The following is a 72,089-nucleotide window of genomic DNA, read 5'->3' as shown; positions in this document are numbered from 1 at the left end:
GCCGAGAGTATAGACCTGGTCTACCGTTCCACGACCAGGACGAAAACCACACTGTTCGTCCTGGATCCGAGTTTCCTCCTCTCCAGTACACATGAATAGACCTTACCGGGAAGGCTGAGGAGTGTGTTTCACGATAGTTGGAACACACCCTCCGGTTCCCCTTCTTAAAGAGAGGAACCACCACCCCGGTCTGACAATCCAGAGGTACCGCCCCCAATGTTCACGTGATGTTGCAGAGTCTTGTCAACCAAGACAGCCCCACAGTATCCAGAGCCTTAAGGAACTCATCCACCACCGGGGCCTTGCCACAGAGGAGCTTTTTAACTACCTAGGCAACCTAAGCCCCAGAAATAGGAGAGTCCACCACAGATTCCCCAGGCACTGCTTGGCCTGTCGGTATGCCCGCTGCCTCTGGAGTCCCATGAGACAAAAGGACCCGATAGGCTCTTTCTTCAGCTTGACGGCATCCCTCACTGCTGGTGGCCACCAGCGAATTCTAGGATTACCGCCACGACAGGCACCAAACACCTTGCGGCCACAGCTCCAATCAGCAGACTCGACAAGAGAGGCACGGAACATGGTCCACTCAGACTCAATGTCCAGCACCTCCCTCGTGACATGTTCAAAGTTCTTCCTTATTTTGAACATTGTGTTTGTTATGGACAATCCGTGACGAGCACAAAAGTCCAATAACAAAGCACCACTTGGGTTCAGATCCGGGTGGCCATTTTTCCCAATCACAACTCTCCAGGTTTCACTGTCCTTGCCAACATGAGCATTGAAGTCCCCCAACAGAACAAGGGAATCACCCGAGGGAGCACTCTCCAGTACTCCCTCAAGGGAATCCAAAAAGAGTGGGTACTCTGAGCTGCTGTTTGGTGCGTAAACACAAACAACAGTCAGGACCCGTCACCCAACCCGAAGGCGGAGGGAAGCTACCATCTCGTCTACTGGGTTAAAGTCCAACGTGCAGGCTTTGAGCAACAACAATTGCCACCCCAGCCTCTCATTGCTTGCAACGCCAGAGTGGAAGAGAGTCCAGCCCCTCTTGAGAGAACAGGTTCCAGAGCCCTTGCTGTGTGTCGAAGTGAGTCCAACTATATCTAGCCGGAACTTCTTCACCTGGCGCACCAGCTCAGGCTCTTTCCCTCCCAGCGAGGTGACGTTCCACGTCCCAAGAGCGAGCTTATGTAGCCGATAATCGGACCGCCAAGTGCCCTGCCTTCGGCTGCCGCCCAGTTCACACTGCATCCGACCTCTATGACCTCAATGGGCCCATGAGTGGTGAGCCCATTGGAGGGTTGACCCACGTTGCCTCTTCGAGCTGAGCCCGGCAGGGCCCCATGGAGACAGGCCCGGCCACCAGTCGCTCGCCATCGTGCCCCACCTCTGCGCCTGGCTCCACAGGGGAGCCACGGTGACCTGCGCCTGGGCGAGAAAAAATCTAGGTCCTCGATTTGTACTTTTCATAAAGGTCTTTGAGCTGCTCTTTGTCTGATCCCTCACCTAGGACCTTTTCTCAGGGGATCCCGAGGCGTTCCCAGGCCAGCCGGGAGACATAGTGTTCCCAATGTGTCCTGGGTCTTCCCCGTGGCCTCCAGGATGACAGAGCTTCACCTTCACCAGGGGTGTCAAACTCAAATACAGAGTGGGCCAAAGTTTAAAACTGAACAAAGGCCAAGGTTGAACAAATTAACCTTTTAATAGGGACCCAAACAAGTTTTGCATTGAATATTGAACAAGCAAGGCTTATATAACTTTATAGTGACATGCAAAATGGAGTTTCAAATAATAATAATAATAATTAAAAAATATCAATTGCATATCAAATACAATTTAAATAAAAATTGAATGCCTCTTTTCTATTTGCAGCCTTCTGAGGTAAATATCAACATTAACTTTTTCCACAGGCTAATAAATTTGAAAATAAAATAACAATGAATAAAACAACCATTCAGGACTTTAAACTGCTCAGTTTGCAACACACTGATCTAATTTGATGTGCCCAAGCCAGATACCTGGCATCTTTTTTTAGATGCTAGTTCTTTAACGTCGGGGCTCAGGCTTTGAGCTGAGGCAACTTTCATTATCGAACGAAGGTGTTCAACAGTCATATCTCGTACACCCAATTCTAACATAATTCACACCCAGTCACAAGAAATGTGCAGCTTCAGCACGCATACACAAATGAATGCAACGCATACTTCATCAACAGCGATACAGGTTACACTGAGAGTGCCAGTATAAAAAACTTTAACACTGTTAGAAATATACGCCACACTGTCAACCCACACCAAACAAAAATAAAAAACACTTTTCAGGAGAACATCCGCACCGTAACATAACATAAACACAAAACAACAAATACCCAGAATCTTTTGCAGCACTAACTCTTTCGGGACGCTACAAAATACACCCCCGCTACCACCAAACCCCCCCCACACACACACACACCTTGTAGCGTCCCGGAAGATTTAGTGCTACAAAGGGTTCCGGGTATTTGTTCTGTTGTGTTTATGTTGTGTTACGGTGCGGATGTTCTCCCGAAATGTGTTTGTCATTCTTGTTTGGTGTGGATTCACAGTGTGGCGTATATTTCTAAAAGTGTTAAAGTTTTTTATTTGGCTACCGTCAGTGTAACCTGTATCGCTGTTGATGAAGTATGCGTTGCATTCAATTGTGTGTGGGTGCAGAAGCTGCACTGGCATGAAACTGGACCGGCACTCGTTTGACTAGCTGAAAAAAAGAAAAAAAAATTCGGGAGTGCTGGATTCACTCCTGGGAGGGTAGGCAAGTATTAGAAGTTGCGGTGAATGCAGTGTTACAGCGGCACTGCCGCAATGTATAATCGGCGGTCCAGCTTTAGTGTTAATTTGATATTGCCTCAAGGGCCAAGTCAAATTACACGTTGGGCCAAATTTGACACCCATGACCTTCACTGTAAAAAATTACTGTAAAAATAAAAAATAAAATTACAGTTATATACTCCATCCATCCATCCATTTTCTACCGCTTATTCCCTTCGGGGTTGCGGGGGGCGCTGGAGCCTATCTCAGCTACAATCAGGCGGAAGGCGGGGTACACCCTGGACAAGTCGCCACCTCATCGCAGGGCCAACACAGATAGACAGACAACATTCACACTAACATTCACACACTAGGGCCAATTTAGTGTTGCCAATCAACCTATCATGTTCTTCTTAAATGCAGTTAAGTACTGTAAATTTTGTTGCATTTTTCAAAAAATATCGACCAGCAGTAGTTACTGTAAAACCTACAGTGTAATTCAGTATTTTTCAGACTGGTTTCTTGGGTCCGCCCACAATTCGTCCAACCGAGCTTCATTTCACCTGGCCGACCCTGCTAAATCCATCCTACTGCATCGTGTGTTTTTGATAACAAGGTAAGAGTCACTTGTACCTTGATGTGTCATTTTCTGTTTGAATTACTTTATATATATATTTATAAAGTCCGAAATGACATAGCGTCACAGTCAGCATCACAGACACTATCGTTGACCACGCGCATGTACCGCCGCATGCTAGCTAGCTAAGTTTTCTTCTTTTTTGTCATAGTCATCATAAAAGATGATAACTTGCAACATATGTGCTACGACTTGCAGCAATGTATTTGCGTATGTTAGACACATGCGAAGTCATAGTTGTATGCCTAATGCATCGTTTAAGTGTGCTTTCCCTAAATGCACAAGAGTTTTTTCCAACTTCTCAGCCTTCAAAACTCACAGCCGTCGTCATAAATATGGCAAGAGTAGGACTGATATGTATAGCGCAGAAGGTTTACCTTGTAATATTGTCTCATGTAGCGCGAAGTGCGATGATATACGGGCCTTTCTCCTGCATTTGAAAAGTCATATTACCGAAGGTAGGACAGTTACGTGCCCCTTCAGTCAATGTGAAAAAAGATTTACAGTTAAGTCTACTTTCACATCGCACGTGTCAAGGAAGCACTACGGCTACACTGAACGAAGTTTGACTTGATCAACAGCAAATCCAAGCAGCTCTTGTGTTATTAACACTGATGATGACTATTGTGATATGCAACTTGAGAATTCAGGATATTCCTGTTATGAAGACATGGAGGTCTACTTGCATTAAAAAAATGTTCATAGCACTGAAAAAAGGTTGAGAACCACTGCCTTAGGACAGTGGTTCTCAACCTTTTTTCAGTGATGTACCCCTGTGAACATTTTTAACTTCAAGTACCCCCTAATCAGAGCAAAGCATTTTTGGTTGAAAAAAAGAGATAAAGAAGTAAAATACAGCACTATGTCATCAGTTTCTGATTTATTAAATTGTATAACAGTGCAAAATATTGCTCATTTGTTGTGGTCTTTCTTGAACTATTTGGAAAAAAAGATATAAAAATAACTAAAAACTTGTTGAAAAATAACCAAGTGATTCAATTATAAATAAAGATTTTTACACATAGAAGTAATCAACTTAAAGTGCCCTCTTTGGGGATTGTAATAGAGATCCATCTGGATTCATGAACTTCATTCTCAACATTTCTTCACAAAAAAAGAAATCTTTAACATCAATATTTATGGAACATGTCCACTACGCTTTAACCAAGCCTCCATTGTTTTCTACATGGATAGTTGATTGACAGTTGGTGCCGTGTGGCACCGCCAGGTAGGGTCAAACCATCATGGCATGGGGGAAACTCTGGCTTTATGGTAATGAATGGAATAGCCTACTTGATTAGTTGTTCAGTTTATGAACTTACATTCATATTTTGTCGAAGTATTATTCAATAAATATATTTATAAAGGATTTTTGAATTGTTGCTATTTTTAGAATATTAAAAAAAAATCTCACATACCCCTTGGCATATCTTCAAGTACCCCCAGGAGTACGCGTACCCCCATTTGAGAACCACTGCCTTAGGAGACTAGATGTAAACAGAGGAAAGAAAGAGCGAGTGAGGTGGCCAGTCCAAATACTTTTAAAATGCTACCCATATTGGATACTGTTTAGGAACATAAACTGCATTTCTTGACTGTACCAGTTGCTGGTGACAAAGTCACAATAAAACGTTGGATGATCAGCATGGAAGGTGATGTCATCTGCAAAGGCGTCCAACCTAGCTTATCTCAGGGCTTGCTGCCCTTCTTGCCACCTACTATGTGTTCAACTTGGAATACCAAGAGGAAGGTCCTCGGACATTGGAATTTGTTCAAAGGTAAATCCTCTTGATACTGTTAAAATACTGTTAGGATATTTTATTTTATATTTCTCACCTCTGTTCAGGAATTTGACTTGTCATTTCCCCAATTTGGTGCCTTAAATCAATGACTCTTCTGTTCCTTTGTGGAACTTCTTATTAGGGACCGACGGACCAGTTTGACTCTAGGATACAGAGAAGGTAGGTAATGTGCAGGTAAAGATATGTTGACTGGGTCAAAGAAGGAAGCACCTGTTTGACCCCAAGATGCAGAAAAAGTAGGTAATTTGCAGGTAAATATATGTTGACTGGATGATGGCAGGAAGCACCAGCTTGACCCGAGAATGCAGAGCAAGTAGGTAATGTGCGGGTGAAGATATGTTGAATGGGTAAAGGCAGGAAGCACCAGTGTGACCCCACTATGCAGGGAAGGTAGGTAATGTGCTGGTGAAGGTATGTTGAATGGGTGAAAGAAGGAAGCGCAGGTGTGGTCGAGGCCATGCAGACAAGGTAGGTATGTGCAGGTGAAGATATGTTGTATGGTGAAAGAAAGAAGCACCAGTGTGACCCAAGGATGCAGGGAAGGTAGGTAATGTGCAGGTAAAGATATGTTGAATGGGTGAAGGCAGGAAACACCAGCTAGACGCCAGGATACAGAGAAGGTAGGTAATGTGCAGGTAAAGATATGTTGAATGAGTAAAGGCAGGAAACACCAGCTTGACTCCAGGATACAGAGAAGGTAGGTAATGTGCAGGTAAAGATATGTTGAATGGGTAAAGGTAGAAAGCACCAGCGTGACCACACTATGCAGAGAAGGTAGGTAATGTGCAGGTAAAGATATGTTGAATGGGTAAAGGCAAGAAGCACCAGTGTGACCCCAGGATGCAGAGAAGATAGGTAATGAGCAGGTAACGATATGTTAAATGGGTGAAAGCAGGAAACATCAGCGTAAATACACGGTCCCGTAGATGGAGAGAAAACATAAATAGAGAGAGGGATTGGGGAGGCTTTAGCATTGTCTTCCTCTCTGAATTTGTCTTAATGGGTTTTAGAGCATTCACTCATCTACAGCTGTGGTTATGGTATAGGCTCACATATATCCTAAAATTGATATTAATATTTGTGCAGTGCATATTCCTAAATAACAATGTGAGGGGGGTTCTGTATCGACTGCAAGTAATCTTCACTCACAACAGAATATCTAATATGCTTTCTCTCTTTTTTAGGCGATTCATTGGCGTTAACCCTGAGAGGGGAACAAAGGCTAGCCAGGGAAAGGTGGTGTCCAAGAAGACCGGGAAGCTGGTCCAGAAAAAGGCAGCAACTGTAAATCCTCACGTAGCCACCCTTATAAAACATCTCACAGACTTTGAGTGGGGCTTTATGTAGCCGACAACTAAACACTGGACTCGTGTTCAGTGTTTTGTCTCCAGTTAGAAATTAAGTGGACATGTTATAAATGTTAAAATGCTTTACTGAAAATAAGAAGAATGCACTAAATGTACATTGAATGTATTTGATGCACTTTAAAATAATTGGTTAATAAAAACATAATCTTGCAAGGCCATTTCTCCAGTCATTTTTATGCCAGCAAATTGCAGGGGTTTTGATTTTGAAAAATTAAAAGTTCAACTCATTAACTTCTAGTGGCATTATACTGTAAAGCTCAGTCTATAGTGCTTACAATTATTTTACTGTAATTAACTGTTAATGGATATTACAGTAGATACACTAAAATAACAGTGTAATGCCGCTAAACAGATGACAGTATTATGCTGTGAAGCGTATATTTGATACAGCACAGTACTGTGATACTTTTTAAAGTAATAAACTGTAGTGATAAATCACAGTATGTGTGCTGTAGAAAAACAGTTTTATACTGGAACCATTAGCTGCCAGTAGGTTACTGTAATTAAACGGTGAAAATTCTTACAGTAAGGGAAAGACCCGCCACCCAGCGGAGAAAACTCATTTCGGCCACTTGTACCCGTGATCTTGTCCTTTCGGTCATAACCCAAAGCTCATGACCATAGGTGAGGATGGGAACGTAGATTGACCGGTAAATTGAGAGCTTTTCCTTCTGGCGCAGCTCCTTCTTACCACAACGAATCGATATAGCGTCCTCATTACTGAAGACGCCGCACCGATCAGCCTGTGCATCTCACGATCCACTCTTCCCTCACTCATGAACAAGACTCCAGGTACTTGAACTCATCCACTTGGGGCAAGATCTCCTGCCCAACCTCGAGATGCCACTCCACCCTTTCCCGGGCGAGAACCTTGGACTTGGAGGTGCTGATTCTCATCCCAGTCGCTTCACACTCGGCTGCGAACCAATCCAATGAGAGCTGAAGATCCTGGCCAGTTAAAGCCATAAGGACCACATCATCTGCAAAAAGGAGAGACCTAATCCTGCAGCCACCAAACCGGATCCCCTCAACGCCATGACTGCGCCTACAAATTCTGTCCATAAAATGTATGAACACATTTGGTGACAAAGGGCAGCCAACACGAGGGTTGGACTCCGGTCCAACCCTCACTGGAAAGGGGTCCGACTTACTGCTGGCAATGCGGACCAAGCTCTGACACTGATCATACAGGGAGCGACCCGCCACAATCAGACATGCCGATACCCCATACTCTCTGAGCACTCCCCACAGGACTTCCCGGGGTGGCCACGGTCGAATGTCTTCTCCAAGTCCACAACGCACATGTAGACTGGTTGGACAAACTCCCATGCACACTCAAGGACCCTGCCGAGAGTATAGATCTGGTCTACCGTTCCACGACCAGGACGAAAACCACACTGTTTGTCCTGGATCCGAGGTTCCTCCTCTCCAGTACACATGAATAGACCTTACCGGGAAGGCTGAGGAGTGTGATCTACGATAGTTGGAACACACCCTCCGGTTCCCCTTCTTAAAGAGAGGAACCACCACCCTGGTCTGCCAATCCAGAGGTACCGCCCCTGATGTCCACGCGATGTTGCAGAGTCTTGTCAACTAAAACAGCCCCACAGCATCCAGAGCCTTAAGGAACTCCGGACGGAGCTCATCCACCCCCGGGGCCTTGCCACCGAGGAGCTTTTTAACTACCTTGGCAACCTCAGCCCCAGAAATAGGAGAGCCCACCACAGATTCCCCAGGCACTGCTTGGCCTGTCGGTATGCCCGCTGCCTCTGGAGTCCCATGAGCCAAAAGGACCAGATAAGCTCTTTCTTCAGCTTGACGGCATCCCGCACTGCTGGTGGCCACCAGCGGGTTCTAGGATTACCGCCACGACAGGCACCAAACACCTTGCGGCCACAGCTCCAATCAGCTGGCTTGACAAGAGAGGCACGGAACATGATCCATTCAGACTCAATGTCCAGCACCTCCTTTGTGACATGTTCAAAGTTCCTCCGGAGGTGGAAAAAGAAACTCTCTCTGACAGGAGACTCTGCTAGGCATTCCCAAAAGACTCTCACAATGCTTTTGGGCCTGCCAGGTCTGTCCGGGATCCTACCCCACCATCGGAGCCAGCTCACCAGGTGGTGATCGGTAGAAAGCTCGCCCCTCTCTTCACCCGAGTGTCCAATACATGAGGCCGCAAATCCCATGACACAACTACAAAGTCAATAATGGAACTGCGGCCGAGGGTGTCCTGGTGCCAAGTGCACATATGGACACCCTTATGTTTGAACATTGTGTTTGTTATGGACGAGCACAAAAGTCCAATAACAAAGCACCACTTGGGTTCAGATCCGGGTGGCCATTTTTCCCAATCACGACTCTCCAGGTTTCAAAGTCGTTGCCAACATGAGCGTTGAAGACCCCCAGCAGAACAAGGGAATCACCCGAGGGAGCACTCTCAAGGGAATCCAAAAAGAGTGGGTACTCTGAGCTGCTGTTTGGTGCGTAAACACCAACAACAGTCAGGACCCGTCACCCAACCCGAAAGCGGAGGGAAGCTACCATCTCGTCTTCTGGGTTAAGTCCAACGTGCAGGCTTTGAGCCGGGGGGCAACAAGAATTGCCAACCCAGCCTCTCATTACTTGCAACGCCAGAGTGGAAGAGAGTCCAACCCCTCTTGAGAGAACAGGTTCCAGAGCCCTTGCTGTGCGTCGAAGTGAGTCCAGCTTTATCTAGCCGGGAACTTCTCCACCTCGCGAGGTGACGTTCCACGTCCCAAGAGCGAGCTTATGTAGCCGATAATCGGACCGCCAAGTGCCCTGCCTTCGGCTTCCGCCCAGCTAACACTGCACCCGACCTCTATGACCCAGCCCATGAGTGGTGAGCCTATTGCAGGGGGGACCCACGTTGCCTCTTCGAGCTGGGCCCCATGGGCACCAGTCGCTCGCCATCGTGCCCCACCTCTGGGCCTGGCTCCACAGGGGAGCCACGGTGACCCGCGTCCGGGCGAGAAAATATCTAGGTCCTCGATTTGTACTTTTCATAAAGGTCTTTGAGCTGCTCTTTGTCTGATTCCTCACCTAGGACCTGTTTGTCTTGGGGGACCCTACCAGGGGGCATAGAAGCCCCCGGACAACATAGCTCCTAGGATCAGTGGGACACGCAAACCACAAAGGTGGCGGCTCAGAAAGCAGGTTATATAAACATAACTCCAAATAATATGTAATAAATAAATGCAATATTGTATCAATGTGAGTTTTACTAGAATCGGTTGTTTTTTTAAGGCTTGCAAACACAAAAAGTTTTTTCTACTCAATATGACAGTAAGTTCTTAAAATGCTGAGATAATGTGAAAAAAGTAATACAAATGTATTCCAACATGATTCCTAAACCAAACATGCAAAATGTCTAAAAATGCCTGTAATATTGAATCCATGTGAGTTTTACTAGAATCATTTGTTTTTGTAAGGTTTGCAAATACAAAAATTGAGTTTTATGACAGACACAAGTTAGTTTTTTTACTCATTATAACAGTATAGATGTCATACTATATATTAAAGTTATATGAACATAACTCCAAAACCAAACGTGCATTATGTCCAAAATTGCCTGTAATATTGTATAGATGTGAGTTTTACTAGAATCAGGTTTGCAAATACAAAAATTGGGTTTTAAGACAGTATACTGTCACACTCAATATGACAGTATAACTGTCATACTAAATCCATCCATTTTCTTCCGCTTATCCGAGGTCGGGTTGCGGGGGCAGCAGCCTAAGCAGAGAGCCCAGTCTTCCCTCTCCCCAGCCACTTCGTCCAGCTCTTCTCGGGGGATCCCGAGGCGTTCCCAGGCCATAGTCTTTCCAATGTATCCTAGGTCTTCCCCATGGCCTCCTGCCGTTCGGACCTAGGGAGGCGTTCGGGAGGCATCCTGAGCAGATGCCCGAACCACCTCATCTGGCTCCTCTCAATGTGGAGGAGCAGCGGCTTTACACTGAGTTCCTCCCAGATGACAGAGCTTCTCACCCTATCTCTAAGGGAGAGACCCACCACCCGGCGGAGGAAACTCATTTCGGCCGCTTGTACCCGTGACCTTGTCCTTTCGGTCATAACCCAAAGCTCATGACCATAGGTGAGGATGGGAACGTTGATCGACCGGTAAATTGAAAGCTTTTCCTTCTGGCTCAGCTCCTTCTTCACCACAACGGATCGATATAGCGTCCTCATTACTGAAGACGCCGCACCGATCCGCCTGTAGATCTCACAATCCACTCTATCCTCACTCGTGAACAAGACTCCTAGGTACTTGAACGCCTTCACTTGGGGCAAGATCTCTTTCCCAACCTCGAGATGCCACTCCACCCTTTCCCGGGCGAGAACCTTGGACTTGGAGGTGCTGATTCTCATCCCAGTCGCTTCACACTCGGCTGCGAACCAATCCAATGAGAGCTGAAGATCCTGGCCAGTTAAAGCCATAAGGACCACATCATCTGCAAAAAGGAGAGACCTAATCCTGCAGCCACCAAACCGGATCCCCTCAACGCCATGACTGCGCCTACAAATTCTGTCCATAAAATGTATGAACACATTTGGTGACAAAGGGCAGCCAACACGAGGGTTGGACTCCGGTCCAACCCTCACTGGAAAGGGGTCCGACTTACTGCTGGCAATGCGGACCAAGCTCTGACACTGATCATACAGGGAGCGACCCGCCACAATCAGACATGCCGATACCCCATACTCTCTGAGCACTCCCCACAGGACTTCCCGGGGTGGCCACGGTCGAATGTCTTCTCCAAGTCCACAACGCACATGTAGACTGGTTGGACAAACTCCCATGCACACTCAAGGACCCTGCCGAGAGTATAGATCTGGTCTACCGTTCCACGACCAGGACGAAAACCACACTGTTTGTCCTGGATCCGAGGTTCCTCCTCTCCAGTACACATGAATAGACCTTACCGGGAAGGCTGAGGAGTGTGATCTACGATAGTTGGAACACACCCTCCGGTTCCCCTTCTTAAAGAGAGGAACCACCACCCTGGTCTGCCAATCCAGAGGTACCGCCCCTGATGTCCACGCGATGTTGCAGAGTCTTGTCAACTAAAACAGCCCCACAGCATCCAGAGCCTTAAGGAACTCCGGACGGAGCTCATCCACCCCCGGGGCCTTGCCACCGAGAAGCTTTTTAACTACCTTGGCAACCTCAGCCCCAGAAATAGGAGAGCCCACCACAGATTCCCCAGGCACTGCTTGGCCTGTCGGTATGCCCGCTGCCTCTGGAGTCCCATGAGCCAAAAGGACCAGATAAGCTCTTTCTTCAGCTTGACGGCATCCCGCACTGCTGGTGGCCACCAGCGGGTTCTAGGATTACCGCCACGACAGGCACCAAACACCTTGCGGCCACAGCTCCAATCAGCTGGCTTGACAAGAGAGGCACGGAACATGATCCATTCAGACTCAATGTCCAGCACCTCCTTTGTGACATGTTCAAAGTTCCTCCGGAGGTGGAAAAAGAAACTCTCTCTGACAGGAGACTCTGCTAGGCATTCCCAAAAGACTCTCACAATGCTTTTGGGCCTGCCAGGTCTGTCCGGGATCCTACCCCACCATCGGAGCCAGCTCACCAGGTGGTGATCGGTAGAAAGCTCGCCCCTCTCTTCACCCGAGTGTCCAATACATGAGGCCGCAAATCCCATGACACAACTACAAAGTCAATAATGGAACTGCGGCCGAGGGTGTCCTGGTGCCAAGTGCACATATGGACACCCTTATGTTTGAACATTGTGTTTGTTATGGACGAGCACAAAAGTCCAATAACAAAGCACCACTTGGGTTCAGATCCGGGTGGCCATTTTTCCCAATCACGACTCTCCAGGTTTCAAAGTCGTTGCCAACATGAGCGTTGAAGACCCCCAGCAGAACAAGGGAATCACCCGAGGGAGCACTCTCAAGGGAATCCAAAAAGAGTGGGTACTCTGAGCTGCTGTTTGGTGCGTAAACACCAACAACAGTCAGGACCCGTCACCCAACCCGAAAGCGGAGGGAAGCTACCATCTCGTCTTCTGGGTTAAGTCCAACGTGCAGGCTTTGAGCCGGGGGGCAACAAGAATTGCCAACCCAGCCTCTCATTACTTGCAACGCCAGAGTGGAAGAGAGTCCAACCCCTCTTGAGAGAACAGGTTCCAGAGCCCTTGCTGTGCGTCGAAGTGAGTCCAGCTTTATCTAGCCGGGAACTTCTCCACCTCGCGAGGTGACGTTCCACGTCCCAAGAGCGAGCTTATGTAGCCGATAATCGGACCGCCAAGTGCCCTGCCTTCGGCTTCTGCCCAGCTAACACTGCACCCGACCTCTATGACCCAGCCCATGAGTGGTGAGCCTATTGCAGGGGGGACCCACGTTGCCTCTTCGAGCTGGGCCCCATGGGCACCAGTCGCTCGCCATCGTGCCCCACCTCTGGGCCTGGCTCCACAGGGGAGCCACGGTGACCCGCGTCCGGGCGAGAAAATATCTAGGTCCTTGATTTGTACTTTTCATAAAGGTCTTTGAGCTGCTCTTTGTCTGATTCCTCACCTAGGACCTGTTTGTCTTGGGGGACCCTACCAGGGGGCATAGAAGCCCCCGGACAACATAGCTCCTAGGATCAGTGGGACACGCAAACCACAAAGGTGGCGGCTCAGAAAGCAGGTTATATAAACATAACTCCAAATAATATGTAATAAATAAATGTAATATTGTATCAATGTGAGTTTTACTAGAATCGGTTGTTTTTTTAAGGCTTGCAAACACAAAAAGTTTTTTCTACTCAATATGACAGTAAGTTCTTAAAATGCTGAGATAATGTGAAAAAAGTAATACAAATGTATTCCAACATGATTCCTAAACCAAACATGCAAAATGTCTAAAAATGCCTGTAATATTGAATCCATGTGAGTTTTACTAGAATCATTTGTTTTTGTAAGGTTTGCAAATACAAAAATTGAGTTTTATGACAGACACAAGTTAGTTTTTTTACTCATTATAACAGTATAGATGTCATACTATATATTAAAGTTATATGAACATAACTCCAAAACCAAACGTGCATTATGTCCAAAATTGCCTGTAATATTGTATAGATGTGAGTTTTACTAGAATCAGGTTTGCAAATACAAAAATTGGGTTTTAAGACAGTATACTGTCACACTCAATATGACAGTATAACTGTCATACTAAATCCATCCATTTTCTTCCGCTTATCCGAGGTCGGGTTGCGGGGGCAGCAGCCTAAGCAGAGAGCCCAGACTTCCCTCTCCCCAGCCACTTCGTCCAGCTCTTCTCGGGGGATCCCGAGGCGTTCCCAGGCCATAGTCTTTCCAATGTATCCTAGGTCTTCCCCATGGCCTCCTGCCGTTCGGACCTAGGGAGGCGTTCGGGAGGCATCCTGAGCAGATGCCCGAACCACCTCATCTGGCTCCTCTCAATGTGGAGGAGCAGCGGCTTTACACTGAGTTCCTCCCAGATGACAGAGCTTCTCACCCTATCTCTAAGGGAGAGACCCACCACCCGGCGGAGGAAACTCATTTCGGCCGCTTGTACCCGTGACCTTGTCCTTTCGGTCATAACCCAAAGCTCATGACCATAGGTGAGGATGGGAACGTTGATCGACCGGTAAATTGAAAGCTTTTCCTTCTGGCTCAGCTCCTTCTTCACCACAACGGATCGATATAGCGTCCTCATTACTGAAGACGCCGCACCGATCCGCCTGTAGATCTCACAATCCACTCTATCCTCACTCGTGAACAAGACTCCTAGGTACTTGAACGCCTTCACTTGGGGCAAGATCTCTTTCCCAACCTCGAGATGGCACTCCACCCTTTCCCGGGCGAGAACCATGGACTCGGACTTGGAGGTGCTGATTCTCATCCCAGTCGCTTCACTGCGAACCGATCCAATGAAAGCTGAAGATCTTGGCCAGTTGAAGCCATCAGGACCACATCATTTGCAAAAAGCAGGGACCTAATCCTGCAGCCACCAAACCAGGCGCAGTCATGGCGTTTAGGGGATCCTCAAAGCCATGACTGCGCCTAGATATTCTGTCCATTAAAGTTATGAACAGAATCGGTGACAAAGGGCAGCCTTGGCGGAGTCCAACCCTCACTGGAAAGGGGTCCGACATACTGCCGGCAATGCGGACCAAGCTCTGACACTGATCATACAGGGAGACACCCGCCACAATCAGACATGCCGATACTCCATACTCTCTGAGCACTCCCCACAGGATTTACCGGGGGCCAAGGTCGAATGTCTTCTCCAAGTCCACAAAACTTATGTAGACTGGTTGGGCAAACTCCCATGCACACTGAAGGACCCTGCCGAGAGTATAGAGCTGGTCTACCGTTCCACGACAAGATGGAAACCACACTGTTCGTCCTGGATCCGAGGTTCCTCCTCTCCATTACACATGAATAGACCTTACCGGGAAGGCTGAGGAGTGTGATCTACGATAGTTGGAACACACCCTCCGGTTCCCCTTCTTAAAGAGAGGAACCACCACCCCGGTCTGCCAATCCAGAGGTACCGCCCCCGATGTAGACGCAATGTTGCAGAGTCTTGTCAACCAAGACTGCCCCACAGCATCCAGAGCCTTAAGGAACTCCAGATGGAGCTCATACCCCCGGGGCCTTGCCACCGAGGAGCTTTTTAACTACCTTGGCTACCTCAGCCCCAGAAATAGGAGAGCCCACCACAGACTTCCCAGGCACTGTTTCCTCATAGGAAGACGTGTTGGTGGGACTGAGGAGGTCTCGCTTGGCCTGTCGGTATGCCCACTGCCTCTGGAGTCCCATGAGCCAAAAGGACCCGGTGGCTCTTTCTTCAGCTTGACAGCATCCCTCACTGCTGGTGGATTACCGCCACGACAGGCACCAAACACCTTGCGGCCACAGCTTCAATCAGCTGGCTCAACAAGAGAGGAACGGAACATGGTCCACTCAGACTCAATGTCCAGCACCTCCCTCGTGACATGTTCAAAGTTCTTCCGGACATGTTCAAAGTTCTTCAGGAGACTCTGCTAGGTGTTCCCAGCAGACCTTTACAATGCGTTTGGGCCTGCCAGGTCTGACCGGCATCCTCCCCTACCATCGGAGCCAGCTCACCACCAGGTGGTGGTTGGTAGAAAGCTCTGCCCCTCTCTTCACCGAGTGTCCAAAACATGAGGCCGCAAATCCCATGACACAACTACAAAGTCAATCATGCGGCCGAGGGTGTCCTTGTGCCAAGTGCACATATGGACACCCTTATGTTTGAACATTGTGTTTGTTATGGACAATCCGTGACAAGCACAAAAGTCCAATAACAAAGCACCACTTGGGTTCGGATCCGGGTGGCCATTTTTCCCAATCACGACTCTCCAGGTTTCACTGTCGTTGCCAACATAGCGTTGAAGTCCACCAGCAGAACAAGGGAATCACCCGAGGGAGCACTCTCCAGTACTCCCTCAAGGTAATCCAAAAAGAGTTGGTACTCTGAGCTGCTGTTTGGTGTGTAAACACAAACAACAGTCAGGACTCGTCACCCAACCCGAAGGCTGAAGGAAGCTACCATCTCGTCTATTGGGTTTAAAGTCCAACGTGCAGGCTTTGAGCCGGGGGGCAACAAGAATTGCCACCCCAGCCTCTCATTAGTTGCAACGCCAGTGTGGAATCTCTTCCACTCCGGCGTTGCAAGTAATGAAAGTTCAGCTCAGTCCAGTCCCTCTGAGAGAACAGGTTCCAGAGCCCTTGCTGTGAGTCCAACTATATCTAGCCGGGAACGTCTCCACCTCAAGCACCAGCTCAGGCTCCTTCCCTCCCAGCGAGGTGACGTTCCATGTCCCAAGAGCGAGCTTATGTAGCCGATAATCGGACCACCAAGTGCCCTGCCGTCGGCTGCCGCCCAGCTCACACTGCACCCTCTATGACCCAGCCCATGAGTGGTGAGCCCTGGAGGGGGGATCCACGTTGCCTCTTCGAGCTGAGCACGGCTGGGCCCCATGGGGACAGGCCCGTCAATCGCCATCGTGCCACACCTCTGGGCCTGGCTCCACAGGGGAGCCACGGTGACCTGCGTCCGGGCGAGAAAAAATCTAGGTCCTCAATTGTACTTTTAATAAAGGTCTTTGAGCTGCTCTTTGTCTGATCCCTCACCTAGGACCTGTTTGTCTTGGGAGACCATAGAAGCCCCCGGACAACATAGTTCCTGGATCAGTGGGACACGCAAACCACAAAGGTGGCGGCTCAGAAAGCAGGTTATATAAATATAACTCCAAAACCAAACATGCAATATGTCTAAACATGCCTGTAATATTGTATCAATGTGAGTTTTCCTAGAATCGGTTGTTTTTGTAAGGTTTGCAAATACAAAAATTAAGTTTTACTCACAATGACAAAATCACACTCAATATGACAGTTATTTAAACATAACTCATAAACCACACAAAAAAATGGCTAATAATGCCTGAAATAATGAATCATTGGGAGTTTTACTGAGTTTTACATTTTGCAAACACAAAAAGTAGTTTTTTACTTGACTGTAATGTTCTTAGAACCCTGAGATAATGGGAAAAAAGCAATAAAAATGTATTTAAACCTAACTCCTAAACAACACATGCAAAATGGCTAATAATGCCTAGGGAGACATGTAACGTTGTTAGTTTTAAAAAATGATCTTTTGTAAAGATATCAAAGACAAAAGCTAGTTTGTTTTATTCAATATGACAGTATAACAGTCATACTATCAGTAACAAAATCGGCCTACTATCACCTCAAAAATGTAAAAAGACTTAGAGGGCTCATGTCAGCTCAAGACTTAGAAAAACTTGTACATGCCTTTATTACCAGTAGGCTAGACTATTGTAATGGTCTCCTTGCAGGTCTTCCCAAAAAAACTGTCAGGCAGCTACAGCTTGTTCAGAACGCTGCTGCTAGAGTTCTAACAAAGACCAAAAAATGTGAGCACATTACACCAATTCTTAAATCCTTACATTGGCTCCCTGTACATCAGAGAATAGATTTCAAAATCCTCCTGCTCACATATAAATCACTACATGGTCTAGGGCCCAAGTATATCACTGATATGCTCCCACTATATACGCCCTCTAGATCACTAAGATCTTCTGAGACCAATCTGTTAGCGGTTCCAAGAGTAAACTCAAATCAAGGGAGATCATCATTCAGTCACTATGCAACAAATAGCTGGAATAAACTTCCTGAAGATGTCAGACTCTCCCCAACTCTCACTACTTTTAAAACTAGACTGAAGACTTTTATGTTCACCTTAGCTTTCAGCTAAATCTTTTAATCTTTTAACTTTTAACGTCTGCACTGTTCTTATTTTTATTGTCTGCATTTTAATTTTGCTTTTATTTTCTTTCATTTCACTTTGTTGTCTGTGAAGCACTTTGAGTCTGCTTTGTGTATGAAAAGCGCTATACAAATAAAGTTGCCTTGCCTTGCCTTGCCTAAATATGAAAGTTATATAAACATAACTCCAAAACCAAACATGTGTCATGTCTAAAAATGCCTGTAATAATGTATTAATGTGAGTTTGTAAGGTTTGCAAAAAAAAAAAGTAGTTTTTTACTCAATATGAGAGTAAAGATCTTAAAATCCTGAGATAATGCGAAAAAAGCAATAAAAATGTATTTAAACATAATTCCTAAACAACCCATGCAAAATGGGTAATAATGCCTGGAGACATGTATCTTTGTTAGTTTTACTAGAAAAATTATATTTTGTAAAGTTTGCAAAGACACAAGCTAGTTTTTTTTATTCAATATGACAGTATAACAGTCATACTAAATATAAAAGTTTATAAACATAACTCCAAAACCAAACATGTGTCGTGTCTAAAAATGTCTGTAATAATGTATTTATGTGAGTTTGTAAGGTTTGCAAAAACAAAAAGTAGTTTTTTCCTCAATATGAAAGTAATGATCTTAGAATCCTGAGATAATGCGAAAAAAGCAATAAAAATGTATTTAAACATATTTCCTAAACACCCCATGCAAAATGGATAATAATGCCTGGAGACATGTATCTTTGTTAGTTTTACTAGAAAAATGATCTTTTGTAAAGTTTGCAAAGACACAAGCTAGTTTTTTTTATTCAATATGACAGTATAACAGTCATACTAAATATAAAAGTTATATAAACATAACTCCAAAACCAAACATGTATCATGTCTAAAAATGTCTGTAATAATGTATTTATGTGAGTTTGTAAGGTTTGCAAAAACAAAAAGTAGTTTTTTTTCCTCAATATGAAAGTAATGATCTTAGAATACTGAGATAATGCGAAAAAAGCAATAAAAATGTATTTAAACATATTTCCTAAACACCCCATGCAAAATGGGTAATAATGCCTGGAGACATGTATCTTTGTTAGTTTTAATAGAAAAATGATCTTTTGTAAAGTTTGCAAAGAGACAAGCTAGTTTTTTTTATTCAATATGACAGTATAACAGTCATACTAAATATGAAAGTTATATAAACATAACTCCAAAACCAAACATGTGTCATGTCTAAAAATGTCTGTAATAATGTATTTATGTGAGTTTGTAAGGTTTGCAAAAATAAAAAGTAGTTTTTTCCTCAATATGAAAGTAATGATCTTAGAATCCTGAGATAATGCGAAAAAAGCAATAACAATGTACTTAAACATAATTCCTAAACAACCCATGCAAAATGGGTAATAATTCCTGGAGACATGTATCTTTGTTAGTTTTACTAGAAAAATTATCTTTTGTAAAGTTTGCAAAGACACAAGCTAGTTTTTTTTAATTCAATATGACAGTATAACAGTCATACTAAATATAAAAGTTATATAAACATAACTCCAAAACCAAAAATGTGTCATGTCTAAAAATGTCTGTAATAATGTATTTAGGTGAGTTTGTAAGGTTTGCAAAAACAAAAAGTAGTTTTTTACTCAATATGAAAGTAATGACTTAGAATCCTGAGATAATGCGAAAAAAGCAATAAAAATGTATTTAAACATAACTCCTAAACAACCCAGGCAAAATGGGTAATAATGCCTGGAGACATGTATCTTTGTTAGTTTTACTAGGAAATGTATATTTTGTAAAGTTTGCAAAGACACAAGCTAGTTGTTTTTAGTCAATAAGACAGTATAACAGTCATACTAAATATGAAAGTTATATAAACATAACTCCAGAACCAAACGTGTGTCATGTCTAAAATTGCCTATAATAATGTATTTATGTGAGTTTGTAAGGTTTGCAAAAACAAAAAGTAGTTTTTTCCTCAATATGAAAGTAAGGATTTTAGAATCCTGAGATAATGCGAAAAAAGCAATAAAAATGTATTTAAACATAACTCCTAAACAACCCATGCAAAATGGGTAATAATGCCTGGAGACATGTATCTTTGTTAGTTTTACTAGAAACATGATCTTTTGTAAAGTTTGCAAAGACACAAGCTAGTTTTTTTTATTCAATAAGACAGTATAACAGTCATACTAAATATGAAAGTTATATAAACATAACACCAGAACCAAACGTGTGTCATGTCTAAAATTGCCTATAATAATGTATTTATGTGAGTTTGTAAGGTTTGCAAAAACAAAAAGTAGTTTTTTACTTAATATGAAAGTATTGATCTAAGAATCCTGAGATAATGCGAAAAAAGCAATAAAAATGTCTTCAAACATAATTCCTAAACACCCATGAAAAATGGGTAATAATGCCTGGAGACATGTATCTTTGTTAGTTTTAATAGAAAAATGATATTTTGTCAAGTTTGCAAAGACACAAGCTAGTTTTTTTTATTCAATATGACAGTATAACAGTCATACTAAATATGCAAGTTATATAAACATAACTCCAAAACCAAACATGTGTCATGTCTAAAAATGCCTGATAATAATGTATTAATGTGAGTTTGTAAGGTTTGCAAAAACAAAAAGTAGTTTTTTACTCAATATGAAAGTAATGATCTAAGAATCCTGAGATAATGCGAAAAAAGCAATAAAAATGTCTTTAAACATAATTCCTAAACAACCCATGCAAAATGGGTAATAATGCCTGGAGACATGTATCTTTGTTAGTTTTAATAGAAAAATGATCTTTTGTAAAGTTTGCAAAGAAACAAGCTAGTTTTTTTAAATTAAATATGACAGTATAACAGACATATTAAATATAAAATTTATGTAAACATAACTCCAAAACCAAACATGTGTTATGTCTAAAAATGCCTGTAATAATGTATTTATGTGAGTTTGTAAGGTTTGCTAAAACAAAAAGTAGTTTTTTACTCAATACGAAAGTAATGATCTAAGAATCCTGAGATAATGCGAAAAAAGCAATAAAAATGTATTTAAACATATTTCCTAAACAACCCATGCAAAACGGGTAATAATGCCTGGAGACATGTATCTTTGTTAATTTTACTAGAACAATTATATTTTGTAAAGTTTGCAAAGACACAAGTTAGTTTTTTTTTTATTCAATATGACAGTATAACAGTCATACTAAATATAAAAGTTATATAAACATAATTCCAAAACCAAACATGTGTCATGTCTAAAATTGCTTATAATAATGTATTCATGTGAGTTTGTAAGGTTTGCAAAAACAAAAAGTAGTGTTTTACTCAATATGAAAGTAATGATCTTAGAATCCTGAGATAATGCGAAAAAAGCAATACAAATGTATTCAAACACAACTTTTAAACCAAACATGTAAATTGTCTAAAAATGCCTGTAATATTGAATATATGTAAGTTTTACTAGAATCAATTGTTTTTGTAAGGTTTGCAAATACAAAAATTAGGTTTTACACATAATGACATTATAACTTTAACACTCAATATGAAAGTTATTTAATTATAACTCCTAAATACACATGAAACATGTCTAATAGCGTGAAAAAAATTATCTTTGTGAGTGTTGCTAGAAACATTTTCTTTTGTAAGGTTTGCAAAGACACAAGTTAGTTTTTTTTTAACTCACTATGACAGTATAACGCCACACTCAATATGACAGTTATTTAAACATAACTCCTAAACTACACCTGAAAAATGGCTAAAAATGCCTGAAATAATGCATCTTTGGGAGTTTTACAGGAAACATATGCTTTTTTTAAGGCTTGCAAACACAAAAATTATTTTTTTACTCAATACGACAGTAATGTTCTAAAAATCCTGAGATAATGTGAAAAAAGCAATACAAATGTATTACAACATAATTCCTAAACCAAACATGCAAAATGTCTGAAAATGCCTGTAATATTGAATCCATGTGAGTTTTATTTGAATCAGTTGCATGGTTTGCTAATACAAAAATTGGGTTTTATGACAAACACAAGTTAGTTATTTTACTCAATATAACAGTTTAGCTGTCATACTATATATGAAAGTTATAATAACATAACTCCAAAACCAAACATGCATTATGTCCAAAACTGCCTGTAATATTGTATATATGTGAGTTTTACTAGAATCAGGGTTGCAAATACAAAAATTGGGTTTTATGACAGTATACTGTCACACTCAATATGACAGTTATTTAAACATAACTCAAACCACACATGCAAAATGGCTAATAATGCCTGGAGATATGTATCTTTGTGAGTTTTACTAGAAACATTATATTGTGTAAGGTTTAGTTAGTTTTTGTACTCAATCTGACAGTATAACTGTCATTCTAAATCCATCCATTTTCTTCCACTTATCCGAGGTCGGGTTGCGGGGGCAGCAGCCTGAGCAGAAAATCCCAGACTTCCCTCTCCCCAGCCTCTTCGTCCAGCTCTTCTCGGGGTATTCCGAGGCGTTCCCAGGCCAGCCGGGGACATAGTCTTTCCAATGTGTCCTAGGTCTTCCACGTGGCCTCCTGCCACACCTCCCTAGAGGCGTTCGGGTGGCATCCTGAGCAGATGCCCGAACCACCTCATGGCTCCTCTCAATGTGGAGGAGCAGCGGCTTTACTTTGAGTTCCTCCCGGATGAGAGAGCTTCTCACTCTGTCTCTAAGGGAGAGACCCACCACCCGGCAGAGGAAACACATTTCGGCCGCTTGTCCTTTCGGTCATAACCCAAAGCTGGGAACGTAGATGGACTGTAAATTGAGAGCTTTTCCTTCTGGCTCAGCTCCTTCTTCACCACAACGGATCGATATAGCGTCCTCAATACTGAAGACGCCGCACCAATCCGCCTGTGGATCTCTCGATCCACTCTATCCTCACTCGTGAACAAGACTCCTAGGTACTTGAACTCCTCCACTTGGGGCAAGATCTCCTCCCCAACCTGGAGATGGCACTCGACCCTTTCCTGCGCGAGAACCATGGACTTGGACTTGGAGGTGCTGATTCTCATCCCAGTCGCTTCACACTCAAGGACCCTGCCGAGAGTATAGACCTGGTCTACCGTTCCACGACCAGGACGAAAACCACACTGTTCGTCCTGGATCCGAGTTTCCTCCTCTCCAGTACACATGAATAGACCTTACCGGGAAGGCTGAGGAGTGTGTTTCACGATAGTTGGAACACACCCTCCGGTTCCCCTTCTTAAAGAGAGGAACCACCACCCCGGTCTGCCAATCCAGAGGTACCGCCCCTAATGTTCACGCGATGTTGCAGAGTCTTGTCAACCAAGACAGCCCCACAGTATCCAGAGCCTTAAGGAACTCATCCACCACCGGGGCCTTGCCACAGAGGAGCTTTTTAACTACCTAGGCAACCTAAGCCCCAGAAATAGGAGAGTCCACCACAGACTCCCCAGGCACTGCTTGGCCTGTCGGTATGCCCGCTGCCTCTGGAGTCCCATGAGCCAAAAGGACCCGATAGGCTCTTTCTTCAGCTTGACGGCATCCCTCACTGCTGGTGGCCACCAGCGAGTTCTAGGATTACCGCCACGACAGGCACCAAACACCTTGCGGCCACTGCTCCAATCAGCAGGCTCGACAAGAGAGGCACAGAACATGGTCCACTCAGACTCAATGTCCAGCACCTCCCTCGTGACATGTTCAAAGTTCTTCCTTATGTTTGAACATTGTGTTTGTTATGGACAATCCGTGACGAGCACAAAAGTCCAATAACAAAGCACCACTTGGGTTCAGATCCGGGTGGCCATTTTTCCCAATCACGACTCTCCAGGTTTCACTGTCCTTGCCAACATGAGCATTGAAGTCCCCCAACAGAACAAGGGAATCACCCGAGGGAGCACTCTGCAGTACTCCCTCAAGGAAATCCAAAAAGAGTGGGTACTCTGAGCTGCTGTTTGGTGCGTAAACACAAACAACAGTTAGGACCCGTCACCCAACCCGAAGGCGGAGGGAAGCTACCATCTCGTCTACTGGGTTAAAGTCCAACGTGCAGGCTTTGAGCAACAACAATTGCCACCCCAGCCTCTCATTGCTTGCAACGCCAGAGTGGAAGAGAGTCCAGCCCCTCTTGAGAGAACAGATTCCAGAGCCCTTGCTGTGCGTCGAAGTGAGTCCAACTATATCTAGCCGGAACTTCTTCACCTGGCGCACCAGCTCAGGCTCTTTCCCTCCCAGCGAGGTGACGTTCCACGTCCCAAGAGCAAGCTTATGTAGCCGATAATCGGACCGCCAAGTGCCCTGCCTTCGGCTTCCGCCCAGTTCACACTGCATCCGACCTCTATGACCTCAATGGGCCCATGAGTGGTGAGCCCATTGGAGGGTTGACCCACGTTGCCTCTTCGAGCTGAGCCCGGCAGGGCCCCATGGAGACAGGCCCGGCCACCAGTCGCTCGCCATCGTGCCCCACCTCTGCGCCTGGCTCCACAGGGGAGCCACGGTGACCTGCGCCTGGGCGAGAAAAAATCTAGGTCCTCGATTTGTACTTTTCATAAAGGTCTTTGAGCTGCTCTTTGTCTGATCCCTCACCTAGGACCTTTTCTCAGGGGATCCCGAGGCGTTCCCAGGCCAGAGACATAGTGTTCCCAATGTGTCCTGGGTCTTCCCCGTGGCCTCCAGGATGACAGAGCTTCACCTTCACCAGGGGTGTCAAACTCAAATACAGAGTGGGCCAAAGTTTAAAACTGAACAAAGCCGCGGGCCAAGGTTGAACAAATTAAACTTTTAATAGGGACCCAAACAAGTTTTGCATTGAATATTGAACAAGCAAGGCTTATATAACTTTATAGTGACATGCAAAATGGAGTTTCAAATAATAATAATAATTATTAAAAAATATCAATTGCATATCAAATATAATTTAAATAAAAATTGAATGTCTCTTTTCTATTTGCAGCCTTCTGAGGTAAATATCAACATTAACTTTTTCCACAGGCTAATAAATTTGAAAATAAAATAACAATGAATAAAACAACCATTCAGGACTTTAAACTGCTCAGTTTGCAACACACTGATCTAATTTGATGTGCCCAAGCCAGATACGTGGCATCTTTTTTTAGATGCTAGTTATTTAATGTCGGGGCTCAGGCTTTGAGCTGAGGCAACTTTCATTATCGGACAAGGTGTTCAACAGTCATATCTCGTACACCCGATTCTAACATCATTCAGACCCAGTCACAAGATATGTGCAGCTTCAGCACGCATACACAAATGAATGCAACGCATACTTCATCAACAGCGATACAGGTTACACTTAGGGTGCCAGTATAAAAACTTTAACACTGTTAGAAATATACGCCACACTGTGAACCCACACCAAACAAAAATAAAAAACACTTTTCGGGAGAACATCCGCACCGTAACACAACATAAACACAAAAGAACAAATACCCAGAATCTTTTGCAGCACTAACTCTTTCGGGACGCTACAAAATACACCCCCGCTACCACACACACACACACCTTGTAGCGTCTCGGAAGATTTAGTGCAACAAAGGGTTCTGGGTATTTGTTGTGTTGTGTTTATGTTGTGTTACGGTGCGGATGTTCTCCCGAAATGTGTTTGTCATTCTTGTTTGGTGTGGATTCACAGTGTGGCGTATATTTCTAAAAGTGTTAAAGTTTTTTATTTGGCTACCGTCAGTGTAACCTGTATCGCTGTTGATGAAGTATGCGTTGCATTCAATTGTGTGGGTGGGTGCAGAAGCTGCACTGACATGAAACTGGGCTGGCACTCGTTTGACTAGCTGGAAAAAAAAAAAAAAATTCGGGAGGAGTGCTGGAGTAACTCCCGGGAGGGTTGGAAAGTATTAAAAGTAGCGGTGAATGTGGTGTTACCGCGGCACTGCCGCAATGTATAATCGACGGTCCAGCTTTAGTGTTAATTTGATATTGCCTCAAGGGCTAAGTCAAATTACACGTTGGGCCAAATTTGGCCCACGGGCCAGAGTTTGACACCCATGACTTTCACTGTAAAAAATTACTGTAAAAATAAAAAATTAAATTACAGTTATATACTCCATCCATCCATCCACTTTCTACCGCTTATTCCCTTCGGGGTCGCTGGAGCCTATCTCAGCTACAATCGGGCGGAAGGCGGGGTACACCCTGGACAAGTCGCCACCTCATCGCAGGGCCAACACAGATAGACAGACAACATTCACACTCACATTCACACACTAGGGCCAATTTAGTGTTGCCAATCAACCTATCATGTTCTTCTTAAATGCAGTTAAGTACTGTAAATTTTTTTGCATTTTTCAAAAAATATCGACCAGCAGTAAGTTACTGTAAAACCTACAGTGTAATTCAGCATTTTTCAGACTTGTTTCTTGGGTCCGCCCACAATTCGTCCAACCGAGCTTCATTTCACCTGGCCGACCCTGCTAAATCCATCCTACTGCATCGTGTGTTTTTGATAACAAGGTAAGAGTCACTTGTACCTTGATGTGTCATTTTCTGTTTGAATTACTTTATATATATATTTATAAAGTCCGAAATGACATAGCGTCACAGTCAGCATCACAAACACTATCGTTGACCACGCGCATGTACCGCCGCATGCTAGCTAGCTAAGTTTTCTTCTTTTTTGTCATAGTCATCATAAAAGATGATAACTTGCAACATATGTGCTACGACTTGCAGCAATGTATTTGCATATGTTAGACACATGCGAAGTCATAGTTGTATGCCTAATGCATCGTTTAAGTGTGCTTTCCCTAAATGCACAAGAGTTTTTTCCAACTTCTCAGCCTTCAAAACTCACAGCCGTCGTCATAAATATGGCAAGAGTAGGACTGATATGTATAGCGCAGAAGGTTTACCTTGTAATATTGTCTCATGTAGCGCGAAGTGCGATGATATACGGGCCTTTCTCCTGCATTTGAAAAGTCATATTACCGAAGGTAGGACAGTTACGTGCCCCTTCAGTCAATGTGAAAAAAGATTTACAGTTAAGTCTACTTTCACATCGCACGTGTCAAGGAAGCACTACGGCTACACTGAACGAAGTTTGACTTGATCAACAGCAAATCCAAGCAGCTCTTGTGTTATTAACACTGATGATGACTATTGTGATATGCAACTTGAGAATTCAGGATATTCCTGTTATGAAGACATGGAGGTCTACTTGCATTAAAAAAATGTTCGTAGCACTGAAAAAAGGTTGAGAACCACTGCCTTAGGACAGTGGTTCTCAACCTTTTTTCAGTGATGTACCCCTGTGAACATTTTTTAAATTCAAGTACCCCCTAATCAGAGCAAAGCATTTTTGGTTGAAAAAAAGAGATAAAGAAGTAAAATACAGCACTATGTCATCAGTTTCTGATTTATTAAATTGTATAACAGTGCAAAATATTGCTCATTTGTTGTGGTCTTTCTTGAACTATTTGGAAAAAAAGATATAAAAATAACTAAAAACTTGTTGAAAAATAACCAAGTGATTCAATTATAAATAAAGATTTTTACACATAGAAGTAATCAACTTAAAGTGCCCTCTTTGGGGATTGCAATAGAGATCCATCTGGATTCATGAACTTCATTCTCAAGATTTCTTCACAAAAAAAGAAATCTTTAACATCAATATTTATGGAACATGTCCACTACGCTTTAACCAAGCCTCCATTGTTTTCTACATGGATAGTTGATTGACAGTTGGTGCCGTGTGGCACCGCCAGGTAGGGTCAAACCATCATGGCATGGGGGAAACTCTGGCTTTATGGTAATGAATGGAATAGCCTACTTGATTAGTTGTTCAGTTTATGAACTTACATTCATATTTTGTCGAAGTATTATTCAATAAATATATTTATGAAGGATTTTTGAATTGTTGCTATTTTTAGAATATTTTTAAAAAATCTCACGTACCCCTTGGCATACCTTCAAGTACCCCCAGGAGTACGCGTACCCCCATTTGAGAACCACTGCCTTAGGAGACTAGATGTAAACAGAGTAAAGAGAGATCAAGTGAGGTGGCCATTCCAAATACGTTTAAAATGCTACCCATATTGGATACTGTTTAGGAACATAAACTGCATTTCTTGACTGTACCAGTTGCTGGTGACAAAGTCACAATAAAACGTTGGATGATCAGCATGGAAGGTGATGTCATCTGCAAAGGCGTCCAACCTAGCTTAATCTCAGGGCTTGCTGCCCTTCTTGCCACCTACTATGTGTTCAACTTGGAATACCAAGAGGAAGGTCCTCGGACATTGGAATTTGTTCAAAGGTAAATCCTCTTGATACTGTTAAAATACTGTTAGGATATTTTATTTTATATTTCTCACCTCTGTTCAGGAATTTGACTTGTCATTTCCCCAATTTGGTGCCTTAAATCAATGACTCTTCTGTTCCTTTGTGGACCTTCTTATTAGGGACTGAAACACCAGTTTGACTCTAGGATACAGAGAAGGTAGGTAATGTGCAGGTAAAGATATGTTGACTGGGTCAAAGAAGGAAGCACCTGTTTGACCCCAGGATGCAGAAAAAGTAGGTAATTTGCAGGTAAAGATATGTTGACTGGATGATGGCAGGAAGCACCAGCTTGACCGGGGAATGCAGAGCAAGTAGGTAATGTGCGGGTGAAGATATGTTGAATGGGTAAAGGCAGGAAGCACCAATGTGACCCCACTATGCAGGGAAGGTAGGTAATGTGCGGGTGAAGGTATGTTGAATGGGTGAAAGAAGGAAGCGCAGGTGTGGTCGAGGCCATGCAGACAAGGTAGGTACGTGCAGGTGAAGATATGTTGTATGGTGAAAGAAAGAAGCACCAGTGTGACCCAAGGATGCAGGGAAGGTAGGTAATGTGCAGGTAAAGATATGTTGAATGGGTAAAGGCAAGAAGCACCAGTGTGACCCCAGGATGCAGAGAAGATAGCTAATGAGCAGGTAACGATATGTTAAATGGGTGAAAGCAGGAAACATCAGCGTAAATACACGGTCCCGTAGATGGAGAGAAAACATAAATAGAGAGAGGGATTGGGGAGGCTTTAGCATTGTCTTCCTCTCTGAATTTGTCTTAATGGGTTTTAGAGCATTCACTCATCTACAGCTGTGGTTATGGTATAGGCTCACATATATCCTAAAATTGATATTAATATTTGTGCAGTGCATATTCCTAAATAACAATGTGAGGGGGGTTCTGTATCGACTGCAAGTAATCTTCAATCACAACAGAATATCTATTATGCTTTCTCTCTTTTTTAGGCGATTCATTGGCGTTCACCCTGAGAGGGGAACAAAGGCTAGCCAGGGAAAGGTGGTGTCCAAGAAGACCGGGAAGCTGGTCCAGAAAAAGGCAGCAACTGTAAATCCTCACGTAGCCACCCTTATAAAACATCTCACAGACTTTGAGTGGGGCTTTATGTAGCCGACAACTAAACACTGGACTCGTGTTCAGTGTTTTGTCTCCAGTTAGAAATTAAGTGGACATGTTATAAATGTTAAAATGATTTACTGAAAATAAGAAGAATGCACTAAATGTACATTGAATGTATTTGATGCACTTTAAAATAATTGGTTAATAAAAACATAATCTTGCAAGGCCATTTCTCCAGTCATTTTTATGCCAGCAGATTGCAGGGGTTTTGATTTTGAAAAATTAAAAGTTCAACTCATTAACTTCTAGTGGCATTATACTGTAAAGCTCAGTCTATAGTGCTTACAATTATTTTACTGTAATTAACTGTTAATGGATATTACAGTAGATACACTAAAATAACAGTGTAATGCCGCTAAACAGATGACAGTATTATGCTGTGAAGCGTATATTTGATACAGCACAGTACTGTGATACTTTTTAGAGTAATAAACTGTAGTGATAAATCACAGTATGTGTGCTGTAGAAAAACAGTTTTATACTGGAACCATTAGCTGCCAGTAGGTTACTGTAATTAAACGGTGAAAATTCTTACAGTAAGGGAGAGACCCGCCACCCAGCGGAGAAAACTCATTTCCGCCGCCAGCCTGTGCATCTCACGATCCACTCTTCCCTCACTCATGAACAAGACTCCAGGTACTTGAACTCATCCACTTGGGGCAAGATCTCCTGCCCAACCTCGAAATGGCACTCCACCCTTTCCCGGGCGAGAACCTCGGACTTGGAGGTGCTGATTCTCATCCCAGTCGCTTCACACTCGGCTGCGAACCAATCCAATGAGAGCTGAAGATCCTGGCCAGTTAAAGCCATAAGGACCACATCATCTGCAAAAAGGAGAGACCTAATCCTGCAGCCACCAAACCGGATCCCCTCAACGCCATGACTGCGCCTAGAAATTCTGTCCATAAAATTTATGAACACATTTGGTGACAAAGGGCAGCCAACACGAGGGGAAAGGGAAAGGGGTCCGACTTACTGCTGGCAATGCGGACCAAGCTCTGACACTGATCATACAGGGAGCGACCCGCCACAATCAGACATGCCGATACCCCATACTCTCTGAGCACTCCCCACAGGACTTCCCGGGGTGGCCACGGTCGAATGTCTTCTCCAAGTCCACAAAGCACATGTAGACTGGTTGGACTCCCATGCACACTCAAGGACCCTGCCGAGAGTATAGAGCTGGTCTACCGTTCCACGACCAGGACGAAAACCACACTGTTCGTCCTGGATCCGAGGTTCCTCCTCTCCAGTACACATGAATAGACCTTACCGGGAAGGTTGAGGAGTGTGATCTACGATAGTTGGAACACACCCTCCGGTTCCCCTTCTTAAAGAGAGGAACCACCACCCCGTTCTGCCAATCCAGAGGTACCGCCCCTGATGTCCATGCGATGTTGCAGAGTCTTGTCAACTAAAACAGCCCAACAGCATCCAGAGCCTTAAGGAACTCCGGACGGACCTCATCCACCCCCGGGGCCTTGCCACCGAGGAGCTTTTTTTAACTACCTTGGCAACCTCAGCCCCAGAAATAGGAGAGCCCACCACAGATTCCCCAGGCACTGCTTGGCCTGTCGGTATGCCCGCTGCCTCTGGAGTCCCATGAGCCAAAAGGACCAGATAAGCTCTTTCTTCAGCTTGACGGCATCCCGCACTGCTGGTGGCCACCAGCGGGTTCTAGGATTACCGCCACGACAGGCACCAAACACCTTGTGGCCACAGCTCCAATCAGCTGGCTTGACAAGAGAGGCACGGAACATGATCCATTCAGACTCAATGTCCAGCACCTCCTTTGTGACATGTTCAAAGTTCCTCCGGAGGTAGAAAAAGAAACTCTCTCTGACAGGAGACTCTGCTAGGCATTCCCAAAAGATTCTCACAATGCGTTTGGGCCTGCCAGGTCTGTCCGGGATCCTACCCCACCATCGGAGCCAGCTCACCAGGTGGTGATCGGTAGAAAGCTCGCCCCTCTCTTCACCCGAGTGTCCAAAACATGAGGCCGCAAATCCCATGACACAACTACAAAGTCAATAATGGAACTGCGGCCGAGGGTGTCCTGGTGTCAAGTGCACATATGGACACCCTTATGTTTGAACATTGTGTTTGTTATGGACAATCCGTGACGAGCACAAAAGTCCAATAACAAAGCACCACTTGGGTTCAGATCCGGGTGGCCATTTTTCCCAATCACGACTCTCCAGGTTTCAAAGTCGTTGCCAACATGAGCGTTGAAGACCCCCAGCAGAACAAAGGAATCACCCGAGGGAGCACTCTCAAGGGAATCCAAAAAGAGTGGGTACTCTGAGCTGCTGTTTGGTGCGTAAACACCAACAACAGTCAGGACCCGTCACCCAACCCGAAAGCGGAGGGAAGCTACCATCTCGTCTTCTGGGTTAAGTCCAACGTGCAGGCTTTGAGCCGGGGGGCAACAAGAATTGCCAACCCAGCCTCTCATTACTTGCAACGCCAGAGTGGAAGAGAGTCCAACCCCTCTTGAGAGAACAGGTTCCAGAGCCCTTGCTGTGCGTCGAAGTGAGTCCAGCTTTATCTAGCCGGGAACTTCTCCACCTCGCGAGGTGACGTTCCACGTCCCAAGAGCGAGCTTATGTAGCCGATAATCGGACCGCCAAGTGCCCTGCCTTCGGCTTCCGCCCAGCTAACACTGCACCCGACCTCTATGACCCAGCCCATGAGTGGTGAGCCTATTGCAGGGGGGACCCACGTTGCCTCTTCGAGCTGGGCCCCATGGGCACCAGTCGCTCGCCATCGTGCCCCACCTCTGGGCCTGGCTCCACAGGGGAGCCACGGTGACCCGCGTCCGGGCGAGAAAATATCTAGGTCCTCGATGTGTACTTTTCATAAAGGTCTTTGAGCTGCTCTTTGTCTGATTCCTCACCTAGGACCTGTTTGTCTTGGGGGACCCTACCAGGGGGCATAGAAGCACCCGGACAACATAGCTCCTAGGATCAGTGGGACACGCGAACCACAAAGGTGGCGGCTCAGAAAGCAGGTTATATAAACATAACTCCAAAACCAAACATGCAAGATGTCTAAACATGCCTGTAATATTGTATCAATGTGAGTTTTACTAGAATCGGTTGTTTTTTTAAGGCTTGCAACACAAAAAGTTTTTTTTTACTCAATATGACAGTAAGTTCTTAAAATGCTGAGATAATGTGAAAAAAGCAATACAAATGTATTCCAACATGATTCCTAAACCAAACATGCAAAATGTCTAAAAATGCCTGTAATATTGAATCCATGTGAGTTTTACTAGAATCATTTGTTTTTGTAAGGTTTGCAAATACAAAAATTGAGTTTTATGACAGACACAAGTTAGTTTTTTTACTCATTATAACAGTATAGATGTCATACTATATATTAAAGTTATATAAACATAACTCCAAAACCAAACGTGCATTATGTCCAAAATTGCCTGTAATATTGTATAGATGTGAGTTTTACTAGAATCAGGTTTGCAAATACAAAAATCGGGTTTTATGACAGTATACTGTCACACTCAATATGACAGTATAACTGTCATACTAAATCCATCCATTTTCTTCCGCTTATCCGAGGTCGGGTTGCGGTGGCAGCAGCCTAAGCAGAGAGCCCAGACTTCCCTCTCCCCAGCCACTTCGTCCAGCTCTTCTCGGGGGATCCCGAGGCGTTCCCAGGCCATAGTCTTTCCAATGTATCCTAGGTCTTCCCCATGGCCTCCTGCCGTTCGGACCTAGGGAGGCGTTCGGGTGGCATCCTGAGCAGATGCCCGAACCACCTCATCTGGCTCCTCTCAATGTGGAGGAGCAGCGGCTTTACACTGAGTTCCTCCCAGATGACAGAGCTTCTCACCCTATCTCTAAGGGAGGGACCCACCACCCGGCGGAGGAAACTCATTTCGGCCGCTTGTACCCGTGACCTTGTCCTTTCGGTCATAACCCAAAGCTCATGACCATAGGTGAGGATGGGAACGTTGATCGATCGGTAAATTGAAAGCTTTTCCTTCTGGCTCAGCTCCTTCTTCACCACAACGGATCGATATAGAGTCCTCATTACTGAAGACGCCGCACCGATCCGCCTGTAGATCTCACAATCCACTCTATCCTCACTCGTGAACAAGACTCCTAGGTACTTGAACTCCTTCACTTGGGGCAAGATCTCTTTCCCAACCTCGAGATGGCACTCCACCCTTTCCCGGGCGAGAACCATGGACTCGGACTTGGAGGTGCTGATTCTCATCCCAGTCGCTTCACTGCGAACCGATCCAATGAAAGCTGAAGATCTTGGCCAGTTGAAGCCATCAGGACTACATCATCTGCAAAAAGCAGAGACCTAATCCTGCAGCCATCAAACCAGGCGCAGTCATGGCGTTGAGGGGATCCTCAAAGCCATGACTGCGCCTAGATATTCTGTCCATTAAAGTTATGAACAGAATCGGTGACAAAGGGCAGCCTTGGCGGAGTCCAACCCTCACTGGAAAGGGGTCCGACATACTGCCGGCAATGCGGACCAAGCTCTGACACTGATCATATAGGGAGACACCCGCCACAATCAGACATGCTCCATACTCTCTGAGCACTCCCCACAGGATTTACCGGGGGCAAAGGTCGAATGTCTTCTCCAAGTCCACAAAACTTATGTACACTGGTTGGGCAAACTCCCATGCACACTGAAGGACCCTGCCGAGAGTATAGAGCTGGTCTACCGTTCCATGACCAGGACGAAAACCACACTGTTCGTCCTGGATCCGAGGTTCCTCCTCTCCATTACACATGAATAGACCTTACCGGGAAGGCTGAGGAGTGTGATCTACGATAGTTGGAACACACCCTCCGGTTCCCCTTCTTAAAGAGAGGAACCACCACCCCGGTCTGCCAATCCAGAGGTACCGCCCCCGATGTGGACGCAATGTTGCAGAGTCTTGTCAACCAAGACTGCCCCACAGCATCCAGAGCCTTAAGGAACTCCGGACGGAGCTTTTTAACTACCTTGGCAACCTCAGCCCCAGAAATAGGAGAGCCCACCACAGACTTCCCAGGCACTGTTTCCTCATAGGAAGACGTGTTGGTGGGACTGAGGAGGTCTCGCTTGGCCTGTCGGTATGCCCACTGCCTCTGGAGTCCCATGAGCCAAAAGGACCCGGTGGCTCTTTCTTTAGCTTGACAGCATCCCTCACTGCCGGTGGATTACCGCCACGACAGGCACCAAACACCTTGCGGCCACAGCTTCAATCAGCTGGCTCAACAAGAGAGGAACGGAACATGGTCCACTCAGACTCAATGTCCAGCACCTCCCTCGTGACATGTTCAAAGTTCTTCCGGACATGTTCAAAGTTCTTCAGGAGACTCTGCTAGGTGTTCCCAGCAGACCTTTACAATGCGTTTGGGCCTGCCAGGTCTGACCGGCATCCTCCCCTACCATCGGAGTCAGCTCACCACCAGGTGGTGGTTGGTAGAAAGCTCTGCCCCTCTCTTCACCGAGTGTCCAAAACATGAGGCCGCAAATCCCATGACACAACTACAAAGTCAATCATGCGGCCGAGGGTGTCCTTGTGCCAAGTGCACATATGGACACCCTTATGTTTGAACATTGTGTTTGTTATGGACAATCCGTGACAAGCACAAAAGTCCAATAACAAAGCACCACTTGGGTTCAGATCCGGGTGGCCATTTTTCCCAATCACGACTCTCCAGGTTTCACTGTCGTTGCCAACATAGCGTTGAAGTCCACCAGCAGAACAAGGGAATCACCCGAGGGAGCACTCTCCAGTACTCCCTCAAGGGAATCCAAAAAGAGTTGGTACTCTGAGCTGCTGTTTGGTGTGTAAACACAAACAACAGTCAGGACCCGTCACCCAACCCGAAGGCTGAAGGAAGCTACCATCTCGTCTATTGGGTTTAAAGTCCAACGTGCAGGCTTTGAGCCGGGGGGCAACAAGAATTGCCACCCCAGCCTCTCATTAGTTGCAACGCCAGTGTGGAATCTCTTCCACTCTGGCGTTGCAAGTAATGAAAGTTCAGCTCAGTCCAGCCCCTCTAGAGAACAGGTTCCAGAGCCCTTGCTGTGAGTCCAACTATATCTAGCCGGGAACGTCTCCACCTCAAGCACCAGCTCAGGCTCCTTCCCTCCCAGCGAGGTGACGTTCCATGTCCCAAGAGCGAGCTTATGTAGCCGATAATCGGACCACCAAGTGCCCTGCCTTCGGCTGCCGCCCAGCTCACACTGCACCCTCTATGACCCAGCCCGTGAGTGGTGAGCCCTGGAGGGGGGATCCACGTTGCCTCTTCGAGCTGAGCACGGCTGGGCCCCATGGGGACAGGCCCGTCAATCGCCATCGTGCCACACCTCTGGGCCTGGCTCCACAGGGGAGCCACGGTGACCTGCGTCCGGGCGAGAAAAAATCTAGGTCCTCAATTGTACTTTTAATAAAGGTCTTTGAGCTGCTCTTTGTCTGATCCCTCACCTAGGACCTGTTTGTCTTGGGAGACCATAGAAGACCCCGGACAACATAGTTCCTGGATCAGTGGGACACGCAAACCACAAAGGTGGCGGCTCAGAAAGCAGGTTATATAAATATAACTCCAAAACCAAACATGCAATATGTCTAAACATGCCTGTAATATTGTATCAATGTGAGTTTTCCTAGAATCGGTTGTTTTTGTAAGGTTTGCAAATACAAAAATTAGGTTTACTCACAATGACAAAATCACACTCAATATGACAGTTATTTAAACATAACTCATAAACCACACAAAAAAATGGCTAATAATGCCTGAAATAATGAATCATTGGGAGTTTTACTGAGTTTTACATTTTGCAAACACAAAAAGTAGTTTTTTACTTGACAGTAATGTTCTTAGAACCCTGAGATAATGGGAAAAAAGCAATAAAAATGTATTTAAACCTAACTCCTAAACAACACATGCAAAATGGCTAATAATGCCTAAGGAGACATGTAACGTTGTTAGTTTAAAAAAATGATCTTTTGTAAAGATATCAAAGACACAAGTTAGTTTTTTTTTATTCAATAAGACAGTATAACAGTCATACTAAATATGAAAGTTGTATAAACATAACTCCAGAACCAAACGTGTGTCATGTCTAAAATTGCCTATAATAATGTATTTATGTGAGTCTGTAAGGTTTGCAAAAACAAAAAGTAGTTTTTTCCTCAATATGAAAGTAATGATCTTAGAATCCTGAGATAATGCGAAAAAAGCAATAAAAATGTATTTAAACATAATTCCTAAACAACCCATGCAAAATGGGTAATAACGCCTGGAGACATGTATCTTTGTTAGTTTTAATAGAAAAATGATCTTTTGTAAAGTTTGCAAAGACACAAGCTAGTTTTTTTTATTCAATATGACAGTATAACAGTGATACTAAATATAAAAGTTATATAAACATAACTCCAAAACCAAACATGTGTCATGTCTAAAAATGTCTGTAATAATGTATTTATGTGAGTTTGTAAGGTTTGCAAAAACAAAAAGTAGTTTTTTCCTCAATATGAAAGTAATGATCTTAGAATCCTGAGATAATGCGAAAAAAGCAATAAAAATGTATTTAAACATATTTTCTAAACACCCCATGCAAAATGGGTAATAATGCCTGGAGACATGTATCTTTGTTAGTTTTACTAGAAAAATGATCTTTTGTAAAGTTTGCAAAGACACAAGCTAGTTTTTTTTAATTCAATATGACAGTACAACAGTCATACTAAATATGAAAGTTATATAAACATAACTCCAGAACCAAACGTGTGTCATGTCTAAAATTGCCTATAATAATGTATTTATGTGAGTTTGTAAGGTTTGCAAAAACAAAAAGTAGTTTTTTCCTCAATATGAAAGTAATGATCTAAGAATCCTAAGATAATGCGAAAAAAGCAATAAAAATTTATTTAAACATAATTCCTAAACAACCCATGCAAAATGGCTAATAATGCCTGGAGACATGTATCTTTGTTAGTTTTACTAGAAAAATGATCTTTTGTAAAGTTTGCCAAGACACAAGCTAGTTTTTTTTTAATTCAATATGACAGTATAACAGTGATACTAAATATAAAAGTTATATAAACATAACTCCAAAACCAAACATGTGTCATGTCTAAAAATGTTTGTAATAATGTATTTATGTGAGTTTGTAAGGTTTGCAAAAACAAAAAGTAGTTTTTTCCTCAATATGAAAGTAATGATTTTAGAATCCTGAGATAATGCAAAAAAAGCAATAAAAATGTATTTAAACATAATTCCTAAACACCCCATGCAAAATGGGTAATAATGCCTGGAGACATGTATCTTTGTTAGTTTTACTAGAAAAATGATCTTTTGTAAAGTTTGCAAAGACACAAGCTAGTTTTTTTTTATTCAATATGACAGTATAACAGTCATACTAAATATAAAAGTTATATAAACATAACTCCAAAACCAAACATGTGTCATGTCTAAAAATGTCTGTAATAATGTATTTAGGTGAGTTTGTAAGGTTTGCAAAAACAAAAAGTAGTTTTTTACTCCATATGAAAGTAATGATCTTAGAATCCTGAGATAATGCGAAAAAAGCAATAAAAATGTATTTAAACATAACTCCTAAACAACCCAGGCAAAATGGGTAACAATGCCTGGAGACATGTATCTTTGTTAGTTTTACTAGGAAATGTATATTTTGTAAAGTTTGCAAAGACACAAGCTAGTTGTTTTTATTCAATAAGACAGTATAACAGTCATACTAAATATGAAAGTTATATAAACATAACTCCAGAACCAAACGTGCGTCATGTCTAAAATTGCCTATAATAATGTATTTATGTGAGTTTGTAAGGTTTGCAAAAACAAAAAATAGTTTTTTCCTCAATATGAAAGTAAGGATTTTAGAATCCTGAGATAATGCGAAAAAAGCAATAAAAATGTATTTAAACATAATTCCTAAACAACCCATGCAAAATGGGTAATAACGCCTGGAGACATGTATCTTTGTTAGTTTTAATAGAAAAATGATCTTTTGTAAAGTTTGCAAAGACACAAGCTAGTTTTTTGTATTCAATATGACAGTATAACAGTCATACTAAATATAAAAGTTATATAAACATAACTCCAAAACCAAACATGTGTCATGTCTAAAAATGTCGGTAATAATGTATTTATGTGAGTTTGTAAGGTTTGCAAAAACAAAAAGTAGTTTTTTCCTCAATATGAAAGTAATGATCTTAGAATCCTGAGATAATGCGAAAAAAGCAATAAAAATGTATTTAAACATATTTCCTAAACACCCCATGCAAAATGGGTAATAATGCCTGGAGATATGTATCTTTGTTGGTTTTACTAGAAATATGATCTTTTGTAAAGTTTGCCAAGACACAAGCTAGTTTTTTTTTTATTCAATATGACAGTATAACAGTGATACTAAATATAAAACTTATATAAACATAACTCCAAAACCAAACATGTGTCATGTCTAAAAATGTTTGTAATAATGTATTTATGTGAGTTTGTAAGGTTTGCAAAAACAAAAAGTAGTTTTTTCCTCAATATGAAAGTAATGATCTTAGAATCCTGAGATAAGGCTAAAAAAGCAATAAAAATGTATTTAAACATATTTCCTAAACACCCCATGCAAAATGGGTAATAATGCCTGGAGACATGTATCTTTGTTAGTTTTACTAGAAAAATGATCTTTTGTAAAGTTTGCAAAGACACAAGCTAGTTTTTTTTTATTCAATATGACAGTATAACAGTCATACTAAATATAAAAGTTATATAAACATAACTCCAAAACCAAACATGTGTCATGTCTAAAAATGTCGGTAATAATGTATTTATGTGAGTTTGTAAGGTTTGCAAAAACAAAAAGTAGTTTTTTCCTCAATATGAAAGTAATGATCTTAGAATCCTGAGATAATGCGAAAAAAGCAATAAAAATGTATTTAAACATAACTCCTAAACAACCCAGGCAAAATGGGTAATAATGCCTGGAGACATGTATCTTTGTTAGTTTTACTAGGAAATGTATATTTTGTAAAGTTTGCAAAGACACAAGCTAGTTGTTTTTATTCAATAAGACAGTATAACAGTCATACTAAATATGAAAGTTATATAAACATAACTCCAGAACCAAACGTGCGTCATGTCTAAAATTGCCTATAATAATGTATTTATGTGAGTTTGTAAGGTTTGCAAAAAAAAAAATAGTTTTTTCCTCAATATGAAAGTAAGGATTTTAGAATCCTGAGATAATTCGAAAAAAGCAATAAAAATGTATTTAAACATAATTCCTAAACAACCCATGCAAAATGGGTAATAACGCCTGGAGACATGTATCTTTGTTAGTTTTAATAGAAAAATGATCTTTTGTAAAGTTTGCAAAGACACAAGCTAGTTTTTTTTATTCAATATGACAGTATAACAGTCATACTAAATATAAAAGTTATATAAACATAACTCCAAAACCAAACATGTGTCATGTCTAAAAATGTCGGTAATAATGTATTTATGTGAGTTTGTAAGGTTTGCAAAAACAAAAAGTAGTTTTTTCCTCAATATGAAAGTAATGATCTTAGAATCCTGAGATAATGCGAAAAAAGCAATAAAAATGTATTTAAACATATTTCCTAAACACCCCATGCAAAATGGGTAATAATGCCTGGAGACATGTATCTTTGTTAGTTTTACTAGAAATATGATCTTTTGTAAAGTTTGCAAAGACACAAGCTAGTTTTTTTTTATTCAATATGACAGTATAACAGTCATACTAAATATAAAAGTTATATAAACATAACTCCAAAACCAAACATGTGTCATGTCTAAAAATGTCTGTAATAATGTATTTAGGTGAGTTTGTAAGGTTTGCAAAAACAAAAAGTAGTTTTTTACTCCATATGAAAGTAATGATCTTAGAATCCTGAGATAATGCGAAAAAAGCAATAAAAATGTATTTAAACATAACTCCTAAACAACCCAGGAAAAATGGGTAATAATGCCTGGAGACATGTATCTTTGTTAGTTTTACTAGGAAATGTATATTTTGTAAAGTTTGCAAAGACACAAGCTAGTTGTTTTTATTCAATAAGACAGTATAACAGTCATACTAAATATGAAAGTTATATAAACATAACTCCAGAACCAAACGTGCGTCATGTCTAAAATTGCCTATAATAATGTATTTATGTGAGTTTGTAAGGTTTGCAAAAACAAAAAGTAGTTTTTTCCTCAATATGAAAGTAAGGATTTTAGAATCCTGAGATAATGCGAAAAAAGCAATAAAAATGTATTTAAACATAATTCCTAAACAACCCATGCAAAATGGGTAATAACGCCTGGAGACATGTATCTTTGTTAGTTTTAATAGAAAAATGATCTTTTGTAAAGTTTGCAAAGACACAAGCTAGTTTTTTTTTATTCAATATGACAGTATAACAGTCATACTAAATATGAAAGTTATATAAACATAACTCCAGAACCAAACGTGTGTCATGTCTAAAATTGCCTATAATAATGTATTTATGTGAGTTTGTAAGGTTTGCAAAAACAAAAAGTAGTTTTTTCCTCAATATGAAAGTAATGATCTAAGAATCCTAAGATAATGCGAAAAAAGCAATAAAAATGTATTTAACATAATTCCTAAACAACCCATGCAAAATGGCTAATAATGCCTGGAGACATGTATCTTTGTTAGTTTTACTAGAAAAATGATCTTTTGTAAAGTTTGCAAAGACACAAGCTAGTTTTTTTTTTATTCAATATGACAGTATAACAGTCATACTAAATATAAAAGTTATATAAACATAACTCCAAAACCAAACATGTGGCATGTCTAAAATTGCTTATAATAATGTATTCATGTGAGTTTGTAAGGTTTGCAAAAACAAAAAGTAGTGTTTTACTCAATATGAAAGTAATGATCTTAGAATCCTGAGATAATGCGAAAAAAGCAATACAAATGTATTCAAACACAACTTTTAAACCAAAAATGCCTGTAATAATGAATCTATGTAAGTTTTACTAGAATCAATTGTTTTTGTAAGGTTTGCAAATACAAAAATTAAGTTTTACACATAATGACATTATAACTTTAACACTCAATATGAAAGTTATTTAATTATAACTCCTAAATACACATGAAACATGTCTAATAGCGTGAAAAAAATTATCTTTGTGAGTGTTGCTAGAAACATTTTCTTTTGTAAGGTTTGCAAAGACACAAGTTAGTTTTTTTTTAACTCAATATGACAGTATAACGCCACACTCAATATGACAGTTATTTAAACATAACTCCTAAACCACACCTGAACAATGGCTAATAATGCCTGAAATAATGCATCTTTGGGAGTTTTACTGGAAACATATGCTTTTTTTAAGGCTTGCAAACACAAAAATTATTTTTTTACTCAATATGACAGTAATGTTCTAAAAATCCTGAGATAATGTGAAAAAAGCAATACAAATGTATTACAACATAATTCCTAAACCAAACATGCATCATGTCTGAAAATGCCTGTAATATTGAATCCATGTGAGTTTTATTTGAATCAGTTGTATGGTTTGCTAATACAAAAATTGGGTTTTATGACAAACACAAGTTAGTTATTTTACTCAGTTTAGCTGTCATACTATATATGAAAGTTATATAAACATAACTCCAAAACCAAACATGCATTATGTCCAAAACTGCCTGTAATATTGTATATATGTGAGTTTTACTAGAATCAGGGTTGCAAATACAAAAATTGGGTTTTATGACAGTATACTGTCACACTCAATATGACAGTTATTTAAACATAACTCAAACAACACATGCAAAATGGCTAATAATGCCTGGAGCATGTATCTTAGTTAGTTTTACTAGAAAAATGGTATTTTGTAAGGTTTGCAAAGACACAAGTTAGTTTTTTTTTTATTCAATATGACAGTATAACTGTCATACTAAATATGAAAGTTATATAAACATTACTCTAAAACCAAACATGCATTATGTCTAAAAATGTCTGTAATATTGTATCTGTGTGAGTTTAACTAGATTTAGTTGTTTTTGTAAGGTTTGCAAATACAAAATAAGGGTTTTACTCACTATGACAGTTTACTGTCACACTCAATCTGACAGTTATTTATTTAAACATAACTCCTAAACCACACATTCAAAATGGCTAATAATGCCTGGAGATATGTATCTTTGTGAGTTTTACTAGAAACATTATATTGTGTAAGGTTTAGTTAGTTTTTGTACTCAATCTGACAGTATAACTGTCATTCTAAATCCATCCATTGTCTTCCGCTTATCCGAGGTCGGGTTGCGGGGGCAGCAGCCTGAGCAGAAAATCCCAGACTTCCCTCTCCCCAGCCACTTCGTCCAGCTCTTCTCGGGGTATTCCGAGGCGTTCCCAGGCCAGCCGGGGACATAGTCTTTCCAATGTGTCCTAGGTCTTCCCCGTGGCCTCCTGCCACACCTCCCTAGAGGCGTTCAGGTGGCATCCTGAGCAGATGCCCGAACCACCTCATGGCTCCTCTCAATGTGGAGGAGCAGCGGCTTTACTTTGAGTTCCTCCCGGATGACAGAGCTTCTCACTCTGTCTCTAAGGGAGAGACCCACCACCCGGCAGAGGAAACACATTTCGGCCGCTTGTCCTTTCGGTCATAACCCAAAGCTGGGAACGTAGATCGACGGTAAATTGAGAGCTTTTCCTTCTGGCTCAGCTCCTTCTTCACCACAACGGATCGATAAAGCGTCCTCAATACTGAAGACGCCGCACCAATCCGCCTGTGGATCTCTCGATCCACTCTATCCTCACTCGTGAACAAGACTCCTAGGTACTTGAACTCCTCCACTTGGGGCAAGATCTCCTCCCCAACCTGGAGATGGCACTCGACCCTTTCTGCGCGAGAACCATGGACTTGGACTTGGAGGTGCTGATTCTCATCCCAGTCGCTTCACACTCAAGGACCCTGCCGAGAGTATAGACCTGGTCTACCGTTCCACGACCAGGACGAAAACCACACTGTTCGTCCTGGATCCGAGTTTCCTCCTCTCCAGTACACATGAATAGACCTCACCGGGAAGGCTGAGGAGTGTGTTTCACGATAGTTGGAACACACCCTCCGGTTCCCCTTCTTAAAGAGAGGAACCACCACCCCGGTCTGCCAATCCAGAGGTACCGCCCCCAATGTTCACGCGATGTTGCAGAGTCTTGTCAACCAAGACAGCCCCACAGTATCCAGAGCCTTAAGGAACTCATCCACCACCGGGGCCTTGCCACAGAGGAGCTTTTTAACTACCTAGGCAACCTAAGCCCCAGAAATAGGAGAGTCCACCACAGATTCCCCAGGCACTGCTTGGCCTGTCGGTATGCCCGCTGCCTCTGGAGTCCCATGAGACAAAAGGACCCGATAGGCTCTTTCTTCAGCTTGACGGCATCCCTCACTGCTGGTGGCCACCAGCGAATTCTAGGATTACCGCCACGACAGGCACCAAACACCTTGCGGCCACAGCTCCAATCAGCAGACTCGACAAGAGAGGCACGGAACATGGTCCACTCAGACTCAATGTCCAGCACCTCCCTCGTGACATGTTCAAAGTTCTTCCTTATGTTTGAACATTGTGTTTGTTATGGACAATCCGTGACGAGCACAAAAGTCCAATAACAAAGCACCACTTGGGTTCAGATCCGGGTGGCCATTTTTCCCAATCACAACTCTCCAGGTTTCACTGTCCTTGCGAACATGAGCATTGAAGTCCCCCAACAGAACAAGGGAATCACCCGAGGGAGCACTCTCCAGTACTCCCTCAAGGGAATCCAAAAAGAGTGGGTACTCTGAGCTGCTGTTTGGTGCGTAAACACAAACAACAGTCAGGACCCGTCACCCAACCCGAAGGCGGAGGGAAGCTACCATCTCGTCTACTGGGTTAAAGTCCAACGTGCAGGCTTTGAGCAACAACAATTGCCACCCCAGCCTCTCATTGCTTGCAACGCCAGAGTGGAAGAGAGTCCAGCCCCTCTTGAGAGAACAGGTTCCAGAGCCCTTGCTGTGCGTCGAAGTGAGTCCAACTATATCTAGCCGGAACTTCTTTACCTGGCGCACCAGCTCAGGCTCTTTCCCTCCCAGCGAGGTGACGTTCCACGTCCCAAGAGCGAGCTTATGTAGCCGATAATCGGACCGCCAAGTGCCCTACCTTCGGCTGCCGCCCAGTTCACACTGCATCCGACCTCTATGACATCAATGGGCCCATGAGTGGTGAGCCCATTGGAGGGTTGACCCACGTTGCCTCTTCGAGCTGAGCCCGGCAGGGCCTCATGGAGACAGGCCCGGCCACCAGTCGCTCGCCATCGAGCCCCACCTCTGCGCCTGGCTCCACAGGGGAGCCACGGTGACCTGCGCCTGGGCGAGAAAAAATCTAGGTCCTCGATTTGTACTTTTCATGAAGGTCTTTGAGCTGCTCTTTGTCTGATCCCTCACCTAGGACCTTTTCTCAGGGGATCCCGAGGCGTTCCCAGGCCAGCCGGGAGACATAGTGTTCCCAATGTGTCCTGGGTCTTCCCCGTGGCCTCCAGGATGACAGAGCTTCACCTTCACCAGGGGTGTCAAACTCAAATACAGAGTGGGCCAAAGTTTAAAACTGAACAAAGCCGCGGGCCAAGGTTGAACAAATTAACCTTTTAATAGGGACCCAAACAAGTTTTGCATTGAATATTGAACAAGCAAGGCTTATATAACTTTATAGTGTCATGCAAAATGGAGTTTCAAATAATAATAATAATAATTAAAAAATATCAATTGCATATCAAATATAATTTAAATAAAAATTGAATGCCTCTTTTCTATTTGCAGCCTTCTGAGGTAAATATCAACATTAGCTTTTTCCACAGGCTAATAAATTTGAAAATAAAATAACAATGAATAAAACAACCATTCAGGACTTTAAACTGCTCAGTTTGCAACACACTGATCTAATTTGATGTGCCCAAGCCAGATACCTGGCATCTTTTTTTAGATGCTAGTTATTTAATGTCGGGGCTCAGGCTTTGAGCTGAGGCAACTTTCCTTATCGGACAAGGTGTTCAACAGTCATATCTCGTACACCCGATTCTAACATCATTCAGACCCAGTCACAAGATATGTGCAGCTTCAGCACGCATACACAAATGAATGCAACGCATACTTCATCAACAGCGATACAGGTTACACTGAGGGTGCCAGTATAAAAAACTTTAACACTGTTAGAAATATACGCCACACTGTGAACCCACACCAAACAAAAATAAAAAACACTTTTCGGGAGAACATCCGCACCGTAACACAACATAAACACAAAAGAACAAATACCCAGAATCTTTTGCAGCACTAACTCTTTCGGGACGCTACAAAATACACCCCCGCTACCACACACACACACACCTTGTAGCGTCTCGGAAGATTTAGTTCTACAAAGGATTCTGGGTATTTGTTGTGTTGTGTTTATGTTGTGTTACGGTGCGGATGTTCTCCCGAAATGTGTTTGTCATTCTTGTTTGGTGTGGATTCACAGTGTGGCGTATATTTCTAAAAGTGTTAAAGTTTTTTATTTGGCTACCGTCAGTGTAACCTGTATCGCTGTTGATGAAGTATGCGTTGCATTCAATTGTGTGTGTGGGTGCAGAAGCTGCACTGACATGAAACTGGGCCGGCACTCGTTTGACTAGCTGAAAAAAAAAAAAAAAATTCGGGAGGAGTGGCAAGTATTAAAAGTAGCGGTGAATGTGGTGTTACCGCGGCACTGCCGCAATGTATAATCGGCGGTCCAGCTTTAGTGTTAATTTGATATTGCCTCAAGGGCCAAGTCAAATTACACGTTGGGCCAAATTTGGCCCACGGGCCAGAGTTTGACACCCATGACCTTCACTGTAAAAAATTACTGTAAAAATAAAAAATTAAATTACAGTTATATACTCCATCCATCCATCCACTTTCTACCGCTTATTCCCTTCGGGGTCGCTGGAGCCTATCTCAGCTACAATCGGGCGGAAGGCGGGGTACACCCTGGACAAGTCGCCACCTCATCGCAGGGCCAACACAGATAGACAGACAACATTCACACTCACATTCACACACTAGGGCCAATTTAGTGTTGCCAATCAACCTATCATGTTCTTCTTAAATGCAGTTAAGTACTGTAAATTTTTTTGCATTTTTCAAAAAATATCGACCAGCAGTAAGTTACTGTAAAACCTACAGTGTAATTCAGTATTTTTCAGACTTGTTTCTTGGGTCCGCCCACAATTCGTCCAACCGAGCTTCATTTCACCTGGCCGACCCTGCTAAATCCATCCTACTGCATCGTGTGTTTTTGATAACAAGGTAAGAGTCACTTGTACCTTGATGTGTCATTTTCTGTTTGAATTACTTTATATATATATTTATAAAGTCCGAAATGACATAGCGTCACAGTCAGCATCACAGACACTATCGTTGACCACGCGCATGTACCGCCGCATGCTAGCTAGCTAAGTTTTCTTCTTTTTTGTCATAGTCATCATAAAAGATGATAACTTGCAACATATGTGCTACGACTTGCAGCAATGTATTTGCGTATGTTAGACACATGCGAAGTCATAGTTGTATGCCTAATGCATCGTTTAAGTGTGCTTTCCCTAAATGCACAAGAGTTTTTTCCAACTTCTCAGCCTTCAAAACTCACAGCCGTCGTCATAAATATGGCAAGAGTAGGACTGATATGTATAGCGCAGAAGGTTTACCTTGTAATATTGTCTCATGTAGCGCGAAGTGCGATGATATACGGGCCTTTCTCCTGCATTTGAAAAGTCATATTACCAAAGGTAGGACAGTTACGTGCCCCTTCAGTCAATGTGAAAAAAGATTTACAGTTAAGTCTACTTTCACATCGCACGTGTCAAGGAAGCACTACGGCTACACTGAACGAAGTTTGACTTGATCAACAGCAAATCCAAGCAGCTCTTGTGTTATTAACACTGATGATGACTATTGTGATATGCAACTTGAGAATTCAGGATATTCCTGTTATGAAGACATGGAGGTCTACTTGCATTAAAAAAATGTTCATAGCACTGAAAAAAGGTTGAGAACCACTGCCTTAGGACAGTGGTTCTCAACCTTTTTTCAGTGATGTACCCCTGTGAACATTTTTTAAATTCAAGTACCCCCTAATCAGAGCAAAGCATTTTTGGTTGAAAAAAAGAGATAAAGAAGTAAAATACAGCACTATGTCATCAGTTTCTGATTTATTAAATTGTATAACAGTGCAAAATATTGCTCATTTGTTGTGGTCTTTCTTGAACTATTTGGAAAAAAAGATATAAAAATAACTAAAAACTTGTTGAAAAATAACCAAGTGATTCAATTATAAATAAAGATTTTTACACATAGAAGTAATCAACTTAAAGTGCCCTCTTTGGGGATTGCAATAGAGATCCATCTGGATTCATGAACTTCATTCTCAACATTTCTTCACAAAAAAAGAAATCTTTAACATCAATATTTACGGAACATGTCCATTGTTTTCTACATGGATAGTTGATTGACAGTTGGTGCCGTGTGGCACCGCCAGGTAGGGTCAAACCATCATGGCATGGGGGAAACTCTGGCTTTATGGTAATGAATGGAATAGCCTACTTGATTAGTTGTTCAGTTTATGAACTTACATTCATATTTTGTCGAAGTATTATTCAATAAATATATTTATAAAGGATTTTTGAATGGTTGCTATTTCTAGAATATTTAAAAAAAATCTCACGTACCCCTTGGCATACCTTCAAGTACCCCCAGGAGTACGCGTACCCCCATTTGAGAACCACTGCCTTAGGAGACTAGATGTAAACAGAGTAAAGAGAGAGCGAGTGAGGTGGCCATTCCAAATACTTTTAAAATGCTACCCATATTGGATACTGTTTAGGAACATAAACTGCATTTCTTGACTGTACCAGTTGCTGGTGACAAAGTCACAATAAAACGTTGGATGATCAGCATGGAAGGTGATGTCATCTGCAAAGGCGTCCAACCTAGCTTAATCTCAGGGCTTGCTGCCCTTCTTGCCACCTACTATGTGTTTAACTTGGAATACCAAGAGGAAGGTCCTCGGACATTGGAATTTGTTCAAAGGTAAATCCTCTTTATACTGTTAAAATACTGTTAGGATATTTTATTTTATATTTCTCACCTCTGTTCAGGAATTTGACTTGTCATTTCCCCAATTTGGTGCCTTAAATCAATGACTCTTCTGTTCCTTTGTGGACCTTCTTATTAGGGACCGAAGCACCAGTTTGACTCTAGGATACAGAGAAGGTAGGTAATGTGCAGGTAAAGATATGTTGACTGGGTCAAAGAAGGAAGCACCTGTTTGACCCCAGGATGCAGAAAAAGTAGGTAATTTGCAGGTAAAGATATGTTGACTGGATGATGGCAGGAAGCACCAGCTTGACCCGAGAATGCAGAGCAAGTAGGTAATGTGCGGGTGAAGATATGTTGAATGGGTAAAATGGGTGAAAGAAGGAAGCACAGGTGTGGTCGAGGCCATGCAGACAAGGTAGGTATGTGCAGGTGAAGATATGTTGTATGGTGAAAGAAAGAAGCACCAGTGTGACCCAAGGATGCAGGGAAGGTAGGTAATGTGCAGGTAAAGATATGTTGAATGGGTGAAGGCAGGAAACACCAGCTAGACGCCAGGATACAGAGAAGGTAGGTAATGTGCAGGTAAAGATATGTTGAATGAGTAAAGGCAGGAAACACCAGCTTAACTCCAGGATACAGAGAAGGTAGGTAATGTGCAGGTAAAGATATGTTGAATGGGTAAAGGTAGAAAGCACCAGCGTGACCACACTATGCAGAGAAGGTAGGTAATGTGCAGGTAAAGATATGTTGAATGGGTAAAGGCAAGAAGCACCAGTGTGACCCCAGGATGCAGAGAAGATAGGTAATGAGCAGGTAACGATATGTTAAATGGGTGAAAGCAGGAAACAGCAGCGTAAATACACGGTCCCGTAGATGGAGAGAAAACATAAATAGAGAGAGGGATTGGGGAGGCTTTAGCATTATCTTCCTCTCTGAATTTGTCTTAATGGGTTTTAGAGCATTCACTCATCTACAGCTGTGGTTATGGTATAGGCTCACATATATCCTAAAATTGATATTAATATTTGTGCAGTGCATATTCCTAAATAACAATGTGAGGGGGGTTCTGTATCGACTGCAAGTAATCTTCAATCACAAGAGAATATCTAATATGCTTTCTCTCTTTTTTAGGCGATTCATTGGCGTTAACCCTGAGAGGGGAACAAAGGCTAGCCAGGGAAAGGTGGTGTCCAAGAAGACCGGGAAGCTGGTCCAGAAAAAGGCAGCAACTGTAAATCCTCACGTAGCCACCCTTATAAAACATCTCACAGACTTTGAGTGGGGCGTTATGTAGCCGACAACTAAACACTGGACTCGTGTTCAGTGTTTTGTCTCCAGTTAGAAATTAAGTGGACATGTTATAAATGTTAAAATGCTTTACTGAAAATAAGAAGAATGCACTAAATGTACATTGAATGTATTTGATGCACTTTAAAATAATTGGTTAATAAAAACATAATCTTGCAAGGCCATTTCTCCAGTCATTTTTATGCCAGCAGATTGCAGGGGTTTTGATTTTGAAAAATTAAAAGTTCAACTCATTAACTTCTAGTGGCATTATACTGTAAAGCTCAGTCTATAGTGCTTACAATTATTTTACTGTAATTAACTGTTAATGGATATTACAGTAGATACACTAAAATAACAGTGTAATGCCGCTAAACAGATGACAGTATTATGCTGTGAAGCGTATATTTGATACAGCACAGTACTGTGATACTTTTTAAAGTAATAAACTGTAGTGATAAATCACAGTATGTGTGCTGTAGAAAAACAGTTTTATACTGGAACCATTAGCTGCCAGTAGGTTACTGTAATTAAACGGTGAAAATTCTTACAGTAAGGGAGAGACCCGCCACCCAGCGGAGAAAACTCATTTCGGCCGCTTGTACCCGTGATCTTGTCCTTCCGGTCATAACCCAAAGCTCATGACCATAGGTGAGGATGGGAACGTAGATTGACCGGTAAATTGAGAGCTTTTCCTTCTGGCGCAGCTCCTTCTTACCACAACGAATCGATATAGCGTCCTCATTACTGAAGACGCCGCACCAATCAGCCTGTGCATCTCACGATCCACTCTTCCCTCACTCATGAACAAGACTCCAGGTACTTGAACTCATCCACTTGGGGAAAGATCTCCTGCCCAACCTCGAGATGGCACTCCACCCTTTCCCGGGCGAGAACCTTGGACTTGGAGGTGCTGATTCTCATCCCACTCGCTTCACACTCGGCTGCGAACCAATCCAATGAGAGCTGAAGATCCTGGCCAGTTAAAGCCATAAGAACCACATCATCTGCAAAAAGGAGAGACCTAATCCTGCAGCCACCAAACCGGATCCCCTCAACGCCATGACTGCGCCTAGAAATTCTGTCCATAAAATGTATGAACACATTTGGTGACAAAGGGCAGCCAACACGAGGGTTGGACTCCGGTCCAACCCTCACTGGAAAGGGGTCCGACTTACTGCTGGCAATGCGGACCAAGCTCTGACACTGATCATACAGGGAGCGACCCGCCACAATCAGACATGCCGATACCCCATACTCTCTGAGCACTCCCCACAGGACTTCCCGGGGTGGCCACGGTCAAATGTCTTCTCCAAGTCCACAAAGCACATGTAGACTGGTTGGACAAACTCCCATGCACACTGAAGGACCCTGCTGAGAGTATAGAGCTGGCCTACCGTTCCACGACCAGGACGAAAACCACACTGTTCGTCCTGGATCCGAGGTTCCTCCTCTCCAGTACACATGAATAGACCTTACCGGGAAGGCTGAGGAGTGTGATCTACGATAGTTGGAACACACCCTCCGGTTCCCCTTCTTAAAGAGAGGAACCACCACCCCGGTCTGCCAATCCAGAGGTACCGCCCCTGATGTCCACGCGATGTTGCAGAGTCTTGTCAACTAAAACAGCCCCACAGCATCCAGAGCCTTGCCACCGAGGAGCTTTTTAACTACCTTGGCAACCTCAGCCCCAGAAATAGGAGAGCCCACCACAGATTCCCCAAGCACTGCTTGGCCTGTCGGTATGCCCGCTGCCTCTGGAGTCCCATGAGCCAAAAGGACCAGATAAGGTCTTTCTTCAGCTAGACGGCATCCCGCACTGCTGGTGGCCACCAGCGGGTTCTAGGATTACCGCCACGACAGGCACCAAACACCTTGCGGCCACAGCTCCAATCAGCTGGCTTGACAAGAGAGGCACGGAACATGATCCATTCAGACTCAATGTCCAGCACCTCCTTTGTGACATGTTCAAAGTTCCTCCGGAGGTGGAAAAAGAAACTCTCTTTGACAGGAGACTCTGCTAGGCATTCCCAAAAGACTCTCCCACCATCGGAGCCAGCTCACCAGGTGGTGATCGGTAGAAAGCTCGCCCCTCTCTTCACCCGAGTGTCCAAAACATGAGGCCGCAAATCCCATGACACAACTACAAAGTCAATAATGGAACTGCGGCCGAGGGTGTCTTGGTGCCAAGAGCACATATGGACACCCTTATGTTTGAACATTGTGTTTGTTATGGACAATCCGTGACGAGCACAAAAGTCCAATAACAAAGCACCGCTTGGGTTCAGATCCGGGTGGCCATTTTTCCCAATCACGACTCTCCAGGTTTCAAAGTCGTTGCCAACATGAGCGTTGAAGACCCCCAGCAGAACAAGGGAATCACCCGAGGGAGCACTCTCAAGGGAATCCAAAAAGAGTGGGTACTCTGAGCTGCTGTTTGGTGCGTAAACACCAACAACAGTCAGGACCCGTTACCCAACCCGAAAGCGGAGGGAAGCTACCATCTCGTCTTCTGGGTTAAGTCCAACGTGCAGGCTTTGAGTCGGGGGGCAACAAGAATTGCCAACCCAGCCTCTCATTACTTGCAACGCCAGAGTGGAAGAGAGTCCAACCCCTCTTGAGAGAACAGGTTCCAGAGCCCTTGCTGTGCGTCGAAGTGAGTCCAGCTTTATCTAGCCGGGAACTTCTCCACCTCGCGAGGTGACGTTCCACGTCCCAAGAGCGAGCTTATGTAGCCGATAATCGGACCGCCAAGTGCCCTGCCTTCGGCTTCCGCCCAGCTAACACTGCACCCGACCTCTATGACCCAGCCCATGAGTGGTGAGCCTATTGCAGGGGGGACCCACGTTGCCTCTTCGAGCTGGGCCCCATGGGCACCAGTCGCTCGCCATCGTGCCCCACCTCTGGGCCTGGCTCCACAGGGGAGCCACGGTGACCCGCGTCCGGGCGAGAAAATATCTAGGTCCTCGATTTGTACTTTTCATAAAGGTCTATGAGCTGCTCTTTGTCTGATTCCTCACCTAGGACCTGTTTGTCTTGGGGGACCCTACCAGGGGGCATAGAAGCCCACGGACAACATAGCTCCTAGGATCAGTGGGACACGCAAACCACAAAGGTGGCGGCTCAGAAAGCAGGTTATATAAACATAACTCCAAAACCAAACATGCAAGATGTCTAAACATGCCTGTAATATTGTATCAATGTGAGTTTTACTAGAATCGGTTGTTTTTTTAAGGCTTGCAAACACAAAAAGTTTTTTCTACTCAATATGACAGTAAGTTCTTAAAATGCTGAGATAATGTGAAAAAAACAATACAAATGTATTCCAACATGATTCCTAAACCAAACATGCAAAATGTCTAAAAATGCCTGTAATATTGAATCCATGTGAGTTTTACTAGAATCATTTGTTTTTGTAAGGTTTGCAAATACAAAAATTGAGTTTTATGACAGACACAAGTTAGTTTTTTTACTCATTATAACAGTATAGATGTCATACTATATATTAAAGTTATATGAACATAACTCCAAAACCAAACGTGAATTATGTCCAAAATTGCCTGTAATATTGTATAGATGTGAGTTTTACTAGAATCAGGTTTGCAAATACAAAAATTGGGTTTTATGACAGTATACTGTCACACTCAATATGACAGTATAACTGTCATACTAAATCCATCCATTTTCTTCCGCTTATCCGAGGTCGGGTTGCGGGGGCAGCAGCCTAAACAGAGAGCCCAGACTTCCCTCTCCCCAGCCACTTCGTCCAGCTCTTCTCGGGGGATCCCGAGGCGTTCCCAGGCCATAGTCTTTCCAATGTATCCTAGGTCTTCCCCATGGCCTCCTGCCGTTCGGACCTAGGGAGGCGTTCGGGTGGCATCCTGAGCAGATGCCCGAACCACCTCATCTGGCTCCTCTCAATGTGGAGGAGCAGCGGCTTTACACTGAGTTCCTCCCAGATGACAGAGCTTCTCACCCTATCTCTAAGGGAGAGACCCACCACCCGGCGGAGGAAACTCATTTCGGCCGCTTGTACCCGTGACCTTGTCCTTTCGGTCATAACCCAAAGCTCATGACCATAGGTGAGGATGGGAACGTTGATCGACCGGTAAATTGAAAGCTTTTCCTTCTGGCTCAGCTCCTTCTTCACCACAACGGATCGATTATAGCGTCCTCATTACTGAAGACGCCGCACCGATCCGCCTGTAGATCTCACAATCCACTCTATCCTCACTCGTGAACAAGACTCCTAGGTACTTGAACTCCTTCACTTGGGGCAAGATCTCTTTCCCAACCTCGAGATGGCACTCCACCCTTTCCCGTGCGAGAACCATGGACTCGGACTTGGAGGTGCTGATTCTCATCCCAGTCGCTTCACTGCGAACCGATCCAATGAAAGCTGAAGATCTTGGCCAGTTGAAGCCATCAGGACCACATCATCTGCAAAAAGCAGAGACCTAATCCTGCAGCCACCAAACCAGGCGCAGTCATGGCGTTGAGGGGATCCTCAAAGCCATGACTGCGCCTAGATATTCTGTCCATTAAAGTTATGAACAGAATCGGTGACAAAGGGCAGCCTTGGCGGAGTCCAACCCTCACTGGAAAGGGGTCCGACTTACTGCCGGCAATGCGGACCAAGCTCTGACACTGATCATACAGGGAGACACCCGCCACAATCAGACATGCCGATACTGCATACTCTCTGAGCACTCCCCACAGGATTTACCGGGGGCCAAGGTCGAATGTCTTCTCCAAGTCCACAAAACTTATGTAGACTGGTTGGGCAAACTCCCATGCACACTCAAGGACCCTGCCGAGAGTATAGAGCTGGTCTACCGTTCCACGACCAGGACGAAAACCACACTGTTCGTCCTGGATCCGAGGTTCCTCCTCTCCATTACACATGAATAGACCTTACCGGGAAGGCTGAGGAGTGTGATCTACGATAGTTGGAACACACCCTCCGGTTCCCCTTCTTAAAGAGAGGAACCACCACCCCGGTCTGCCAATCCAGAGGTACCGCCCCCGATGTAGACGCAATGTTGCAGAGTCTTGTCAACCAAGACTGCCCCACAGCATCCAGAGCCTTAAGGAACTCCGGACGGAGCTCATACCCCCGGGGCCTTGCCACCGAGGAGCTTTTTAACTACCTTGGCAACCTCAGCCCCAGAAATAGGAGAGCCCACCACAGACTTCCCAGGCACTGTTTCCTCATAGGAAGACGTGTTGGTGGGACTGAGGAGGTCTCGCTTGGCCTGTCGGTATGCCCACTGCCTCTGGAGTCCCATGAGCCAAAAGGGCTCTTTCTTCAGCTTGACAGCATCCCTCACTGCTGGTGGATTACCGCCACGACAGGCACCAAACACCTTGCGGCCACAGCTTCAATCAGCTGGCTCAACAAGAGAGGAACGGAACATGGTCCACTCAGACTCAATGTCCAGCACCTCCCTCGTGACATGTTCAAAGTTCTTCCGGACATGTTCAAAGTTCTTCAGGAGACTCTGCTAGGTGTTCCCAGGAGACCTTTACAATGCGTTTGGGCCTGCCAGGTCTGACCGGCATCCTCCCCTACCATCGGAGCCAGCTCACCACCAGGTGGTGGTTGGTAGAAAGCTCTGCCCCTCTCTTCACCGAGTGTCCAAAACATGAGGCCGCAAATCCCATGACACAACTACAAAGTCAATCATGCGGCCGAGGGTGTCATTGTGCCAAGTGCACATATGGACACCCTTATGTTTGAACATTGTGTTTGTTATGGACAATCCGTGACAAGCACAAAAGTCCAATAACAAAGCACCACTTGGGTTCAGATCCGGGTGGCCATTTTTCCCAATCACGACTCTCCAGGTTTCACTGTCGTTGCCAACATAGCGTTGAAGTCCACCAGCAGAACAAGGGAATCACCCAAGGGAGCACTCTCCAGTACTCCCTCAAGGTAATCCAAAAAGAGTTGGTACTCTGAGCTGCTGTTTGGTGTGTAAACACAAACAACAGTCAGGACCCGTCACCCAACCCGAAGGCTGAAGGAAGCTACCATCTCGTCTATTGGGTTTAAAGTCCAACGTGCAGGCTTTGAGCCGGGGGGCAACAAGAATTGCCACCCCAGCCTCTCATTAGTTGCAACGCCAGTGTGGAATCTCTTCCACTCTGGCGTTGCAAGTAATGAAAGTTCAGCTCTGTCCAGCCCCTCTGAGAGAACAGGTTCCAGAGCCCTTGCTGTGAGTCCAACTATATCTAGCCGGGAACGTCTCCACCTCAAGCACCAGCTCAGGCTCCTTCCCTCCCAGCGAGGTGACGTTCCATGTCCCAAGAGCGAGCTTATGTAGCCGATAATCGGACCACCAAGTGCCCTGCCGTCGGCTGCCGCCCAGCTCACACTGCACCCTCTATGACCCAGCCCATGAGTGGTGAGCCCTGGAGGGGGGATCCACGTTGCCTCTTCGAGCTGAGCACGGCTGGGCCCCATGGGGACAGGCCCGTCAATCGCCATCGTGCCACACCTCTGGGCCTGGCTCCACAGGGGAGCCACGGTGACCTGCGTCCGGGCGAGAAAAAATCTAGGTCCTCAATAATACTTTTAATAAAGGTCTTTGAGCTGCTCTTTTTCTGATCCCTCACCTAGGACCTGTTTGTCTTGGGAGACCATAGAAGCCCCCGGACAACATAGTTCCTGGATCAGTGGGACACGCAAACCACAAAGGTGGCGGCTCAGAAAGCAGGTTATATAAATATAACTCCAAAACCAAACATGCAATATGTCTAAACATGCCTGTAATATTGTATCAATGTGAGTTTTCCTAGAATCGGTTGTTTTTGTAAGGTTTGCAAATACAAAAATTAGGTTTTACTCACAATGACAAAATCACACTCAATATGACAGTTATTTAAACATAACTCATAAACCACACAAAAAAATGGCTAATAATGCCTGAAATAATGAATCATTGGGAGTTTTACTGAGTTTTACATTTTGCAAACACAAAAAGTAGTTTTTTTACTTGACTGTAATGTTCTTAGAACCCTGAGATAATGGGAAAAAAGCAATAAAAATGTATTTAAACCTAACTCCTAAACAACACATGCAAAATGGCTAATAATGCTTAGGGAGACATGTAACGTTGTTAGTTTAAAAAAATGATCTTTTGTAAAGATATCAAAGATACAAGCTAGTTTTTTTTATTCAATATGACAGTATAACAGTCATACTAAATATGAAAGTTATATAAACATAACTCCAAAACCAAACATGTGTCATGTCTAAAAATGCCTGTAATAATGTATTATTGTGAGTTTGTAAGGTTTGCAAAAACAAAAAGTAGTTTTTTACTCAATATGAAAGTAAAGATCTTAAAATCCTGAGATAATGCGAAAAAAGCAATAAAAATGTATTTAAACATAATTCCTAAACAACCCATGCAAAATGGGTAATAATGCCTGCAGACATGTATCTTTGTTAGTTTTACTAGAAAAATTATATTTTGTAAAGTTTGCAAAGACACAAGCTAGTTTTTTTTATTCAATATGACAGTATAACAGTCATACTAAATATAAAAGTTTATAAACATAACTCCAAAACCAAACATGTGTCGTGTCTAAAAATGTCTGTAATAATGTATTTATGTGAGTTTGTAAGGTTTGCAAAAACAAAAAGTAGTTTTTTCCTCAATATGAAAGTAATGATCTTAGAATCCTGAGATAATGCGAAAAAAGCAATAAAAATGTATTTAAACATATTTCCTAAACACCCCATGCAAAATGGATAATAATGCCTGGAGACATGTATCTTTGTTAGTTTTACTAGAAAAATGATCTTTTGTAAAGTTTGCAAAGACACAAGCTAGTTTTTTTTATTCAATATGACAGTATAACAGTCATACTAAATATGAAAGTTATATAAACATAACTCCAAAACCAAACATGTGTCATGTCTAAAAATGTCTGTAATAATGTATTTATGTGAGTTTGTAAGGTTTGCAAAAATAAAAAGTAGTTTTTTCCTCAATATGAAAGTAATGATCTTAGAATCCTGATATAATGCTAAAAAAGCAATAAAAATGTATTTAAACATATTTCCTAAACACCCCATGCAAAATGGGTAATAATGCATGGAGACATGTATCTTTGTTAGTTTTACTAGAAAAATGATCTTTTGTAAAGTTTGCAAAGACACAAGCTAGTTTTTTTTAATTCAATATGACAGTATAACAGTCATACTAAATATAAAAGTTATATAAACATAACTCCAAAACCAAACATGTGTCATGTCTAAAAATGTCTGTAATAATGTATTTAGGTGAATTTGTAAGGTTTGCAAAAACAAAAAGTAGTTTTTTACTCAATATGAAAGTAATGACTTAGAATCCTGAGATAATGCGAAAAAAGCAATAAAAATGTATTTAAACATAACTCCTAAACAACCCAGGCAAAATGGGTAATAATGCCTGGAGACATGTATCTTTGTTAGTTTTACTAGGAAATTTATATTTTGTAAAGTTTGCAAAGACACAAGCTAGTTGTTTTTAGTCAATAAGACAGTATAACAGTCATACTAAATATGAAAGTTTTAATAAACATAACTCCAGAACCAAACGTGTGTCATGTCTAAAATTGACTATAATAATGTATTAATGTGAGTTTGTAAGGTTTGCAAAAACAAAAAGTAGTTTTTTCCTCAATATGAAAGTAATGATCTAAGAATCCTGAGATAATGCGAAAAAAGCAATAAAAATGTCTTTAAACATAATTCCTAAACAACCCATGCAAAATGGGTAATAATGCCTGGAGACATGTATCTTTGTTAGTTTTAATAGAAAAATGATCTTTTGTAAAGTTTGCAAAGAAACAAGCTAGTTTTTTTTAATTAAATATGACAGTATAACAGTCATATTAAATATAAAATTTATATAAACATAACTCCAAAACCAAACATGTGTTATGTCTAAAAATGCCTGTAATAATGTATTTATGTGAGTTTGTAAGGTTTGCTAAAACAAAAAGTAGTTTTTTACTCAATATGAAAGTAATGATCTAAGAATCCTGAGATAATGCGAAAAAAGCAATAAAAATGTATTTACACATAATTCCTAAACAACCCATGCAAAACGGGTAATAATGCCTGGAGACATGTATCTTTGTTAATTTTACTAGAAAAATTATATTTTGTAAAGTTTGCAAAGACACAAGTTAGTTTTTTTTTTATTCAATATGACAGTATAACAGTCATACTAAATATAAAAGTTATATAAACATAACTCCAAAACCAAACATGTGTCATGTCTAAAATTGCTTATAATAATGTATTCATGTGAGTTTGTAAGGTTTGCAAAAACAAAAAGTAGTGTTTTACTCAATATGAAAGTAATGATCTTAGAATCCTGAGATAATGCGAAAAAAGCAATACAAATGTATTCAAACACAACTTTTAAACCAAACATGTAAATTGTCTAAAAATGCCTATAATATTGAATCCATGTAAGTTTTACTAGAATCAATTGTTTTTGTAATGTTTGCAAATACAAAAATTAGGTTTTACACATAATGACATTATAACTTTAACACTCAATATGAAAGTTATTTAATTATAACTCCTAAATACACATGAAACATGTCTAATAGCGTGAAAAAAATTATCTTTGTGAGTGTTGCTAGAAACATTTTCTTTTGTAAGGTTTGCAAAGACACAAGTTAGTTTTTTTTAACTCACTATGACAGTATAACGCCACACTCAATATGACAGTTATTTAAACATAACTCCTAAACTACACCTGAAAAATGGCTAAAAATGCCTGAAATAATGCATCTTTGGGAGTTTTACAGGAAACATATGCTTTTTTTAAGGCTTTGCAAACACAAAAATTATTTTTTTACTCAATATGACAGTAATGTTCTAAAAATCCTGAGATAATGTGAAAAAAGCAATACAAATGTATTACAACATAATTCCTAAACCAAACATGCAAAATGTCTGAAAATGCCTGTAATATTGAATCCATGTGAGTTTTATTTGAATCAGTTGTATGGTTTGCTAATACAAAAATTGGGTTTTATGACAAACACAAGTTAGTTATTTTACTCAATATAACAGTTTAGCTGTCATACTATATATGAAAGTTATATAAACATAACTCCAAAACCAAACATGCATTATGTCCAAAACTGCCTGTAATATTGTATATATGTGAGTTTTACTAGAATCAGGGTTGCAAATACAAAAATTGGGTTTTATGACAGTATACTGTCACACTCAATATGACAGTTATTTAAACATAACTCAAACAACACATGCAAAATGGCTAATAATGCCTGGAGCATGTATCTTAGTTAGTTTTACTAGAAAAATGGTATTTTGTAAGGTTTGCAAAGACACAAGTTAGTTGTTTTTTTTATTCAATATGACAGTATAACTGTCATACTAAATATGAAAGTTATATAAACATTACTCTAAAACCAAACATGCATTATGTCTAAAAATGTCTGTAATATTGTATCTGTGTGAGTTTAACTAGATTTAGTTGTTTTTGTAAGGTTTGCAAATACAAAATAAGGGTTTTACTCACTATGACAGTTTACTGTCACACTCAATCTGACAGTTATTTATTTAAACATAACTCCTAAACCACACATGCAAAATGGCTAATAATGCCTGGAGATATGTATCTTTGTGAGTTTTACTAGAAACATTATATTGTGTAAGGTTTAGTTAGTTTTTGTACTCAATCTGACAGTATAACTGTCATTCTAAATCCATCCATTTTCTTCCGCTTATCCGAGGTCGGGTTGCGGGGGCAGCAGCCTGAGCAGAAAATCCCAGACTTCCCTCTCCCCAGCCACTTCGTCCAGCTCTTCTCGGGGTATTCCGAGGCGTTCCCAGGCCAGCCGGGGACATAGTCTTTCCAATGTGTCCTAGGTCTTCCCCGTGGCCTCCTGCCACACCTCCCTAGAGGCGTTCGGGTGGCATCCTGAGCAGATGCCCGAACCACCTCATGGCTCCTCTCAATGTGGAGGAGCAGCGGCTTTACTTTGAGTTCCTCCCGGATGACAGAGCTTCTCACTCTGTCTCTAAGGGAGAGACCCACCACCCGGCAGAGGAAACACATTTCGGCCGCTTGTCCTTTCGGTCATAACCCAAAGCTGGGAACGTAGATCGACTGTAAATTGAGAGCTTTTCCTTCTGGCTCAGCTCCTTCTTCACCACAACGGATCGATATAGCGTCCTCAATACTGAAGACGCCGCACCAATCCGCCTGTGGATCTCTCGATCCACTCTATCCTCACTCGTGAACAAGACTCCTAGGTACTTGAACTCCTCCACTTGGGGCAAGATCTCCTCCCCAACCTGGAGATGGCACTCGACCCTTTCCTGCGCGAGAACCATGGACTTGGACTTGGAGGTGCTGATTCTCATCCCAGTCGCTTCACACTCAAGGACCCTGCCGAGAGTATAGACCTGGTCTACCGTTCCATGACCAGGACGAAAACCACACTGTTCGTCCTGGATCCGAGTTTCCTCCTCTCCAGTACACATGAATAGACCTTACCGGGAAGGCTGAGGAGTGTGTTTCACGATAGTTGGAACACACCCTCCGGTTCCCCTTCTTAAAGAGAGGAACCACCACCCCGGTCTGCCAATCCAGAGGTACCGCCCCTAATGTACACGCAATGTTGCAGAGTCTTGTCAACCAAGACAGCCCCACAGTATCCAGAGCCTTAAGGAACTCATCCACCACCGGGGCCTTGCCACAGAGGAGCTTTTTAACTACCTAGGCAACCTAAGCCCCAGAAATAGGAGAGTCCACCACAGATTCCCCAGGCACTGCTTGGCCTGTCGGTATGCCCGCTGCCTCTGGAGTCCCATGAGACAAAAGGACCCGATAGGCTCTTTCTTCAGCTTGACGGCATCCCTCACTGCTGGTGGCCACCAGCGAGTTCTAGGATTACCGCCACGACAGGCACCAAACACCTTGCGGCCACAGCTCCAATCAGCAGGCTCGACAAGAGAGGCACGGAACATGGTCCACTCAGACTCAATGTCCAGCACCTCCCTCGTGACATGTTCAAAGTTCTTCCTTATGTTTGAACATTGTGTTTGTTATGGACAATCCGTGACGAGCACAAAAGTCCAATAACAAAGCACCACTTGGGTTCAGATCCGGGTGGCCATTTTTCCCTATCACGACTCTCCAGGTTTCACTGTCCTTGCTAACATGAGCATTGAAGTCCCCAACAGAACAAGGGAATCACCCGAGAGCGAGCTTATGTAGCCGATAATCGGACCGCCAAGTGCCCTGCCTTCGGCTGCCGCCCAGTTCACACTGCATCCGACCTCTATGACCTCAATGGGCCCATGAGTGGTGAGCCCATTGGAGGGTTGACCCATGTTGCCTCTTCGAGCTGAGCCCGGCAGGGCCCCATGGAGACAGGCCCGGCCACCAGTCGCTCGCCATCGTGCCCCACCTCTGCGCCTGGCTCCACAGGGGAGCCACGGTGACCTGCGCCTGGGCGAGAAAAAATCTAGGTCCTCGATTTGTACTTTTCATAAAGGTCTTTAAGCTGCTCTTTGTCTGATCCCTCACCTAGGACCTTTTCTCAGGGGATCCCGAGGCGTTCCCAGGCCAGCCGGGAGACATAGTGTTCCCAATGTGTCCTGGGTCTTCCCCGTGGCCTCCAGGATGACAGAGCTTCACCTTCACCAGGGGTGTCAAACTCAAATACAGAGTGGGCCAAAGTTTAAAACTGAACAAAGGCCAAGGTTGAACAAATTAACCTTTTAATAGGGACCCAAACAAGTTTTGCATTGAATATTGAACAAGCAAGGCTTATATAGTGAAATGCAAAATGGAGTTTCAAATAATAATAATAATTAAAAAATATAAATTGCATATCAAATACAATTTAAATAAAAATTGAATGCCTCTTTTCTATTTGCAGCCTTCTGAGGTAAATATCAACATTAACTTTTTCCACAGGCTAATAAATTTGAAAATAAAATAACAATGAATAAAACAACCATTCAGGACTTTAAACTGCTCAGTTTGCAACACACTGATCTAATTTGATGTTCCCAAGCCAGATACCTGGCATCTTTTTTTAGATGCTAGTTCTTTAATGTCAGGGCTCAGGCTTTGAGCTGAGGCAACTTTCATTATCGAACGAAGGTGTTCAACAGTCATATCTCGTACACCCAATTCTAACATCATTCACACCCAGTCACAAGATATGTGCAGCTTCAGCACGCATACACAAATGAATGCAACGCATACTTCATCAACAGCGATACAGGTTACACTGAGGGTGCCAGTATAAAAAACTTTAACACTGTTAGAAATATACGCCACACTGTGAACCCACACCAAACAAAAATAAAAAACACTTTTCGGGAGAACATCCGCACCGTAACATAACATAAACACAAAAGAACAAATACCCAGAATCTTTTGCAGCACTAAATCTTTCGGAACGCTACAAAATACACCCCCGCTACCACCAAACCTCCCCCCCCCCACACACACACACCTTGTAGCGTCCCGGAAGATTTAGTGCTACAAAGGGTTCCGGGTATTTGTTCTGTTGTGTTTATGTTGTGTTACGGTGCAGATGTTCTCCCGAAATGTGTTTGTCATTCTTGTTTGGTGTGGATTCACAGTGTGGCGTATATTTCTAAAAGTGTTAAAGTTTTTTATTTGGCTACCGTCAGTGTAACCTGTATCGCTGTTGATGAAGTATGCGTTGCATTCAATTGTGTGTGGGTGCAGAAGCTGCACTGACATGAAACTGGGTCGGCACTCGTTTGACTAGCTGAAAAAAAAGAAAAAAAAATTCGGGAGGAGTGCTGGAGTCACTCCCGAGAGGGTTGGCAAGTATTAGAAGTAGCGGTGAATGCAGTGTTACTGCGGCACTGCCGCAATGTATAATCGGCGGTCCAGCTTTAGTGTTAATTTGATATTGCCTCAAGGGCCAAGTCAAATTACACGTTGGGCCAAATTTGGCCCACGGGCCAGAGTTTGACACCCATGACCTTCACTGTAAAAAATTACTGTAAAAATAAAAAATAAAATTACAGTTATATACTCCATCCATCCATCCATTTTCTACCGCTTATTCCCTTCGGGGTCGCGGGGGGCGCTGGAGCCTATCTCAGCTACAATCAGGCGGAAGGCGGGGTACACCCTGGACAAGTCGCCACCTCATCGCAGGGCCAACACAGATAGACAGACAACATTCACACTCACATTCACACACTAAGGCCAATTTAGTGTTGCCAATCAACCTATCATGTTCTTCTTAAATGCAGTTAAGTACTGTAAATTTTTTTGCATTTTTCAAAAAATATCGACCAGCAGTAAGTTACTGTAAAACCTACAGTGTAATTCAGTATTTTTCAGACTTGTTTCTTGGGTCCGCCCACAATTCGTCCAACTGAGCTTCATTTCACCTGGCCGACCCTGCTAAATCCATCCTACTGCATCGTGTGTTTTTGATAACAAGGTAAGAGTCACTTGTACCTTGATGTGTCATTTTCTGTTTGAATTACTTTATATATATATTTGTAAAGTCCGAAATGACATAGCGTCACAGTCAGCATCACAGACACTATCGTTGACCACGCGCATGTACCGCCGCATGCTAGCTAGCTAAGTTTTCTTCTTTTTTGTCATAGTCATCATAAAAGATGATAACTTGCAACATATGTGCTACGACTTGCAGCAATGTATTTGCGTATGTTAGACACATGCGAAGTCATAGTTGTATGCCTAATGCATCGTTTAAGTGTGCTTTCCCTAAATGCAAAAGAGTTTTTTCCAACTTCTCAGCCTTCAAAACTCACAGCCGTCGTCATAAATATGGCAAGAGTAGGACTGATATGTAAAGCGCAGAAGGTTTACCTTGTAATATTGTCTCATGTAGCGCGAAGTGCGATGATATACGGGCCTTTCTCCTGCATTTGAAAAGTCATATTACCGAAGGTAGGACAGTTACGTGCCCCTTCAGTCAATGTGAAAAAAGATTTACAGTTAAGTCTACTTTCACATCGCACGTGTCAAGGAAGCACTACGGCTACACTGAACGAAGTTTGACTTGATCAACAGCAAATCCAAGCAGCTCTTGTGTTATTAACACTGATGATGACTATTGTGATATGCAACTTGAGAATTCAGGATATTCCTGTTATGAAGACATGGAGGTCTACTTGCATTAAAAAAATGTTCACAGCACTGAAAAAAGGTTGAGAACCACTGCCTTAGGACAGTGGTTCTCAACCTTTTTTCAGTGATGTACCCCTGTGAACATTTTTTAACTTCAAGTACCCCCTAATCAGAGCAAAGCATTTTTGGTTGAAAAAAAGAGATAAAGAAGTAAAATACAGCACTATGTCATCAGTTTCTGATTTATTAAATTGTATAACAGTGCAAAATATTGCTCATTTGTTGTGGTCTTTCTTGAACTATTTGGAAAAAAAGATATAACAATAACTAAAAACTTGTTGAAAAATAACCAAGTGATTCAATTATAAATAAAGATTTTTACACATAGAAGTAATCAACTTAAAGTGCCCTCTTTGGGGATTGCAATAGAGATCCATCTGGATTCATGAACTTCATTCTCAACATTTCTTCACAAAAAAAGAAATCTTTAACATCAATATTTATGGAACATGTCCACTACGCTTTAACCAAGCCTCCATTGTTTTCTACATGGATAGTTGATTGACAGTTGGTGCCGTGTGGCACCGCCAGGTAGGGTCAAACCATCATGGCATGGGGGAAACTCTGGCTTTATGGTAATGAATGGAATAGCCTACTTGATTAGTTGTTCAGTTTATGAACTTACATTCATATTTTGTCGAAGTATTATTCAATAAATATATTTATAAAGGATTTTTGAATTGTTGCTATTTTTAGAATATTAAAAAAAAATCTCACATACCCCTTGGCATATCTTCAAGTACCCCCAGGAGTACGCGTACCCCCATTTGAGAACCACTGCCTTAGGAGACTAGATGTAAACAGAGGAAAGAAAGAGCGAGTGAGGTGGCCAGTCCAAATACTTTTAAAATGCTACCCATATTGGATACTGTTTAGGAACATAAACTGCATTTCTTGACTGTACCAGTTGCTGGTGACAAAGTCACAATAAAACGTTGGATGATCAGCATGGAAGGTGATGTCATCTGCAAAGGCGTCCAACCTAGCTTAATCTCAGGGCTTGCTGCCCTTCTTGCCACCTACTATGTGTTCAACTTGGAATACCAAGAGGAAGGTCCTCGGACATTGGAATTTGTTCAAAGGTAAATCCTCTTGATACTGTTAAAATACTGTTAGGATATTTTATTTTATATTTCTCACCTCTGTTCAGGAATTTGACTTGTCATTTCCCCAATTTGGTGCCTTAAATCAATGACTCTTCTGTTCCTTTGTGGAACTTCTTATTAGGGACCGACGGACCAGTTTGACTCTAGGATACAGAGAAGGTAGGTAATGTGCAGGTAAAGATATGTTGACTGGGTCAAAGAAGGAAGCACCTGTTTGACCCCAAGATGCAGAAAAAGTAGGTAATTTGCAGGTAAATAAATGTTGACTGGATGATGGCAGGAAGCACCAGCTTGACCCGAGAATGCAGAGCAAGTAGGTAATGTGCGGGTGAAGATATGTTGAATGGGTAAAGGCAGGAAGCACCAGTGTGACCCCACTATGCAGGGAAGGTAGGTAATGTGCTGGTGAAGGTATGTTGAATGGGTGAAAGAAGGAAGCGCAGGTGTGGTCGAGGCCATGCAGACAAGGTAGGTATGTGCAGGTGAAGATATGTTGTATGGTGAAAGAAAGAAGCACCAGTGTGACCCAAGGATGCAGGGAAGGTAGGTAATGTGCAGGTAAAGATATGTTGAATGGGTGAAGGCAGGAAACACCAGCTAGACGCCAGGATACAGAGAAGGTAGGTAATGTGCAGGTAAAGATATGTTGAATGAGTAAAGGCAGGAAACACCAGCTTGACTCCAGGATACAGAGAAGGTAGGTAATGTGCAGGTAAAGATATGTTGAATGGGTAAAGGTAGAAAGCACCAGCGTGACCACACTATGCAGAGAAGGTAGGTAATGTGCAGGTAAAGATATGTTGAATGGGTAAAGGCAAGAAGCACCAGTGTGACCCCAGGATGCAGAGAAGATAGGTAATGAGCAGGTAACGATATGTTAAATGGGTGAAAGCAGGAAACATCAGCGTAAATACACGGTCCCGTAGATGGAGAGAAAACATAAATAGAGAGAGGGATTGGGGAGGCTTTAGCATTGTCTTCCTCTCTGAATTTGTCTTAATGGGTTTTAGAGCATTCACTCATCTACAGCTGTGGTTATGGTATAGGCTCACATATATCCTAAAATTGATATTAATATTTGTGCAGTGCATATTCCTAAATAACAATGTGAGGGGGGTTCTGTATCGACTGCAAGTAATCTTCACTCACAACAGAATATCTAATATGCTTTCTCTCTTTTTTAGGCGATTCATTGGCGTTAACCCTGAGAGGGGAACAAAGGCTAGCCAGGGAAAGGTGGTGTCCAAGAAGACCGGGAAGCTGGTCCAGAAAAAGGCAGCAACTGTAAATCCTCACGTAGCCACCCTTATAAAACATCTCACAGACTTTGAGTGGGGCGTTATGTAGCCGACAACTAAACACTGGACTCGTGTTCAGTGTTTTGTCTCCAGTTAGAAATTAAGTGGACATGTTATAAATGTTAAAATGCTTTACTGAAAATAAGAAGAATGCACTAAATGTACATTGAATGTATTTGATGCACTTTAAAATAATTGGTTAATAAAAACATAATCTTGCAAGGCCATTTCTCCAGTCATTTTTATGCCAGCAGATTGCAGGGGTTTTGATTTTGAAAAATTAAAAGTTCAACTCATTAACTTCTAGTGGCATTATACTGTAAAGCTCAGTCTATAGTGCTTACAATTATTTTACTGTAATTAACTGTTAATGGATATTACAGTAGATACACTAAAATAACAGTGTAATGCCGCTAAACAGATGACAGTATTATGCTGTGAAGCGTATATTTGATACAGCACAGTACTGTGATACTTTTTAAAGTAATAAACTGTAGTGATAAATCACAGTATGTGTGCTGTAGAAAAACAGTTTTATACTGGAACCATTAGCTGCCAGTAGGTTACTGTAATTAAACGGTGAAAATTCAAACAGAAAGGGAGAGACCCGCCACCCAGCGGAAAAAACTCATTTCGGCCGCTTGTACCCGTGATCTTGTCCTTCCGGTCATAACCCAAAGCTCATGACCATAGGTGAGGATGGGAACGTAGATTGACCGGTAAATTGAGAGCTTTTCCTTCTGGCGCAGCTCCTTCTTACCACAACGAATCGATATAGCGTCCTCATTACTGAAGACGCCGCACCGATCAGCCTGTGCATCTCACGATCCACTCTTCCCTCACTCATGAACAAGACTCCAGGTACTTGAACTCATCCACTTGGGGCAAGATCTCCTGCCCAACCTCGAGATGGCACTCCACCCTTTCCCGGGCGAGAACCTTGGACTTGGAGGTGCTGATTCTCATCCCAGTCGCTTCACACTCGGCTGCGAACCAATCCAATGAGAGCTGAAGATCCTGGCCAGTTAAAGCCATAAGGACCACATCATCTGCAAAAAGGAGAGACCTAATCCTGCAGCCACCAAACCGGATCCCCTCAACGCCATGACTGCGCCTAGAAATTCTGTCCATAAAATGTATGAACACATTTGGTGACAAAGGGCAGCCAACACGAGGGTTGGACTCCGGTCCAACCCTCACTGGAAAGGGGTCCAACTTACTGCTGGCAATGCGGACCAAGCTCTGACACTGATCATATAGGGAGCGACCCGCCACAATCAGACATGCCGATACCCCATACTCTCTGAGCACTCCCCACAGGACTTCCCGGGGTGGCCACGGTCGAATGTCTTCTCCAAGTCCACAAAGCACATGTAGACTGGTTGGACAAACACCCATGCACACTGAAGGACCCTGCCGAGAGTATAGAGCTGGTCTACCGTTCCACGACCAGGACGAAAACCACACTGTTCGTCCTGGATCCGAGGTTCCTCCTCTCCAGTACACATGAATAGACCTTACCGGGAAGGCTGAGGAGTGTGATCTACGATAGTTGGAACACACCCTCCGGTTCCCCTTCTTGAAGAGAGGAACCACCACCCCGGTCTGCCAATCCAGAGGTACCGCCCCTGATGTCCACGCGATGTTGCAGAGTCTTGTCAACTAAAACAGCCCCACAGCATCCAGAGCCTTAAGGAACTCCGGACGGAGCTCATCTACCCCCGGGGCCTTGCCACCGAGGAGCTTTTTAACTTCCTTGGCAACCTCAACCCCAGAAATAGGAGAGCCCACCACAGATTCCCCAAGCACTGCTTGGCCTGTCGGTATGCCCGCTGCCTCTGGAGTCCCATGAGCCAAAAGGACCAGATAAGCTCTTTCTTCAGCTTGACGGCATCCCGCACTGCTGGTGGCCACCAGCGGGTTCTAGGATTACCGCCACGACAGGCACCAAACACCTTGCGGCCACAGCTCCAATCAGCTGGCTTGACAAGAGAGGCACGGAACATGATCCATTCAGACTCAATGTCCAGCACCTCCTTTGTGACATGTTCAAAGTTCCTCCGGAGGTGGAAAAAGAAACTCTCTTTGACAGGAGACTCTGCTAGGCATTCCCAAAAGACTCTCCCACCATCGGAGCCAGCTCACCAGGTGGTGATCGGTAGAAAGCTCGCCCCTCTCTTCACCCGAGTGTCCAAAACATGAGGCCGCAAATCCCATGACACAACTACAAAGTCAATAATGGAACTGCGGCCGAGGGTGTCTTGGTGCCAAGAGCACATATGGACACCCTTATGTTTGAACATTGTGTTTGTTATGGACAATCCGTGACGAGCACAAAAGAAAGTCCAATAACAAAGCACCGCTTGGGTTCAGATCCGGGTGGCCATTTTTCCCAATCACGACTCTCCAGGTTTCAAAGTCGTTGCCAACATGAGCGTTGAAGACCCCCAGCAGAACAAGGGAATCACCCGAGGGAGCACTCTCAAGGGAATCCAAAAAGAGTGGGTACTCTGAGCTGCTGTTTGGTGCGTAAACACCAACAACAGTCAGGACCCGTTACCCAACCCGAAAGCGGAGGGAAGCTACCATCTCGTCTTCTGGGTTGAGTCCAACGTGCAGGCTTTGAGCCGGGGGGCAACAAGAATTGCCAACCCAGCCTCTCATTACTTGCAACGCCAGAGTGGAAGAGAGTCCAACGCCTCTTGAGAGAACAGGTTCCAGAGCCCTTGCTGTGCGTCGAAGTGAGTCCAGCTTTATCTAGCCGGGAACTTCTCCACCTCGCGAGGTGACGTTCCACGTCCCAAGAGCGAGCTTATGTAGCCGATAATCGGACCGCCAAGTGCCCTGCCTTCGGCTTCCGCCCAGCTAACACTGCACCCGACCTCTATGAACCAGCCCATGAGTGGTGAGCCTATTGCAGGGGGGACCCACGTTGCCTCTTCGAGCTGGGCCCCATGGGCACCAGTCGCTCGCCATCATGCCCCACCTCTGGGCCTGGCTCCACAGGGGAGCCACGGTGACCCGCGTCCGGGCGAGAAAATATCTGGGTCCTCGATTTGTACTTTTCATAAAGGTCTTTGAGCTGCTCTTTGTCTGATTCCTCACCTAGGACCTGTTTGTCTTGGGGGACCCTACCAGGGGGCATAGAAGCCCCCGGACAACATAGCTCCTAGGATCAGTGGGACACGCAAACCACAAAGGTGGCGGCTCAGAAAGCAGGTTATATAAACATAACTCCAAAACCAAACATGCAAGATGTCTAAACATGCCTGTAACATTGTATCAATGTGAGTTTTACTAGAATCGGTTGTTTTTTTAAGGCTTGCAAACACAAAAAGTTTTTTTTACTCAATATGACAGTAAGTTCTTAAAATGCTGAGATAATGTGAAAAAAACAATACAAATGTATTCCAACATGATTCCTAAACCAAACATGCAAAATGTCTAAAAATGCCTGTAATATTGAATCCATGTGAGTTTTACTAGAATCATTTGTTTTTGTAAGGTTTGCAAATACAAAAATTGAGTTTTATGACAGACACAAGTTAGTTTTTTTACTCATTATAACAGTATAGATGTCATACTATATATTAAAGTTATATGAACATAACTCCAAAACCAAACGTGAATTATGTCCAAAATTGCCTGTAATATTGTATAGATGTGAGTTTTACTAGAATCAGGTTTGCAAATACAAAAATTGGGTTTTATGACAGTATACTGTCACACTCAATATGACAGTATAACTGCCATACTAAATCCATCCATTTTCTTCCGCTTATCCGAGGTCGGGTTGCGGGGGCAGCAGCCTAAGCAGAGAGCCCAGACTTCCCTCTCCCCAGCCACTTCGTCCAGCTCTTCTCGGGGGATCCCGAGGCGTTCCCAGGCCATACTCTTTCCAATGTATCCTAGGTCTTCCCCATTGCCTCCTGCCGTTCGGACCTAGGGAGGTGTTCGGGTGGGATCCTGAGCAGATGCCCGAACCACCTCATCTGGCTCCTCTCAATGTGGAGGAGCAGCGGCTTTACACTGAGTTCCTCCCAGATGACAGAGCTTCTCACCCTATCTCTAAGGGAGAGACCCACCACCCGGCGGAGGAAACTCATTTCGGCCGCTTGTACCCGTGACTTTGTCCTTTCGGTCATAACCCAAAGCTCATGACCATAGGTGAGGATGGGAACGTTGATCGACCGGTAAATTGAAAGCTTTTCCTTCTGGCTCAGCTCCTTCTTCACCACAACGGATCGATATAGCGTCCTCATTACTGAAGACGCCGCACCGATCCGCCTGTAGATCTCACAATCCACTCTATCCTCACTCGTGAACAAGACTCCTAGGTACTTGAACTCCTTCACTTGGGGCAAGATCTCTTTCCCAACCTCGAGATGGCACTCCACCCTTTCCCGGGCGAGAACCATGGACTCGGACTTGGAGGTGCTGATTCTCATCCCAGTCGCTTCACTGCGAACCGATCCAATGAAAGCTGAAGATCTTGGCCAGTTGAAGCCATCAGGACCACATCATCTGCAAAAATCAGAGACCTAATCCTGCAGCCACCAAACCAGGCGCAGTCATGGCGTTGAGGGGATCCTCAAAGCCATGACTGTGCCTAGATATTCTGTCCATTAAAGTTATGAACAGAATCGGTGACAAAGGGCAGCCTTGGCGGAGTCCAACCCTCACTGGAAAGGGGTCCGACTTACTGCCGGCAATGCGGATCAAGCTCTGACACTGATCATACAGGGAGACACCCGCCACAATCAGACATGCCGATACTGC

This window comes from Entelurus aequoreus, linkage group LG09 (genome assembly GCF_033978785.1).
Source record: "Entelurus aequoreus isolate RoL-2023_Sb linkage group LG09, RoL_Eaeq_v1.1, whole genome shotgun sequence".
Classification (NCBI taxonomy): domain Eukaryota; kingdom Metazoa; phylum Chordata; class Actinopteri; order Syngnathiformes; family Syngnathidae; genus Entelurus; species Entelurus aequoreus.
Note: the sequence above shows the minus strand (reverse complement) of the source record.